Source organism: Etheostoma cragini, chromosome 5 (assembly GCF_013103735.1).
Source record: "Etheostoma cragini isolate CJK2018 chromosome 5, CSU_Ecrag_1.0, whole genome shotgun sequence".
Taxonomy (NCBI): Eukaryota; Metazoa; Chordata; class Actinopteri; order Perciformes; family Percidae; genus Etheostoma; species Etheostoma cragini.
In genome coordinates this window covers 25,906,873-25,978,961 of record NC_048411.1, presented here as the reverse complement: position 1 = coordinate 25,978,961, position 72,089 = coordinate 25,906,873, and the positions used below count along the sequence as shown (strand labels likewise).

At 39.2% G+C, this 72,089-nt stretch overlaps 3 protein-coding genes across 4 annotated transcripts in view; 1 reads left to right on the top strand and 2 right to left on the bottom strand.

Moving 5' to 3' along the window:
• Window positions 1–18,883: 18,883 nt before the first annotated feature.
• tmem175 (transmembrane protein 175) lies at window positions 18,884–27,819 on the top strand. Its single transcript, XM_034872898.1, has 10 exons — window positions 18,884–19,087; window positions 20,772–20,810; window positions 20,982–21,079; window positions 21,167–21,218; window positions 22,402–22,437; window positions 22,546–22,629; window positions 23,263–23,427; window positions 24,185–24,263; window positions 24,423–24,558; window positions 25,030–27,819. Exons 1-10 carry the CDS (start codon window positions 18,884–18,886, stop codon window positions 25,700–25,702), a joined length of 1,566 nt encoding a protein of 521 aa, XP_034728789.1. The 3' UTR covers window positions 25,703–27,819.
• Window positions 27,820–28,390: 571 nt separating this feature from the next.
• Window positions 28,391–58,652, bottom strand: cds1 (CDP-diacylglycerol synthase (phosphatidate cytidylyltransferase) 1). Of its 2 annotated transcripts, XR_004656797.1 has the most exons (14): window positions 58,295–58,652; window positions 45,448–45,605; window positions 42,512–42,608; window positions 42,216–42,313; window positions 40,898–41,037; window positions 38,385–38,443; window positions 36,488–36,570; window positions 36,070–36,157; window positions 35,361–35,429; window positions 34,770–34,922; window positions 34,253–34,372; window positions 33,019–33,122; window positions 32,008–32,200; window positions 28,391–28,990 (listed from the first exon to the last, which is right to left on the bottom strand). XR_004656797.1 is itself a non-coding variant. In XM_034872903.1 (13 exons), exons 1-13 carry the CDS (start codon window positions 58,361–58,363, stop codon window positions 32,065–32,067), a joined length of 1,374 nt encoding a protein of 457 aa, XP_034728794.1. In that variant the 5' UTR covers window positions 58,364–58,652; the 3' UTR covers window positions 28,391–32,064. The 2 variants fall into 2 exon arrangements, 1 of the variants encoding a protein (XP_034728794.1); XM_034872903.1 differs by having other exon boundaries at window positions 28,391–32,200.
• Window positions 58,653–62,445: 3,793 nt separating this feature from the next.
• The window catches only part of wdfy3 (WD repeat and FYVE domain containing 3), a 92,179-nt gene continuing 82,535 nt past the window's right edge, over window positions 62,446–72,089 (bottom strand). The window contains exons 50-66 of the mRNA XM_034872306.1: window positions 71,984–72,089; window positions 71,758–71,875; window positions 71,239–71,345; window positions 70,060–70,213; window positions 69,850–69,941; window positions 69,550–69,762; window positions 68,782–68,923; window positions 68,432–68,586; window positions 67,671–67,829; window positions 67,401–67,580; window positions 67,068–67,250; window positions 66,617–66,710; window positions 66,318–66,461; window positions 65,845–66,081; window positions 65,519–65,630; window positions 64,641–64,838; window positions 62,446–64,233 (exon numbers count right to left, since the gene is read on the bottom strand). The exon at window positions 71,984–72,089 is cut by the window's right edge and continues 14 nt beyond it. Coding sequence (XP_034728197.1) covers window positions 64,113–64,233; window positions 64,641–64,838; window positions 65,519–65,630; window positions 65,845–66,081; window positions 66,318–66,461; window positions 66,617–66,710; window positions 67,068–67,250; window positions 67,401–67,580; window positions 67,671–67,829; window positions 68,432–68,586; window positions 68,782–68,923; window positions 69,550–69,762; window positions 69,850–69,941; window positions 70,060–70,213; window positions 71,239–71,345; window positions 71,758–71,875; window positions 71,984–72,089 — 2,515 coding nt within the window. The 3' untranslated portion in view covers window positions 62,446–64,112. The remainder of the gene's footprint in view (window positions 64,234–64,640; window positions 64,839–65,518; window positions 65,631–65,844; window positions 66,082–66,317; window positions 66,462–66,616; window positions 66,711–67,067; window positions 67,251–67,400; window positions 67,581–67,670; window positions 67,830–68,431; window positions 68,587–68,781; window positions 68,924–69,549; window positions 69,763–69,849; window positions 69,942–70,059; window positions 70,214–71,238; window positions 71,346–71,757; window positions 71,876–71,983) is intronic.

Here is a 72,089-nt window from a genome sequence, read left to right as displayed (position 1 = left end):
TAAGCCGTTATTTTCACATGACACTTGGTCAGGAAGTGTTAATATAAATGGATTAATAAAGCTTTAACAAATACATAAAAATAAACTAAACATGAAGACTTTGCAGATGTTATAAACTTATGATGTCCATGTCTCTACAGGACAACTGATGTGTAAAATGTATAAAATATTGTATAACTGAATTGGGGCTGCCGCTATGGGAATAAGGTCTAGGATGTAAAACAATGTCCTTTAATAAAAGTCCAGTAGAGGTCTAACGACACATGACCAAAACACACACATGCTGTCACACTGCCTTTGCTCCCTCCCTCTGTTCACTGCAGCAGCTGCCTAATGTTGCATCAAAAGACCCAGCCGCTCACAGCCAAGCCTGTGATGCAGAGTTTCTTTTCTTTTTATCACCGTTTCTGATGGATCTTCACAGCGTTAATGCCATTTGCCAAGCTGCCGCTCCATGGTCAAACCCCATAAACTATTACACAGCTCCGGAGAGAGTGAGAGGGGAACATGAGAGAGCAGAAAACAAAAGAGGGTATAAAGAAGGGGACAAAAGAGAGGAGACCAGCCACTGTGACTGGCTGCACTCTTCCTGCACTGCAGCACAACGGAGGGTGTGATTTATCTGTCAGTTGGCCAGGAGGGAGCCGGGTTCCACCATTAGCAAATGAGCCCTAATTCACCTAGACACAAGAGAACTCCCTTCCTCTAGTCTTTGAGTTTTTGACTCACAGCCCAAGACCAATGCTCCTTAGTAAGCTCTTTCTCCTTGAAAGTTCACACCTGTAGTTCAATTCCCTCAGACGTGCAAACAAACGTTTTATTTTTTTTAGCTGGTCGAAGTTCCCATAAAGCGACTCAATAGCATCTTCTGCTACACCTTCCTTGTCTAGTAAATGCCCACTTCTTCCAAACTCCACACCCCCACTTTTTTCTAATGCTTTCTGTTTTTTCTGTTTAATATTCTCCAAGTCCACTAATTACTACTGAATTACTATTTGAAGGCAGGGCAGCTTTATTTGTAGAGCACATTTCAGCAACAGGGCAATTCAAAGTGGAACAGGAACAGATTTTTCTAACATTTCCCCCTGATACCTGCTGGGCTGATACTCCTTTCGCCCAGCACTTTCCCTTGATTTAGGGAGGCACTTAAATCACGGTTGCAGCTGTTGCTGTGGTCCTACCCTGCTACGCCCTGCTATGTCCTGCTATGCCCTGCAGTGCCCCGCTACACCCTGTAACGTCATGCAGTGTCCTGTTACACCATGAATTACTACATCTACTATTTCTAGTCGTAGTTCCATTATCTTAATTGTGAATATTATTGCAACTGTTCATCACACCCCCAACCGGCACCTTCAGACACCACCTACCAAGAGCCTGTGTCTGTCTGAGAATCGTCCTAAAAGGAAGTTTCCTAACCACCCGAGGTTTCTCGCTAAAAGTTTTTCTTCACCACTGTTGCACTAAATGCTTGCTCTTGGGGGAATTACTGGAATTGTTGGGTCTTTGTAAATTATGGAGTGTGTTATAGACCTACATATCTGTAAAGTGTCGCAAGATAACTCTTGTTGTGATTTGATAAAATAAATAAAACTGAACTGAATACAAAGGAGTTTTGACTGACTCCTCAGACTGCAAACATGGAAAGCCCCAGATGATTCCTCACAAAACTCAATTATACTGGGATCAGTCACCCTGACAGTTCATTGACAATTTGAGTGTTGGTCAAATAATGCGTCTTTCTAAGAGGCCCCTATAACCCTAAGGTGCTTATTGCCACCTTTTGAATCCTCTAAAAACCTTCAAGAATCCCACCGTTTTGATACAGGTGGACACCTTTTATCCAAAGGCATGTAGCTTAACACAGCCATAAGTGCCTTTAGCACGACTGATACTAAAATCAAGTTTACACTAAATGATTTTGTCCGGATTTTCCACTCGCGGACTGTTTTTAATGAACAGACAAAAGCCTCAGATCAAAGGCAAATTGGCGCTAGATCCCGTAAGCGATGTTCGGTATGTGTGAATTTTCTGTGACAAGATCGTAGCGATATCCAGCAGGTTAATTATCTGGACCTGTGTGAAAACAAATCATGAGCTTGTCTAGCCACAAAACATGAGCAGGCAGCGCCCTGCATTCATTGCAAAAAAAACCAAAAACGTTTTCACCTCCAAATCTATCTGCACAACAGCCAATCCTTGCTGCCTACGTCTCCTCAACCAATCTCTATAACAGTTAAGAACCATGCAACTATGAAACGGTCTCTGGTGTTTTACAAAGCTGGGTTCATACCAAGTACTGCAAGCCCACAGATCACAAAATGCATCCAGTGTTTAAGAGATTTAACTTTAAATTCAACCAAGAAAAAACATAACCACTGTTGTGTTTTTTCCATGCAACTGCAGCAATGTGCTTCTTTTTGATAAATCATGTATGAGGAAGGATTTAAGGGAGTGTGCTGGAAGCCCCTTTACTATTAATAATGTACTGAAGACAGAAGGCAGGTAAGACAAATACGGTTTCCCCAAAATATTCTTTTGAGACATGTCAGTTTATAAGGAAAAGATTATGTTGAGGTTTTACAGGTTAGTCTCTAACAATTAAAATTTTTTGTAGAAAGCTCCAACTGTAACCATGTGCTCAACACCTCATCAATCCAGATCATCTGAACTACACTTGTTTTGGTTTTAATTCTGATTTGGCTGACGCAGAGATTTTCTAACCCATGAGGATTTTAATCTGATTTACATGTAAAACCACAAGCTAAAATCTTATGCAAATATGTGAAATCCCAGTTTAAGACAGTATATGCTTTCCTAAAGCCAAAGTGACAAAAATGAAGCAGAGAGGCTCCCTATAGCAGCTGGAGAGATTTAACCTACAGTTTTTTAACCTTAGGGTTGACTAATATGCAGACAGAACACATGACATTTTTAAGATTTAAGTAGTATGTGTTTGTTATAATATAAACACAAAAAAACTAAATACATATACCGACCACACACTCTTTGGAGCTAACTCCATGCTTATAAAAAGACTACATTTTTGCTATTGACAAATTCCTGATAAACAGTCAAAACGATGACAACCAGCCAACCAGAATCAAGGACCAGAAATCCCTGCTATAATGGAATGGTTGTAATTGTATTATTAAATAAAAAAATATAGTTTATTATTTATTTCAGGTCATTCTTGAATAAAAATGTTACCAAACGGCTGAAAGTGTAGGTGCAAAAAAACTTAATCATACAGGATAATGTTTCTGCTTGACTCACACAGTGACAGCTGAGGCACAAGCTTTCAGAAAAGCTTGAACACAAAAGACATTAATTCTGCTTAAAAATGTTTAAAATTGTCATATTCTGAGCACAGAAGGGAAGCCGTGCTTGTGGTGTTGTCTTATTTGATATCTGTGTGTGACAAAAGACTAGAAAACAAAAATATGACGGATCAAGACCATACATGTTGTGTGGCAGGTGAAATCATTCCCAACATCAAACGGACAGCTGAGCCGGCAAACACTGCAGCAACACACACAAACACGAATGATTTCCCTTTCCATGAAATTTTCATCGAGGAGGGGAGCTTGGGTCTTGATTAAAAAATTCCAGTGCCAGGATGGCGTCCCCCTCCAAGAGAGATGCAGGCAATTTTTCGGGTAACGATGTGAATTTTGATTCATTCCATGCATCGACTGAAACCAGATGGATCCTCCACTCCATCCTATTCCCCACTGGACGGCTGAGCGTCAGGCACACACACACTAAAATATGTCAAACCAAATGTTATTTAAAACTGCTGGACGCAAGAGGGCTATTATTAGAGAGTACACACACACACACACACACACCAGGTTTGTCTACCAACAAACACATCAGATGTGGGATTTCTGCTTTCAGCTAGTTCGTGTCAAAAAGGAAATCTCAGGGGAAATGAAAATGTCATGTACAGAGGTAGCCACTGAAGTTTTCCTTCTGTATTATCTCTCGAGTTTTCCGTCCACCAATAAGTCACCCCTACATTATGTGAATCTCGTGATAGCCAAAGGACAAAATTCCACTTATATTATTTATTAGTAGAAAATAGATCCCACATCTTCTTCTTTCTTCTCTTTTCAATCCATACCAATTTGTTACACTTCATTTCTTTCTAAGCCTCATTACCTCCAATTTCCCATCCACTATCAATCACTGCTACACACACACACACACACACACACACACACACACACACACACACACACACACAAAAAATGGCAAAAGTGTGAGGAAAGCAAGAGGAAGATAGAATCTAATTGGAAAGGGTAAACAAAGATGTCTTGTGTATAATTACTTCCCATCATGGCTTCCTCTTGTTCCCTCCTCCCCTGACTCCCCGGAGGAGGTTTTATACGACAAGAAAGTCAATCACGTTAGACTGTGCAGCAAGATGAGGAGCGACAAATCTGTGATTTTTCACACACCAACAAAAAAATTGTGGACACAAGTCAGCTTTGGGCGTTGGCTTTCAAAGCAGTGACTGATACAAAATTTCAGGACTTGAGAATGCATGCATGGGGAACAGCAGACTACTGTAAAAACATAAAAACTAAACATGTCCCAAAACTCCAATATGCCATGTTCCAAGGATTAGCTTGTTATTTTCGGAAAACTGTGTATTCGCTTTCTTGTCGAATTAGATGAAATGATGGAAAACATTCCTACATCTGTATGTTTATATCCATCCTTTGTAGCCAGGAGCAAGGACTTCCGGGAGTCTCTGCTGGTTGACTGGCAACGTGGTGACAAAAAAGTTACGGGATGTCCCTGAATTAAGTTACCTCACACAACTCCCTGTATAACCACATCTTGTAGTTTTACACTTATACTTGTATGCGGATTACAGTTGATACATTTCCCCTGATATTAGTCTCTATGCTAAGCTAATCATCTGTTGGTCTAGCCTCTCCCCCAAATGTCAAGCTAGTCCTTTAATTCCATATTATGTGAACCGTTTTTTTTTAAATTTATAAATAACTTTCAAAAAGCAAACCAATATGGGTGCCTCATTTCAGCCAAAGTTGGCCAGTGAAAGTAATTAAACACTATGGGCCCTATTTTAACGATGTAACTGACACAGGTGCGTTTAGGGCATGTACGAATCCACCTTTGCTAGATTAAGGGTGGAAAAAAGGGTCCGTGCACTAGGCGCATGGTTCAAAAGGGTTGGACTTAGCGTCTTCATTAATTCATGGGTGTTTTTTGGGCCTAAACTTTCCCCAGGGATGAATAAAGTATCTATCTATCTATCTATCTACAGTATCTATCTATCTATCTATCTATCTATCTATCTATCTATCTATCTATCTATCTTAACAAGGATTAAACCAATTAGTGTCATCTCCCATAAAAGCCAGGCACGTTTGTACCTTGGCATATTGCGATTATGATGACAGATTTGCTTAGCAGGAAGGAGAGATTTTCAGGAGAAGAAAGTGATCTGCTCATGCGTGAAGTGAATGCGTGTGAGCGATCATTTATGGCAGCACCAAAACTGTCTAAACTAACTAGATCTGCACAGGTGCATTTGCTATATAAACAACGTGGGTGGTGTTCAAAGATTATTTTTTGGGGCTTTTGTCTTTATTTTAGCAACAGTGGATAGACATGAAAGGGGGAGAGGAGGGGCGGGGACGAAGCAAAGGGAACATTTTCTCTAAAATTTTAGACTATCTTATGTCATTGGGGTGCTGTCCTATGACTTTACTTGTTTTGACAGAAACCCTTTATAGAAGAATATCGGCATCGTTTCTTTACAGCATTTACACAAGAGCATTTAGATTTCAAAATGGTGGTGTTAACTAAATAAACCAACAAACACTAGAGTAGTTATTTAGTTGTGACATGCAGGAGACTGCAGCATGTATTGTCTAAAATTCACTCAATGATAACGAGGCCAACTCTCTCCACATGGTGTAATTTGTTTCCATTAATTGATGATTGAATATACAGTAGGCTTTTACAGGATTGTGCGTTCTGCACACATCCCCTCTTATATTAACTCATTTTAGTATCTGCAGCGAATGGCCGGCCTTATCTATCAATTCTCTCATTACTTTTATCTCTTTGCCATTCACGCTGTCAGGTCTACTTTGTAACCAGCCAGCCAATTAACTCTGTCACTGTTATTAAACACGCTACCTCACTCACACGGTTATCTCAATCTATTCCTGTTGATCAGTGATGGGAACTCGTTACTGTACTCAAGTACATTTTTTAGATATTTTTACTTTACTATTTATTGTTGTGCCAATTTTTTACTTTTACTCCTCACATTTTAAAACGAATATTGGTACTTTCTACTCCTCACATTTTACAAAACTGGCTCGTTACTTTAGTTTTAAATAATTTCAGTGGAGTTACCGTTATTATTTTTTGAATCATCAATACCGAATTCAATCTAACTGGATTGGAATATACAGTACTGTACATTGCACTTGATGCACCACTACAAGACAACTTGACAGATTTGGCGGCATTTACTCAATCTGAATCATTGCGGCCGGATTCTGGCAATGTTAGCACATAGTATGGATGACGACATGATGGAAAATGAAGAAAACAGACACCCCAGTGATTCGGCCTCGGCCTTATCTGAGAGAGATGATGGAGACCGCAGACATCAAGAATAACTCCTGGCCAAAGTGCTGCACAGCTCTAAAAGTATGGGAAACTTTTTCATTAATGTCTGTTTAGTTATTCATATTTTATCCTTTATTTTCTTTCCAGAAGCCATATTTGAGCACACATGGATGTAAACCTAAATGTATTTTTAAGGTTTTCCTCTAAACTCTTTACTGACCTCGATTGTTTATCATTTCGTTATTGACTTTTTTAGATTGATTGCGTTATTATATGCTCTGTAGCACTTTGAGATTGCTGATATGTAAAGTGCAATACAAATAAAATGTATTATTATTTTGTCATTATTACACACAAATACATACAAGTAGATTCCCTTAATTGTTAAAAGGAAGATTAAAAAGAAAATTCTTGATATGTGAGTTTTTACAGAATCATAATTTAATTCATATCTTGCTACTCAGTCAGAATCTTATTAACCAAGTCTCATCAATATATGTGATGTTTTAGGCCTATTGCACTTGCTTGTACTCTAGTAACATTTGTGTGGTCGAGGTAGCTTTGCATAAAAAGGGTTGTCATTCGTAAGGCTACTTTTACTTTTATACTTTAAGTACATTTCCCAACCTGTAATCTGTTTGCCATCTCTGCTGTTGGTAATAAATCAGCCAGCAGATTAACTCATAAACTATATTTCCTACAGGGGCCCTCACTCTGAAACAGGTTTCATGTCAGTGTCAGAGAATGAGACAAGTTTAAGTCTCAAGGGTCAGTTTTTGAGTACTGCTTGCAGTCTACCTAAAAGCTACACAGCAGTTTATAAGTCCCAAATGGAAGCCATGACTACTGAAATGAAAAAGTACTCAAGACTCAGAATGAAATTGAGTTCCTGCCTCTCTCACATCAAGTGACACATTCGCAGCAGTAAACGTATCTGAACTCAAATATCAGATGTAGGCAGACAGACACTCTGTGCGATGCTTAAACCCTTCCCCTGATGCTCTTTAATGATAACATCCTCTGTGCTGATCCTGTCTTACCCTACTGTCGCTGCCCTTTCCACAGCCTGTTCACCAACTGGCCCTAGCCCTCCGGATGATCACATCATATCAGAGAGTAAAAAGCCTGGACATTGGGGGGGAAGGATTTACCTTCCATTAATGGTGTGACACACACACACACACACACACACGCACACACACACAGACACACACAGACACACACACACACACACACACACACACACACACACAGTTTCTTCTCAAATAGCTACTCGAGTGGTGTCGAGATTAAAGTGCAATTACGAGCTACTCCTCAAATGATATTGGAAGTGGAGTCATGATGGTGACCCACTTCTGGGAGATAAGAAGAAATGAGGAAGGAAAAGGAGATGGGGGGAAACGGAGGAGAGAAGTAACAAGTAAATAGAAAACTACAGAACTTGATAAGAAAAACCAGTAACGTACAGTATGTTTTACATCTAATGATAGCAGATTTAAGGTTCCCTTTGACCTCAAGGAACACTATAACGCCAATATTCTATAAGTGGGTCTCCGTTTTGTTAATTTTGTGCAGGCACCCATAACACTGCAAGATACTATATACGGTGAAGAAGAAGACTGCAAACATGGATGTAAACCATGCTGGGTTAAAATACAAAAAAAAAGAAGAAATGTTCGACCTCAAGGATACACATTTCTGTCTTCACTTGTTGAATCTAGAATGTACTTGCTTATTACAAGGCCTGGTTAAATACTTGATTCTGATTGGCCAGTCCCCGCATTTTGCAGTGTGTTATAGTGTTGTTTTGGAGGTAAAAATCCCTTTCATTTTCTTCGCATGAATTTTGATTAGTAGCCATAATGTCTAAACCATACAAGGTAGACTTACAACAAGATTGTGAAACAAAGGATGCTGCCTCTGTATAAACCATAATTCTGTATGGTAACAACCTTGTTTTAAGAAATACATGTTATATATGGAATGCCATGGAGAAGAACTACACTACACAATCCTAAGAACAACAGTGACATCTCTGATTGCTGGAGCTCGCTGTTACCATGGAAATGTTTAACAGTGCTTGTGAACCCATGAACCCGCGAACGGCTATGGCGAGCTGCCACCATGGAAATCTATGATCGGTCATACACACAGTCTTGTACCTTTGCCTTTTTGGCCATTTCCAAAATGTTCTTTTGCGCTACATCAAATGTTTTATGGTCACGATTCATCTCGTAGCTGGTTGGCTTGGTTCCAGGCTTGAAACTCTTTATACAAGCATTTAATGAAACTTCAATGGAGATAATGAATGAGGAAAATTACTTCTAGAAACAGAGCTGTTCAAAAAAGTGAGCAGTCACTGAGCTCTGTTCGTGTAAATCAGACCGTTGCTAAGCGGGATATAGTAGAGTTTATGACTTCCATAAAAGGTTAACTTTGTTGTACAAAGCAGATTTGCAGCAGTGTTGATTGGCGGCAGTATGAAGTTTTTGCTAAAACAGAAGTTGTAACATGATTTTAGATAATCCAGATTTTCCGATTTCTTTTACCCAGAAAACATACTTTACTGATTGTATATATACAACTTCAGAAAGACTTTTCTGGAAGTAAACCTGACTTGACTTGACTCCTGAATTCCATGTTTTATTAATGGGATTATAGGCCCTTCCCCTAATGTCACACAGTGTCACTAATTAGGTTCAATGTCAGAACTTCTTTTAATTTTGTATTTATTGTACAGTGTTTGTGTAAAGATTAACCAAACTAATTTTAGTCAGAAAATCATCAATGATTGACTAAAGTGAGCTGATGATAACCATTAATGTGGATCACACATAAGCACATGCTGCACTCACACACAATATTACCAATAAGCTTTCACAGCCTGCGGGCCCAATCATTTTATCCCCTCGATAGGTAATAAAGCTCAGTCCGAGCTGGTGAGAGAAGCAATGGCTCTCACTGGAGCATTGCTAATGTCTTTATAGTTGTGCTAAAGATAGAAATGGTGTGACCTTTTGTGTGGAGTGTGCAAGTCAAGCTGCCTTTAACTCACAAGCATCTATGAGATAACACAAATGGATAGTCTACATCGATAGAGCCTATAGATGTTAGCTGAATTCTGCACGGGAATTTCTACTTTTGTTGATCTGTTGCCCTTCTTGACATATAGTAATGATTGTGATGATACTGTGGACTAGTAGTTTTTGTATACAGTCAATTCTGTTATTCTCTAACAGTGGTGGAAGGTGATTAGATTTTTGTTATTGATTTGAGCAAAGCTTTTTATCTTTTATTTATTTTTTATTGTTTTTGTGTATATTCTGTTTTAGATGGGTTTTTCCGGTTATTTATTATGCTTTTACCTTATGTTGTTATTTATACAGTGTACAGCACTTTGGGTCAGTAGTGACTGTTTGTAAATGTGCTATAGAAATTAACTTTTGACCTTGACCTAAGTAAATATCCTTTATTTATCCTGTACTAATACCATACTGTAAAAACTAAAAAGCTCAGTTAAAGTCCTGTATTGAAAGAGTTACTTAAATGAAAGTATGTAAGTATCATCGGGAAAATGTACTTAAAGTATTCAAAGTACTCAATGTATAAAAATATTCACATTTTAGAAACTGGAAACACTCCAAACAGTTCTTCTCCCAACAAAGTGTTTAAAGGTCTAATCATTTCAGCTGGACTTGTAGGTTGTTATATTGTTGGGTAGTTTAACTTTTAACCAAACGTTGTCTTTTATAAACTACATGTGTTTTGTCTAAACATGTAAAGTACCTAGTTAAACTGTCAGATTAATGTAGTGACTTAAAAAGTACAATATTTTCTTAGAAGTAAAAAGAAGCAGTAGAAAATAGCATGAAAAGAAGTCTCAAGTAAAGTACAATTACTGTACCTCAAATGTGTACTTAAGTACAGTACTTGAGTAAATGTGCTACATTCTACAAATGTAGTTACATTCCGCCACTGTTCTTTAATCCTATTTTTAGCTTTTCTACTAAATGTAGAAAAAAGTTAGTTTGTTTTCTACTGGACAGCAGATATAGATTAAAGAACATTGTACTACTATACTGTTCTATTTTTCCTCATCATACTAATGAAAAACATACTGTTCAATGTGTATTATACTGTTTAGTGTCAAATTGTATTCAATGATACTGTACATTTACTGTGTCATACCATGCTCTCCAACCAAGAAATGTATTGGCAGACAGCAAGCTACCACTGCATATGACGGCTTAAATAATTGGCTAACATGTTAGCCAATTATGCCATGTGTTTGCTTGTGTGCTAATCCATTCTAAGGTTACAGAAGAAACTGATAAAGGTAACCCTGTATATCATACTGTACACTATTGAAAATAAGAAATTGTATATTGTATGTAAATTGTATGCACAATAAATCAAAACATGCAAGAATGAAATCCCTCTTTCAATACCATTTTGGATATAGTGCCACTCAGTTAGCCATGTCAAAACACCTATTTATCTACTTTAATATTCAAAGGAAAATAATATCAAAATGAAATATCACAACATGGTATCAATTTTAAACACAGAGCTTTCAAGCCGGAGAGCGGAGATGACTTTGCGGCAAAAACAAAACAACTTTCATCCAGGAAATGCTTGTTTGTTCCTCCGGAGTGTTTTAATCCAAACCACAATCTTTTTCCTAAACTAAACTAGTTGTTTAGGTGCCTAAACTTCACAGTCATCGCAGCGTGACGCTTAATTATTTTGGCACCATGGCCCCTGAAAGCACCGTTATCTGGCTGTGCCTGTAGGCAGCTCACACCCACATTTTGCGGGCTAAACAACTGGCGCTGGTAGCCTGTGTGCTGGAGCTCTGGAGCCGCTAAATACAACAACAGCCACTCCTGATCGGATTATGTCCTATGGTACAGCACTTTACTTTCTTTAAAATATTTCTATTTTATGTATATAATATATGGTCCATTGGGGAAGTCTATTGGTCCATTGGTTAAGTAGCACTGATATATATATATATATATGATTTATCATTCTCCATTTTACCAAACTGTACGGCAGCCAAGCATGGTTGAGCTGGGTCTCAGCAAAGACTCCTGGGTAATAGGGTTTGAAGTAAAGGCTCATTACCTCCTTTATTTCCTTCTGACCAGCCAAAAAAACACATCAGGCCTTCTGGGTAATTGTGAAACACAGACTGGGTCCAGATGTGTCTGGGGCTTAGATGAGCTGAAGTCCAATTGAATGATTTTTTTCTACAAAAAAGAGAAAGAGATTAGACCATTTCAAATGCAAAACATTTAAACAACAGCTTTTCTCTGATGTCAGATATGACATGCATAAATCGTTAGGTTAGATAATAAACCAAAATGTAACTTCCTGCTTATCAGACTAGTCAATTGAAACACTTGAAGCTCAAAATAGAGATAAAAACACTCCAGTGAATTCATTTAAAACTAAAGCATGGCTTTTATAGCCTACTTTTCAGATATAATTGCCATTTCAATACAACATTATTCAATCTGACACTGCACTCTTGTTTCTCTGTTGGTAGGAGCAGGTTTTGCTAAAACAAATGGCCATCAGTATGGACAGTACATGCACTAAGGTTGTGACAATATCAACATTTTTAACTTTGATAACAGTATCAAATGTATAATTAACGAATATTTTAAACACTTTATTGGTACCCTTTTTTGTGACCAAATGTTTTTGCGTTATTTATACTTTTGACAATCTTACCATGCACTGAAAAGTATCAGGTTATAAGCTTCAATAAGTCAGATTTCCATGATACAGATCAGTTTCCTAATTCAAATCCACTGTTTTCCTGTAATTAGGATATCCAAGTGGGCATTATTACAGCAACACAAAGAAACAAAACGACAACATTTGTGTTGACTATTGGAGACAAATAATTGAGGGCATCAAAAAGTGTTTGAAAGTACAGCTTCATTAGAAAGTCATACCTATTCAAACTGTGTCATCACTAACTTTAACATGACCACTGCATTGACATTAAGGTCGTCCCAAAAAAAGTTGCCTGAACAAAGTTTAACCTGAGCTAGCTTTGCAGTGCATTGGTGATTCTACACCAACAAGCAGCCTGTGAATGTATTGGCAGCTCCCAGCCAGGTGTGGCTGCATGCGACTGTGTGAATGTAAAGTAGACTGGTGATAACTGAAAAGTGTCAATGAAGTCCAACCTAATATCTGAGCTGTGCTCGTTCTTCCAAGGCGCTGGATGTGAGTCAAAGTGATGAGCTCAATCTCTCTCCAGCCCAGCGAGCTATGATCAAAAGAGCAAGCCTTTCTCATCTCAACTCCAAACAATCTCTCAGAGCGTCTGCCTCAGGCTGAGGCATGTTGACACTACACAGGCCAGGTGTAATGGAATTGACCTCCACCACCAATCCGCTCCCGTTTTGCAAATAAACACATCAATAACATCCGCTGCGCTAGGCCAGTCTAGCACGAATTGTAAACTCAGCAGATTGTAAATAAAGGTTGGATGTCTGCAACAGACGAGCCTGCCGCTCTCTCAAAATATCTTGTTAGCTGCAGGACGAAGAGTACTGTGGACTTTTACTTCCAATACAAATACAATGGTAAAAATCATAGTTACATTTGGCTAGTTGTTACAGTGGTAGTCGTACTTGTAGTAGTAGTAGTAATAGTATTAGTGCTGGTGGTGGGCGTTAATTCCTCAATTAAATGTTACATAACAGTAATATATATAAAGGCAATAATATATTTCCAAATTTTATCACCATCATTCAGCATGTTAAGCATGAGTTGATTCACTTCACTACTATATGTTTTTATTTTTAATTTTTTTTATTTAACCTTTATTTATCCAGGTAAACTTTTTGAGAACCACTTCTCATTTACAAACATGACCTGGCCAAGAGGCTACAGAAATAAATAGGAACATACTGTACAACTTTACATAGTCAAACACATGACACATAAAACAAGCAACTGAATTAAAAAAGACAATCAACGAAGAAAGAAAAAGAAGAAGTGCTTCACTACTATATAAAGCTAATGAACCCTAAAAAAAATGTTATCAAAATGTTGGACAATTTATCCTCATAGTCTTAAAGAAATAGTTTCACATTTCAAAAGATGCGTACTCACAGATGCAGACTTTTTAAGCTACTACTACTAGGAGTAGGGATGGTTGTCAGTTGGCTGCAGTCTTTGAAACTTTCAACAAGAGCTGACAGGGAAACACTGCGTTTTTTCTTTGTGTTAAGGTACTCTTTAAAAGCTGCACTACCACACAACCACAACTTTAGCACTAAATGCAGACATGATTTGATGAAGCAAGTTTAAGTTTGTTAGTAGATTTTCTGTAGTGAAATGAAAGGAAGTCCATGGCTCAGCAATGTAAAAAGACGTTAAAAAAAAACATTTATTTTATGCCCCGGGGAATGGTCAGCAGATATTAAAGAAAATGTTATCTAGTGTGTTGTTTAATATTACTTTTGCAGAATAATCTAAAATTAAAATAATATATATAAAATATATATAATAAATAAAATAATCATAAAATAATCAATATCTGGATTGTGATTGGTCCTTTCCTTGCCTAACTCTCCTACAATATCTTATTAAAACCTTTTTAATGTTGTAACACTTAGTTGATATTTTTGATATATGAAGCATTTTCTCCCAAAATGGATAATAAGGCCTTCGGAAGAAAACTCCTCATTTTGGCGGTTGTGTGATAATGTCTTCCATTTTGTTTCTCACTTTCAGTGTCTCTTATGAATGGCAGGAATTTATAATCACACCTCAAGATGCATTTTGTGTTAACAAGGGACATAATAGGGAACGAAAGCTTTTTTCCAGGAAGACCACTGCTGGGTACCAACACATGACCACAAGATAAATAAGGAGATTAACGACTGGACAGAAACACAGAGCAGCAATTTAGACAGTCAATTGTGTCTTTTAGGAAGAAACAATACTTTAGGATTATTCATTACTGCATAATACGATGCTTACATTTTCAATAAATGAAATTTAAAGCCACAATAAAATGCTGCTTAGAGGCCTTGTAATCTGATTTTTTTCTCATTTAACGTGCTCATATTATGTTTTTTGGCTTTTCCCCTTTCATTCATAGGGTATATATCTTTTTTTGTTCACGTTATAGGTTTACATAGTGAAAAAGCCCAAAGTCCACCCAAAGGGAAATACCATCTCCCAGAAAAACACTGATCGCAAACTGCTCCAAACACCTCTAATGTAGTCCGGCCTTTACTTCGGTGACAAACGTGCGTCACTTTGTAACATGTCAATGTCCGCCTCGCTGCTAACGTGGCACGCCCTCATACTCTAAAAACTGACTAGCTAGCAGTAGTTACTAAGCATGTGCGACTCCCAACAAAGATGGTACAGACGTGAGATTCCTCACTCTGTAGCTAAAACACACACAGGGTGAAAATAGGAGTTGCACTAATGTGCAGAACAACAAATATATGGTGTTTTCTGAAAATTAAACCACATGAACATATACTGGTACAATCTCAAAATACAATTATGAACCTGAAACTGAGTATAATATGAGCACTTTAAAAAAACTGTAGTCTAGATACAGTAGGCCTATATTTGAATAAGTTATGTTCCTGTTTTGCATTGCCAACATAGTTGGGAGAGAAAAGGTCTGAGTGCAGATGATAAAAACAGACTCAAGTTAAGGCAGTTTAGGACTTCCTCTGAACTGCTCTAAAAGTGTTAGAAAGTCAAACTGTGGTACCAAAGTGAAAAGCTGCTTTAATTTCCAAAGCAACACCTCGGTTCATCATCACTTCAGCCACTAATGGTGCTAATAATGACAGGACCCTGAGTAATATATCTGTATTAGTGTGTGTCACCTCTCATCTCGTCACCCCACAGCAGAACTGTTGCCACGTAAAACCACCTGAAGCCCTCACACTCCTCATCCTGACCTTTGAAAGTTGAGATGGGGTGTCTGTTTTGTGGTTAAAACAGTATCCCAACATAACCTTTACAACAAGTCCTCCAAATCATGTTCCTACCCTCTAAGACCCATAGGAGCTTTTCCGGTTGTGTCAGTAAAATGTGTTTGTAATAGACTGGCACCCTGTCCTGTGTGTATCTTATAGCACCCAATACATGGCGGGATAGCCTATTGCCTCCCGCGACCCTTAACAGGACCAGTGAGGACAGAATAGATGATGGATATTGTTTCAGAGTTTAAACATGGAGAACAATTTCTTAGATCCCCTAAAACATGTAGTGTGAATTTGTGTTTGACTCAAAACCCGACATTTTTTAATGTATCCACATCAGTGTGTACATGGCCTACACGAACCCAGTGTTTGTAACCTTGTTTACGTAACGAACTGTGGTCAAAACAGGGGTTTTAAAGGAAGGTGCCAACCTCAGCAGGCCTGTTACATCTGACAGAGTTTATTAAGTCGAGGTGACAGCTGCAAACCCAGACAGCAGGGGGTGTGATGGCAGCCACAAAACTGTCAAAACTGATCAAGGCATCAGGGATCATGTCTGAGGAAGGGAAGATTGGGTTGTGGGAGGGGGGGGGCATTCAATAGTCTACATACAATATCCCAGACTCAGTAATGTCTCAATAATGGGATGTGAACATTCAGATGGGGATGGCTCAAGGAGGAGAGGAAAGGAGGGAAAGAGGTCAGGAGGATGGAATGAGGAGGGGGGAATGAGAAACGAAGAGTGATGTGCTATCACAGAGATGAGTCCTCAACAGATGGGCTTCCACCTGGGTGTCTCTCAAGGGAAACAGCTTCTGATGTGATGTCAAAAACTGAGGAAAGGGCAGTAGGCCAGGAGTAGCCTGGTCCTACCAGACTCTGGTACATTTCAGTTGTAGGATACAGAGAGTCTGGCCACTCGCCATTGACAAGTGTTATCTCCCTTGAAGGCAGGTACTCTGTTGAAGTTTAAAACTATTGGATCTGCCCAAAGCCCCTCTGGAAAATCAAACCTTTGCCAAACCCTGTAGGGAGGAAGGCCACAGCATCATGGCCACCAACAAAACTCAGCATAGATTGTTCTTCCTCAGGCTTTAACTTCTGGATATTTGCACAAAAGGACTGTGTCTTTCTCTGCCGCCATTATGGAACTCGTCGAAGGTTACCGTGCCTCAACGTCATTGTTCTCAGCCACTCCTTCTGTTCGCTGATTGGACAGGAAAAATTTGGCAGGAGAAAACCTGCAAATATACCGCAAACCCAGACGGAGTACCAAAGGAAATTAAAAAAAATGAAGCGGAAGTACGTAGGAGGGCGGAGCCAGGCTAGGCCGGGAGATACCTTCTACTACTTTTCCCGGGGTAGTCGTGGTCTCTGACATTTTTGTGAGATAATAGTGATTAGGCTTACATGCATACCAATATTCCACTATCATTCTGAATATGACAATATTCAATAGCATATTCCGGGTGGATATTCCGAATAAGGCCTTTTTTTAAACACAGCAGTACCTTACTCAGTAAGAAGTTCTTACTGTATATATTTTCTTGCTCCCACCGCAGACTCTCTGACCAATAAGCGGACTGAACATCCTTGCGTGGTAGTGATGCATTTTGGTTCGCTTGGAATTTTTTCATTTATGGGAATCACTGAGTGTTTATGCTTCTGTATGCATGGGTTGGTAATGGCTGCTAAGCTCAAGCATTAGCAGTGATCACCCTGCAGCTGTACTATTGTCACTTTTTGCTGCTAAAAAAACATACTTTTTACCCTTTAAAATGCCTACATAATAGACCTGGTGCATCAGTGGAGAGATGTGGTTGTAATTTGCATGACCAAGGTTCAGGGAGGAGAACCCTAGGATGCAGAGACATAATTAGAAGACTGCTGACGGTGTGGCCTAAGGCGCTGGCCTAAACTGGGTCGAATAAGACTGGTTGAGAAACACTGGCCAGGAGCCAGACTCAAGGCCCCTGATTACCCCAGGCTTTGCCCCTCTGTCCCTGAACTCCAGCTCTACTGAGGGGTCTCCTGAGGCTGACACAGCCAGCTGAGCTGCAGAATCAACACAGTAAGGGAATGAAGCAAAGAGGAAGAACCCGGTTAGGTATTAAAGGGTAAAGTCAAAAAAATCTGATCCCTTACACTCTGCCAATAAATATGTCAGTGTGACAGGAATATCACTCCTAAAAAGAAGATTTCCAAGGTAGTCCAAACTTTAACAGTACAACATGACAACAGAAAATCTAAAGGGACAAATAGTTATGTTACCAAAATACTTTAAGTTTTTTAGTTAATACAGGTGTTCTTTTGTTTTTAATGATTGTTCTGCAATCTACTGTCACAAGAGAGAGGGTGGGGGTCGGTTAGAGGTTGAGAAAAGAGATTTTTTTGTGCCAGCTGCAGTGTGATGTCTCCCTCTAGAGGCAGAAGAGGGCTTCGCATGTCTAATCGGCATTAGGTAAACCATCCTTATCACTGTAATCCAAATAAGGGACTCTCACTCCGCTCCACATTTCATAAAACATTTTAAATTTGGAAAGGCGAACAGAATGTGTCATAACATTTGATTTAGCAGGCCTTGCAGCTTGACATCAAAGTAAAACGAAGCGCTGTTGACTTTGTTCTGTGAGGCCGGAGGTTCTGGCAAAGCGAGACGAGGTGGGACATTTACAATGAGTCACGTTTCAAGGTGGAAGGAATCCTACAGGGACAACATCTGACTAACGGAGTCCTACTCCGGACAGCTGCACGTGTAAATGTAAATGTGCTGTATTTATAGAGCGCTTTTCCAGTCTTAACAACTGCTCAAAACGCTTTTACATCTACAGGAAACATTCACCATTCACCACACCCTGGCATTATCCCCATAAACCACCTGAACGTGTCCCTCTATTATATAAAAATGTTATATGACATTGATATAGATAAACTAACCTAACAACGTTTCCAATTGGTGATGGGACAGACAATGTTAAACAGCAAAGTACAATTTTACACCAAAATCACACCAGCCATAAAACATAAAATACCATAAAACATAAATATATCCACAGAGAAAACCCCATAGACTGTATGTTGAAGAACCTGAATCTACCACTGCACACAACTACCGAGTGAGTACTCTTCCGTAATCAACGATCTTTGCTAACAACAGGAAAACAACCGGGCAGCAGCTTCCGGTTTCCCCGCCTTCAGCTGGTTGTTTGCAAACAGCAGCTTACCGTCCCCCGTGTCCATGGCCCCTGTTGCGTCCTCTGCGGTCCTTTAGCTCCTCCACGATGGGGGACAACGACGGCAGCGAAATCCTAGAGCACCACGTGGAGGAGGAGATGGAGAAGAAAAGCACGCGGAGCCACGCAGCTTCCTCCTCGTTCCTGGAGAGCGTCACTCCGTCCGACAGAGAGGGCCACAGCGGCACCCAGTCCTCCCACAGGCTGCTGGCCTACAGTGATGCTCTCATCTCCATCATCGCCACCGTCATGGTAAGACACCGAGCCTTCGATTGCCCAGAGGGTCCGGCTGCAGGCTGGTGACGATGGGAGCAGGTGGAAGGGATCAATACACAATCATTGTTAGGATTATTCTGGCCTTAATTCAAAACAAGTAGGAAAATCCAACCTTTTAAGGAAACCAAATTTCTTTACGAATGAATAATGTATTGTGAATAAATAAATGTTCTTCCTTAGAAATTCCCATAGAGGCAGGCACATTTATTTTTATTTTTAAAGGCCAGTTATTTCATGGATAAAGTTCCCTTGGCCTTTGGAATTAAAATAACCCCACATCATCACATACCCTTCACCACACAGAGAGGTTGGGATGGTGTTATTTCAGTTAGCTTAATAGCTGGTTTGATTTGCATTGAGAGATGATCTTATGGAAAGTTCTCCATGCATATCTCTATGGATATGTGATGATGAGGGGCTATTTTAATTCCAAAGGAACTTTATCAGGATGCATAGTATACTGGCTTCTAAAAAAAAAAAAAAAAATCTGCCTGCTTCTATAGGAATTTGGGTATACTTATGCCCCCTCTATTTCAAGGAAGAACATTTATTTATTTACAAAACCTTATTCATTCACCAAGAAAATTGGTAACCTTAAAAGGTTGGATTTACCTAATTAAGGCATTAAGATCAAATTCCATTACATGTTTTTTTATTCCCCTTTTTAATCAACTTTAGCATGGGTGTGTAAGCCCCTGTAGGCTATCCTACACAAGCAGGAGAATCATTCATTTTACTACTTCTGTTCAAATACATTTCAGAAGAAAAATGGCACTTCTACAATCTATATATTTGACAGTTGTAGTTAGTATTACATATGTGACAGATTTGAAAATGACAGGTTTAACTACAAAGCGTGAGATAAACTTATCAAATACCACAGAGAAATAGGTAGTTAAAGTGCTTACATACTAATGCAGTGGTAATCCAGCCATTTTGTCTGCATAATGGGAACTTTTACTTTAAACACATTTCCACTTATAATACTTTCATTCTTTTGATTGAATCAAATTTTGAATGCAGGACTTCTTTTATGTAATGCAGTTTATTTATGGAGTGGTAACTGCTACTTAAATCCAATTATCTGAATGCTTCTTCCAAACTGAGCACACGTGATCAGACAAACAGGGTTCAAAATATGAAACATAGAGGTGGCAATTCCCAGATCTGTAAAAGTTTAGAATTGGAGAAAATTTGAGAGAGGTTTGGTACAAATATGTGACTTTGACATTTTATGGGGCCGTAGGGCTAATATACAGTACATGCTCACTTTTCCAGCCAGAAAGTGATTATGGCATGGGTTGCCCCGCGGATGAAGTTAGTTAAGCAGGTTTCAAGTAAGTCTGAGCAACCTAACTAAACTAACGTCTCCTGTGACCTGTGGACAGCACAAAACACAGGTGTCCCAGGGACTGTCCAATCCTTCCATATAATTCACCTGCAGTGGTGAACTAGTTACTGTGTGTTTAGTAGTGTGCCACAACCTGTTAATGTACTTTTGACCAGTGACAGAATTTTTCATGATAATATTACTATTTGGGCCCTTAACATACAGAGAACCATCTTACTGGTCAAATCAAATCGTCTCTACAGATGTTTAGTAGCGTGTCTTTCTCTGAACCTTTGATATTTCTACTAATGCACCTTCCTTTATTCACAGATATTGCCTGTTGCCCATACAAAGATGGAAAATAATGAGGTAATGTTTTACAAAAGTAATAGAAGATTTTAAACACCTGTACATTAATTCCTGTTTGGCCACAAAGTGGTGATGGAGTATTACAAATCTTTGCAGTAATAAGGTAGAAATGTGCTGATGGGAGTTTTAGATAAGCCACATGTTATACTATGTTATATGTTTGTCTTGCAGGAGTTGAGGGAGAGTGTTCAGCTTCTGCTGACAACAAAGATAGCCGTTTACCTAATGACATTCCTTATTGTGACTGTTGCATGGGCTGCGCATATCAGGTGAGTTATTATTATCATAAGTAGTAGTAGAACAACAGTTTTGAGGGTTTGTGATTGATCACTCATTCTTTGTGTTGAATTTCGCAGGTTGTTTCAAGTAATTGTACGCATTGATGATTGCCTTGCACTGCTGAACCTCGTAAGTACAGGATCAGTGAGATCACTGTGTTTAATCAATTTCAATTATTTAATTTAATTGAAGTCCGTCTTCAAGTAAAACTAATTTGGAGTAGCTTGGATATTAAATTGAGGAGAATTAAAGCTGGGGAAGTTAGTTTTTCGCATCCTCGGGTAAAAAGTCCTTAATCTTTCAGCATTTTGTAAGTCAAGTGGTCTGAGAGAAATCTGGACTTCTGCACTTGGCTCTGTTTTCACGCTTTAGAAAATCTAGCCCTTGGCGGGAGACTTTGGTCACAAAAGTTGATATTCCAGCATTGCCGACAACTTCCTACACTGCAAACCAACCCCAAAAAAGAAGGACAGACTTCTAAAAAATGAGAGTCTGACAATAAACATAGTGAAACGTGTCAATAAGCATTTCAGAGATTGAGAGAAAAGTTTGATCATAGGTTAGCTTTCTGCTAACCGTAGCCAAAAGGCTAACGGCTGTGGCTAAAGCTCTCGCGGCTACGGTTAGCAGAGGGCTAAGCTATTAGCAAACCTTTCTCTCCATCGTCACAACGCTTTCCCGGTATTGACCCCCAAGTTTGCAAAGAAAACAGGACAGTAATTCTCATAGAATTAAATTCAGATGTTTGTTTTGCCTTTTTCTAGAAACCAGCTAACCCCAGCTTTAAATATCAAGCATGTACCTAGAAGTTTTAGTTTGTTAATGTGACAGTAAAAATGTCTTGTTTTATATTCTTTTATGTTATACGCCATGCATCATTAGTTAGTTATATTCATGTCTACATATTGTATGGAGCACAGAGCAGTATTAAGGAGTTATATCATATAGCATCAGTTTTAATTAACATAGCTGGACACTATGTCCCTGTAAAGTGAAGTTCTTGTCCTTTATCATCTATTTGATTGACAATTGAATTAGCTTATTTGTCAATTTTGATTGTCCATTTAGTTTAAAATCCAATTAAAGAAAGATATAACATTAGATTTCTGACATTCGCACTAGAACTCAGACCGGCATGTTGGTAACAGATTTCCTAAACAAATATGTTATAATTTATACTCAATAAAATAGTAATAACCTTGCCAATTCCCCTGCTAAGAGGAAATAGAGACACATTTTCAGTGCAGTATTAAACTTGTTTTGAGCATCATGTGTCCTTTCATGTGACGTTCTGCTTTCGGTTCTATTTCAGGCCTGCATGATGCTGATAACCTTTCTACCGTACACAGTGAGTAAGAGTCACTGCAGCAGCTAAATGGCAGTTGAATTAATCACACAGTTTGCATAAACACATGTTCAGTTGACTGATGTCATTCAAGCTCTCTCATCTTTGCAGTTCTCTCTGATGGCGACTTTCCCTGAGCACATCCTCGGCATTTTACTCTTTTGTGGTTGTGTGATGGTGATGGGCGTCATTCAGGTGAGCCAATTTAAGTGTTTTACTCCTATCATTGCGGCTGTAAGCAGTCCAACAAAGTGTAAAGAGATGCACACTGTGACGTGCCCGAGATTGTATTGCAAGGATTTTTTTTAAATGTTCTCCCATCTGTACAATACACTTAGCACTGCAGTTACCACATGTAATTGTTACCTGTGGAGTAGAAATAACAAAAGGGTTCGCTCCCAGCTTCACTCCCTCTCTGACAAAGCCCAAAAGAACCCAGGTGCACAAGTGAAGCCGACAAATATATCACTTCCGCTCAAACCGTCATGAAAATGTCCACCACCTACAAAATCAGACCATATGAGATGAGACCATAAACAACATATGCGGCTCCTACACCTATCATCTTGAAATTAATCAGTACCTCCTTCCAAATATCAAATAATTCTGTTCCTGAAAAACCAAATCAAACACGGATGTCTAGTGGCACTTACTAATCACTACACTACCTGTTTCTACAGATGTTCTACAGAGATGTTTGCTGCATTATTGTTGCTTGCTTTCTTTCTTTCTTTCTTTCTTTCTTTCTTTCTTTCTTTCTTTCTAGTGCAGTTACAAAAATTCGGTGTAGTTGCATGCGTCATAGTCCTACATGCCTTGTTTCCCTAGTCGGTGATTGTGTTGTACGCCTTCAGTCGTCCCTTCCTGCTTAACGAGCAGATCCAGATCTCCGAGAACCAAACCTACTACAAACACCACATCCTCAAAGTCATCATGCGGGTTCCACTCATGTGCTTTTTCGCCAGCATCTTCTCCTTCATCTTCTTCCAGTTGGTAGGTCCTACCTCCATTCCTTCTTTTCTTTAACTGTTTAAAGATGCTCCATTTAACATGTTAACATCAGTAGACGATTACAAGGTTAGAGATTATCTGTCGTGAGGGATGAATTCATCTTGTAATATGTTATAGAGCTTTGTTATTATAGATTAATATACTGACGGAATAACCTTTTTTAATTTGGCAAGAATGGACTTTGTTTGGCTGTTGACAGTAATTTGTGGAGGGATGGATTCAAAAAGACATCTAAAATTAACTTTGTAAAAACCTCTGACCTCTAACATTGACATTTGACAACAAAATGAAATAAATTTTGATCGAGATCTGTTGTAGAAATGTATGCATATGTTTAATGCATTTATATTTTTTATATTTTGCTGATTTAAATCCAGCTCGGTGCCATGGCAGTCGGTAAACACGCTGCCCACACAAAGCTTTCACAGAACTGGTTTAAATTAAATACTGATAATGCCTAATTTGCATATTTAAATATAAAAATGTCTGAAAACTAAAAATAATTGTTTTAAAGTAAGTCACCAACTGGGGAAGTTTTCATGGTGATATATGGATTAGTTGAAATGTTTACCCCATTCACTTGGTAGTGTCTTGCCTTAACCATTAAATCCATAAATGTCAGAAAAATATGAAAAATGCATCACTATTCCCCGGAGCCCAAGGTAGCGTCTAAAACACAAAGACAATTTACAATAATATAATCTCTTTCTTGAAGTAATGTTTTCATTCTGTCTTTCAGTCTTACGTGCTGTTGGCAGTCGTCATCTTCCTGCCGTACATCTCCCAGTCTCTGAAGTGGTGTCGCAGCAAAGCAATCGGTAAGCACTAGATTCTACATTGACACGTAGGAGAAACATATTAAATATAGGCTGTGAGCCATTCTGGAGTCACTCTCAACACACAAAGTACACCAGGCTAGAGTGACTCCAGAATGGCTCGTGTCACGGGCATCACAATCCAAATCTTATCCATTTCAGGTCAGGTGGAGGAGACTCCAGACTCCATGTTGTTTTACACCTACCTGCCTAACGAGCCCCTCAGCAAGGACCGAGTGGAGGCTTTCAGCGACGGAGTTTATGCCATCGTAGCAACGCTTCTCATCCTGGACATATGGTGTGTTTCACTTGATTTTCTTTTATTGGGGAGACATAGGACAAAAGCATATATAAATATAACCAATACATGTATTGTCTATAGAAAAGAGGTCAGATTAGGATAAAAAAAAACAACTATAAGCTATGCATCAGGAGAAACTGTTATCACATTTAAAGAAACCATAGTATTACTCCAAAAAGAGAGTCTCATGCATGTTTGATTTACTGTATCTATGCAAAATATCACTGAACAATGGGGCACTTATGCAGGTATAACACCTGCATTAAATGCCCCATTGTTCGGTGATATTTTCAAATCTGCCCAGAAATGGTTGGATCCGACACTAAACATACCCGATTTAGTTGTGTACAAATACGACTGACTACAAGATGTTTGTTGAAGATTTTGCTCAGTAGCATTAAACCATTATGGATCAAGTGTGATTGATAGTGCTAAGAAAACCCTTTCTCGTCTCTGGTTCCTTCTAAGCGAGGACAACGTTCCAGACCCGACCGTTGTGCAGAAGCAGTTTGGTGGGAGCCTGATAGCAGCTCTACAGGTCTACGGCCCAGAGTACCTCGCCTACTTTGGTTCCTTCGCCACCGTCGGCCTTCTCTGGTTTGTGCACCACTCGCTCTTCCTCCATGTCACCAAGACAACGCGCTTTATGGGCCTGCTGAACACCTTCTCACTGGCGTTTGTCGGAGGTTTGCCTTTAGCCTACCAGCTAACGCATGAATTCCCGCGCAACTCTCGCAATGAACTTGAAGCCATTCAGATCAGCTGTGTGATCATTTTCTTTGCTGGTATATTTCAGCTCGCTATCTGGGTGGTCGCTCTTTACAATGAACAGGAATCCCTGCACCCTTATGTGCGATATGGCGGACGTGAGCACATATTCATGCTAGCTAAGCTGTCTCTGTACCCCTGCGTAGCTCTAGGGACGTTTTTCCTAACTTGTATTTTGAGTAAATTTAGCGCCTCAATTTTCCACTTGATGGAGATTACGGTGCCTTTTGCTTTCCTCGTGTTGAGGCTGTTGGTGCGTGTTGGGCTAGCATTGCTACGGCTAGTTTTCTGTCCTGATAGGCCTGACCACAGGGTTATTGTAGAGGAGGGAGATGACGAGACAAGAGTGCCATTCAACGCTTTAGTCACCTAGCTAGCTTGAAGGGAAGTGGCCACAGAAAATCCAGCTAAATGACCGAGAAGTGAGGCATTGTTGCTAAAATGCTTGGTCTCTGAAAGAGTTCGATTAGACGCCACGTCGCAAGTTGAAGGCAAAGTGTGGAAACAGAGTTGTGACAGCAGGTTACTGACAGCCAAAGCCTATCCATTCATTTGTTTTTAAACTTGAAGACTAGTCGTATGTCCACAGTAAGGTTTCACTTAGATTTTAAGGCCCAGATGTCCGAAAGTAGCAAAAGGTAAAAAATTAGAAATGTTTTCAGGGATGGCTTGAAGTCATATATGCTTGCTAGCTGATTATACACTTCCATTAGAACAGAAAAGAACAGGTTTAAATAATTATAGTTCAGTTTTTATGCCAAGTAAAGGTGTAAGCTCAAAACTGTCCAAAACTGCCCGTCCAAATGTTTTGGTTTTTTATTTATTATTCATTTCACCTCTGTTTACCCAGAGAAAATTTGCAAAGCAGGTTCGGACATGTTACAGAAATTCATAAACGAGGTAGTGTTTAAGATACTTTGTGTACTAGAAAATATTGTTTTCTCGAGTTCGTGTCCTTTCACACTTTTGCGGCAATATAAATGTTGCAGTTCACTTGTAAGCCAACAAGCTAACAGGTGTAGTCAGTGAAGTGTTTGCACTTGACCGGCCATAAAAATGCAAATTGCACTGTTTTAAAATATTTGCATTCAGATACTTTGTACTAATCTGTGGAATGTATTTTCACCTTTTTCAGTTATGTCTAAAGGTTTTTTTTTCTCTTTAATATTATGTGAAAGTATGTTTACTTAAATGACCCCCACAACTGTTAAAAAGTATAAAAAGGCCATATTGTGCATGGCTGTTGTTTTTTAGTTTCAGCGATTTTTTTTTTTTTTTAATTACATTTAATGTAATGTTAACCAAATGTTGGTATACAGTACTAATATCAGAAAGAAATCAATTTATTTTGTTCTGCTTTTATGAAGAAGTTTGTGAAATGAGGTGTGGTACATTTCTCCAGGAGGGGTCACTAATGTTTTTGTAAAATAGACCTGAATCCACTTTCTTGGCTGTACTGATGATGTTCACCTGTGTGTCTGATACGGACTCAGATCTGCACTTTAATGGAAACCCGTCAGGTGATGGAGAAGGGTTACATACATCGAAGAACGGGCTAAACGACACAGAGACTTGAAAAATTGACAATAAAAAACAACAACTTATTTTTAAAGACTGATAGAAATACTCAGCTGGCTCTGAATGTGTGCAGGTAAAAAGCTTGTTTATGATTGGTTGGACAAGCCATATTTTTGGATTACTTTTCTAGTTTTTGCTTGTCACGTTTTTATTCTGTTGATTAATTAACAGTAACTCACAGACCTAAGCTGCATTTAGAACCAAGTACGGTTGTGTTTTATGAATTACTATCTGTATGTAATAATCTGTAATTGGCATTGGTTGATTCAAATGGTAGCAGTTTAGTTTCAGATTTTATGAAGGAATAAATGCCTGTAATTGTTCAACAACCTCTTTGCATCCCAAATAATGAACACAATTTCATCAGGTCAAACATTTTCACATTATATAAAACTGCATTTGTATATTTCCAAATCATAACCATTCTCTTGTCATTCATCCAACATGGAGAAAGTCCTTCTCAAAGTATTCTCGTTGACAGATTTGTGTTTTACTGTTTGTTTGTAATGGCTGTATTAGTGCAGACGCTGCATTTGCTCTTTCAAACACTGTGCAAAATCTTTTTTTCTATAATTAAATGTTAAGTCAAACAGTTATGCTTTGCTTTGTGAATAAATCTGACGTTGTTCCTTCAATGTGAAAGCAAATTCTCCTTTTGTCATTAGGAAGCATAAGGAAAAACAATTTAAAGAAAAAAATCTTTATTTCACCTCCATACAGTAAACAGCTTTACAATATCCCTAACAAGTATCAATATTTGGTTTATCCATGACTTTGTATTTTCCCTATTATTAATAGCATACTTCCTTAGTATCAATATTAAATTGTATCCACTCCAAAAGCTATAGATCTTCATTAGAAAACATTTCTGCTAAAGCAAATATAACATACACAAAATGATAAATTAAAAAAGACAAGCAACCAAACATCTGCAGTTCATCATAACCTGACATCTGGGCTACTTTAACTACCTTTTTCTTCCCTACCTTATTATTTGTATACAAGTGTTTTAACTTCATAACGTGAATACAAATATAAATTAGTCCACACATTTTTGATCTAATTTGAGCTACGAATCTGTGGAGTCTAGAGTTTGCCGATAGAATAATTAATTAATTAATTAATTATAATCTTTCATGCATTCAAGTGACGCTGTATGAAGTAATGTATTTGTTTTGACTATTAACTTAATCAGTTTTTTTTTTAATTCTTAAATGAATTTGCCAAATACAATTTTCTTCTGTTGTTGTGTTGATTATTGATTAACTGAAATATCATTAGCAACTATTTCCTGAGTCATCTATTTATCAAAGACAACCCAAGTGACAAGATGTTCTGACATTTGTAGTCAATACAAACTGATTATAAAATATTTTACTTTAAGTCACTTTAAATGTAAACTAACTAATAAAGCAAAATAATTAGTACGGTGCTCTTTACTCATTCAACATTATTTGAGACAGATGACAAGAACGTTTTTTGAAATAGCATAAATGTAAACATTTCAAATAACCATTGATTTCTAATACTTTTGATGAATTTACCAATAACAATGTTTAATTATTCTGGTGGCACATTCTAGACTCCATAAAACAGTGTTTAAAACAAATAAGAAAATCTAAATAACTGACCATCTGCTGTTTGTGTTGACTTTTGGTCTGATTGCTTCAGTGTGAACACTGCCCAGGTGTCTACATGCTTTGCCTCATCATGTTCAGTATGTAGGTACAGTAGCCTGTAAAGCAGCAGTCTTTGCCTCAGATGGAGGCTTTAGTTATACATTTATACAGTACAATACAGCTGGTCCCAAAAATCCACCCAGCACCCCCATTCACTTTACATGAGGGAAAACACCCTAAAATACACTTCTATGTATGAGGGAAAACATGAACAACACAAATGAAAAATAAATTAAAACATCTCCTTTGTCCAACAACTAAAGGAAGTAAACAGAGCATTGCACAGGCCACGGATGCAAATGTTAGCAGTCCAGTCTGCAGCATAGTTCCAAACTTGCCTTGTTTTTTTCAGACCAAAGAGAGGATGCCAAAAGGAGATGGACGTTTGAACATAGGCCCTGGAGCTTTTTCCATTAACGGAAGGAAATCAGTGTTAATCAGACAGTACTTTGGTAAACATTTCTCTCTGAATAGGTCTGGATTCCATCAGAGAATTTCATCGGGCCCATCTAGTGCCTCTTCATTGCCAGACCTACAGTATCTCCACAGCGCTGTGTTCACAGAGGTTTTTTTGCCTCCAACGTTGCCTTCCAGGCAGCTCCCCCTAAGCATAACCATTGCCGCGCTGCCTGCAAGGAGACGTTGGGGGAAAAAAAACAACCTTGCTAGCGCTGCTCTATGGTCTCAATCCCAAGCGTACTGGGCGGCGCTAAGCCCTATGGCGGAGACAGCAAGACTGGAGGGACATCCATTCAGACTTTATCCCAGCAATGTACATCCATTGAGCCAGACTAGGTACCTCTTAAAACACTTACAACGCATCATCTTATTCATCACACTGGTGAACATCATAAACGCGATATATTTCTTGTAGAATTTAATGATCAAATCCACATTCTAAAGGAATCAAACTGCAACTTGCATAAGATATTGCAAATAAAACCACCAGCCATCAGATTTTGTATATACCTAAAGATATGTTTAAATACAGTGCTGTATGTATACACACACAAACTGTACAGTATATAGGCTCTGAATGTACTTAGGTCTTATATTGCAAACATTGCAAACTACATTCAAAACTTACTAATTTAACAGTGATTTAATGCATGAGAAGACTTTAAAATAGCAAGATTTTTATTTCAACAGTTTGACAAACATTGAGTCGGAGACCCTACCCCAACCCCACAGTGCAACTAAAATCATTGGTTAAATCGATAAAGGAGGCAGTCTTTTTTTTCTTTTAATTAAGGAATAGTTCACCATCTTGGCAAAATAGTCTGAGTTAGATTAGATCAAAATCACGCTAATGCTTGCGTTTAGAATGGATTAAAGAGCTAGGTTTGCAGTTAGCCTAGCTTAGCATTAAGACTGGAAGCAGGGGGAAGAAGCTTGACTACTATTCTTCAAAGTAGCATCCTTTAAAAAGCTCACAAATGAACACGTAGCTTGTTGGTTTAATCCGTACACAAACAAACATGTAAAAACTACCACTTAAAAGTTTAGATGTGTATTTTTCTTGATGAACAGATAATATATTTGTGATAATTTACATTCCAATGTGGTCCACAGCCTCCAAGGTAGCTGCGCACGTTTGGTCGTCACTGTGACGAGATAATTACGAGAAGTTACTGCATGCAGCTGTTGTTCACCAACACTGTGTTAAGAGCTTTGTAGGTGTTGGTAGGCCGATTTTAGAATGTTGCTGTTTAACCATGCTTCCAGTCTTTTAAGTGCTCATATTATGCTTTTTATCTTTCCTTTATTATATTATATATAGTTATATATCTTTTTGTTCATGTTATAAGTTTACAAAGTAAAATGCAAAAAAATCCACCCCAAAGAGACTTACCATCTCCAACAAAAACACGGTTCACAAACTGCTCCAAACAGCTCTACTATAGTCCAGGCTTTACTTTCGTGACGAAGGTGAATCACTTTGTAACACACTTTACAATGTTTGCCTAGCTGCTAGCGTGGCACGCCCTCGTACCCTGCAACTGACTAGCTAGCCATGCGTACCTAGGTACTGTGCCTTTGCAACTCCCAACAAAGATGGTGCAGCGGTGAGATGTCTCATTTTGTAGCTAAAACAGAGAGCTCCACACACAGGGGGAAGAGGAGGAGCTTCATCAATGTGGAGTACAACAAAAATATGGTGTTTTTTGACAATAAACTATGTATACCTATTCTGATATAACATTTAAATACACTAATGAACCTGAAAAAGAGCATAATATGAGCACTTTAGGCTATTCACCTCACGGCTCTAGCTACATATCCAATACACAGACATGAGATTGGTCATCGATCTTCTGATCTAATTCTCGGCAACAATAAGTGTATTTTCCAAATGTTAAACTATTCCTTTAAATAATCTCATATAGGTTCACCCAGCACATCCTCCAAATGAGCAGCAACCTCAAATTAAATCTACATCCCTGCCTCATAAAAATCTAATTTGTTCATTCTAAAAGGCTACAAATGAGTTACATCTCTTTTTTGCATATCATTTTCCATAGCTTACAAAGTTGTTTTTAGTTATAGTATGTACTACGTGTTTGTGCAGCTAAATATCTTCAGTATATTTATGTACAATACATTAACTTGAGTGCTGATGCTCTAGTTTTTGCGTTAACATGCCTACAGTCAATCTGTATTAACTTTATTTGTGCAGGTTATTTAGATTTAGACAGAAACCTAAAAGCATAAAGTTCCCTCTGTAGAAGAAGAGAATAACATGGCTAAATTAGCTGTAGCCCAAGGCTGCACTAGCGTACATGCTACATGTATTGTTATGCTGTGAGGTTAGGACCATTAAATAGAGATTAGTATATAAAACAGTGTCTATACTGTAGTATTCATCATTGCTTCGCCCACACCCAAACCCCAGAAAGAAAAGTGTCAACAGTCTGTTTGCTGTATCCCAGGTCCAAGTGCCCAACACTTTGGGCCCAAGCTTTTTAAATCCTTTTGTTCAGCTTAAGTCAGTGCAATATTGTCTGTCCACAGGGAAACTGCACATCTACCATCCATTGACAAAGCCATGTGCTTTAGGGTCCGTTTTGTTCGATAAGACATGTTATCTTCAGTCTGTACTTCAGTTTTTAGGAAAGGGACTGCCTGTTCGCTCGTGAAGCGTGTTGAAGATTATGTGCCGGTCCAAGTGGAAAGCAACAAAGCCGCCTATGTTGTTGTTGTTGGTATTCTGTTGTTGTTTTTACTACGAGGTTATTCCACGTACACTGGAGAGTCATCCATGTTCAAAGTCGTGTTTATGAGCTGGTTGGAAGTCAAACAAAGAGTCGGCAGGATGATGCTCTGAGAGAGGCCTGGGCTCACACACACCGTCCAGCCATACCTAAGAGTGTGTGTGTTTATGTGTGTGTATGTGTGTGTCTTTGTGTGTTCACATGCTTACACAAACTTTCCAAACCATCACACACTGCGATCATCACCCTGTGAAGCTGGCCATCTTTCACTCAGCCTGGGCAGCAGCTTGGGGGAGCATGCCCCTCTCTCTCAGCTGGGAGTGCAGAGTGTGGAAAATGCTGAGCTGCTGTTCAGGCCGAAGCATCAACAGCTGCTGTAGCACCTTGCTTGGATTCGGCCCCCTGCAAGACAACAAATAAAATGTGACCACAGTGGAGAGTGTAACGAATCCCAAATCTGGAGCTACTTCATCTTATAACCGGTATAAGAAACTGGAAAAATCAAAACATCTAGGAATAATAAACCCAGCAGCTCAGTTCTAAAACCCTTTCTAATGCCGCACACTGAACCCTGCGGGGTTTAATGATGTTGTTTTAACACAAACAACAGACCTACACTTTCAAATATTTGGGGAAAACGTTTTTAGGATTCAGATATTGATTTTTTTTTATAAATACTTTAGAATAACAGAATCATTGAAAGAGAATGCCATTTATTAAAGGAACAAGCCAACTTATTGGGACTTATCTCCCAGAGTTGGACAAGTCCATACATACTCTTCTTATATCAGTGCGTGTCGTAATTCTGTCTGACGCACCCACTGCTAGCCTAGCTTACCACAGATGCTGGAGGTAACTGGCTCCAACTAGCCTACTGCTCCCAATAAGTGACAAAATAAAGGCAATATGTTCCTGTTTACATAGTGTGATTTGTATAGTCACAGTGTGTACAAATAACCAGGTCACACTAGACATAGTTATATTCTAATCGTATACTGGAAACTATATTCTCAGAAGGTGAAGCACTGCAGCTTCTGCTACTTGGGCAGAGTGATTTGCTAGCAGCACACAAGAAGCCTTTTATTTTACAGCCATCTGAAGCTTTAAGAGAACTGATATACAAACTTATAAATTAAATGACTGTAAGGAACATGATAACACATTTTTTCAGATTTCACTATCAGACACCTCTCCCTTGGAGCCTCCAGTCATCCCCTTACCTGATGAAGCTGCCTATATAGACGTGTGTGAAGGTGGCCATCAGGTACTGACAGTCGAATCGATCCATGATGCCACCGTGGCCGGGGATGGTGTTAGCAAAGTCCTGCAGAAGAAGAGAGAGCAGGGTGCCATTACATCTCAGGTACATGCTGAGCCTGGGACATTAGGGGTGGGGGAACAACATCTATACAGCAAAGTATCACAATGTTTCCCGTGCCAATGCTGTATCAAATACATGGACGCCAAAAATCAGTCTTTTATTATAGAAATTGAACATGAGAATATAACTTTTTATGACTGAAATAATCAAATCAATTGCTTTTTTAGTCCACTAGATCATAAGATGAACAAACAGAGGAATATATCTTTTTATATAAAACAGACGTTGACAAAGTTTTCCTTTGGGGACATAAAGTTGGAAAACAGGTAATAAATTGCAATATATCGAAGAATACTGCAACATAATCAAAATAACTATAACATTGTATCATGACAAAAGCATTGTGATAATATTGTATTGTGGGGACATGTATACATGTGACATGTATATGTGGTTAGCAGAGTATGAATTATTATCATTATTGTCTATTGTCTCTTTTTCTTGGTGCTGTTTGGGTGTTTCCATGCCACAGTTTGCAAGGATCACCTGTCAAACATATATGGTTTCACTAGGTGGAGATATGCTACAAAGGCCGTCAGCAATCTTCAGAAACACTGACTACACAGACATTTCACAGCTGGGAGTCCTAAAACAAGGCCCTGAAACCCGAGGGACAGCATTAGCCTGTGGTAATGACTGTGCCCTGCCGTGGGAGGGATTAAGCAAAGCGTTGCTAAAATCCCTGTCACTTTAAGTAAAATGTCTGACAGTCACCATAGTGGAAGTGGCCCAACCAGTTTCTGCCATATTCAAATGTCTCCCTCCACTAATCTCTGTGTCTGTGGACTTGTACCTTGAGGTGGAGCTCCAGCCAGCTGAATGAATGAACTTAATAGTGAAGTTATAGCAGACATACATTTCACAGATTGCGGGGATGTGAGCTACTCATTTGTGACAATAAAATAAAAAACAATGTGCACATTCAAATCTCACCTGACAATTAGATTAAAGTGAAAATAAATAAAATGATACATAAATACAATGCAAACGAGACTAAAACAATGTCCCCGAAGAAGGAAAGTCAATCAGCGGAGAAGTTAGCTTGTTGACAAGAGAGAAAATATGTTCTTTACTTTGATTTTGAAGGCTCGCTTGAAGCCGCTGGCAAAGAAGCCGCCAAAAGGCCCGATGAGAGACCCAAACGACGAGAGGAAGATGCTGTGAATCTGGAAGGGGTAAAGATTTACCGTTTTCTAAAAGAGAGGAGAAAAATTGATAAATGCCTCATTATGATCTTCTCTCACCGGATATTGGCATAGGAGAAACACTCTGAATAATGCTGAAGACGATTGGCCTCTCTGTGATGTATTGTAGTGATTTTAGCTTGTCAGCGTGTTGAACAGATCATTTCTAAAGTAACTTAAATATGAAAAACTTTTAAAATTTGAAGCGTTGTTGTTTTTTAAAACAAATTTGTATTTGCAAAACAAGAAATGTTTAAAGATAAGCAAATTGGGCATGAGGGGTCATTTAGTCTTTCAGTGGCATGGCATATACAAAATGATTTCAATAATTAAATATTTAATTTAGAACATCTATTACATTCCAAATGGTCTCAGTTGATTTTAGATTAAAAGGACAAAGTCTTACCCATCTCAGTGCGTTTTGTACCACAGCAGGAAGAGTGTATTCGTGCATCACGAATATATCAGAAGGCTCACATTCAACTGTAAACCCATTGGTCTCACTGTTGACGCCCACAGGACACACAAAGTACTGGAACTGAGACAGGAGGTAGGCCAGCTGAGGGTCAAACAATACACATAGGAAAGATCCGCTTAGAACTCCGTATTTGCACCACCATTGTTGAAGGATCCCACTTTTGCGACACCCTCCCTTCAAATTTCTACCAGCTTCATGCTGATCAACATTGATGACTTATAGTCAAAGTTGTCCGTGAATGTGGAGATGCTGCAAAAATGTTTTCCCTTCCTGGTTGCCATGTTATGAAATATTAAAAATTAAAATTAAAACATTCTTTGCTGAGACGTAAACTAGAGGCGATGTGAGTAAGTGTTATGGTATGCAAACATGGCAGTGAGCATGATGAAACAGTTACAAACTTTCTGATCCAAAAGCTTAGCAGATACCATCTAATTTTGTCAAAAACTTTTTATTTAAAAAGGGGCAAAAACAAACAGACCATGTGAGTGAAATAAAAAGCAAATAAGGTTTACTCACGATAAAGCCAAAGACAACAGTGGCGAAGAAACCTCCGATGAAGCCCTCCCAGGTCTTCTTAGGTGAGAGCTGTAGTTGGGGGGGGGGGGGGGGGGGGGGGGGGGGTGTTTGGAAGAGAAACAGGCTTTCACATTAAAATTACATCAGCGTCACCACAATCTAGATGGGATTTAAAATAAACCTATTTTCTTACTGCTGTCCCTGTTATTAAATAGCTAATGTTGAAATATGTACAGCAATATTTTACACACTTCGCCTGTGTCTAATTATTATTATTATTATATTAGTATTTAATCTCATAGAGTTGAAAAGAATACAAATGGATTAATTTAAGAGTAGACTTTGACCCAGAAGTATTTAGTACATTTTAGAAAGTAGTTTAAGAAAGTCACAGAATTGGAATTCACGTTAAATGTCTGTATCACAAACTGGAGTTGGGGGCTGATGAGAGAACCATTTGCTGTTGAGTGGCAGATATGTGCTGGAGACTATATGGAGCCAAACAAGCCCATTCCTTTCATTTGTTTTTCTGACACTTATTTGGCTCAGTGTCATGAGGCAGTTGCCCAGACATTTACTACCACACCGTCCGGCTCCTCAACCGATTGTTTTAATCACCATAGGTAAGGGTTGGAACGCGATCATCTGGTATATACTGAGTCTGATTTCACCCCACACCACCCCATTACAAGACAATATTTGAATTTACCTTAATCAGTGGAGTCCTCCCAAAGAAGAATCCAAACAGGTAGGCCATAATGTCATTGCATATCACAATGGAGATCGGGACAATGAACCTGGAAAATGGAATTTTTGCAATGTTAAGAGATGACGGGAAACGTTAAGCCATCCATAAGCTGAATTCTGTCTGTGGCTGGAAAATGTGTCTACTCCACTATGGCAAATAATGTGTTACATGATAATTTTCTTTTTTTTCCTTTTAACTAAAAGCAGTTAATTTAAACAAAATCTGCCTAATTTGTCTATGGTCTACTTTCTGTTGCATAACTTTAAAAGCCTGAATGAAGATCAACCTTGACAGTAAGAACACAATTGTGACGACACACATGCAGCGATAGTCAGGGACAACAAGGCTTGTCCCTCTGGACTGTCTGTGTGCTGCTTACCAGATCATTCCCTCAAACAGGTTCTGAATGACAAGGTGGGACTGAGTTACCACAATCAACAGGGTCACATGGGTCCAAGCAAACTGGAATGACAAACACAAACACTACAGTGTCACTACACTGGAATGTAGCCACGCCTGCTCAGAAGTTGGCTTGTGTCAGTGGATTCAATAGTGGATTCATACAAACAAACGGACAGACAGTGAAGTGAATGACACTGACAAAGTAAACGTAAAGGATAGTGTGAGAAGAGCATGCAGTGGATGGGAAACTTTGTCAAACATTTTTTGGCACTAGTGTCGCACATCTTTTAACATATTAAAACAAGAACTCTGCGGAATTGCATGCAACAAAATAATTAAACCAAACAGGTCTGAGTATTCAAGATGAGAAAGTGCCGCCTTTTGCCAGTAAATATATTACTATGTATTAAAGGAGAATTCCAGCCATTTTTTATGTTAATATTGATCACTATAAATATGCGAGTACGATCGATTGAAAAAAAGAAAAGAAAAGAAAACTGAAATCGATGCAGGCAACACTGAGTAGCTGCAGCTACGTGTACAAGCGCTTCCACTGAGCAAAAACGGCAGTTAACGGGTCATGTTTTAGACGGCCCTTGTGGCTCTTAACTAGGGTGACCAAACGTTGTCTTTTGCCCAAACATGTCCACTTTTTAACGTACTGTCTGGGGCGGGTATAATAAATTCATGAAAATATCTGTTTTTCCTGGGACCATTAAGCGTGTACTTAAATTGAATGGCGCTTTGCACACAATACTACGGTACTTTGTTGCGTGACCTAATTCCTGAGAGGCTGCCTTGTGGGCGGCTCTGCGATGCGCACATACAGGGAGCAGATCAGACAGCGGAGCAGCATTGAACACATAATGCTTAAGCGTAAGTGCAGCTTCACAGTTGAACTGCAAAAAGAAAAAGAACCTTTCCACGTACCGTCCCGGTCGGGACAAATGGGAGCCGGAGCGCACGTGCAAAGCTAGCACATTTGTTTCAGTGTCTCATAAAGGTGCTGGAGGTCTCAAAGCTGACATTGACACCAAAACCAGATTGATCACAAAATGGATAAGCTACAAATACACATGGAACTGCTGCCTAGCAGCTAACCGGGTAAGCTTAAAACAATGTCTGAGTTGAAAACGCATCTTGTTAACTCTGCTGTTATCTCGGCTAACAATTGTAGTTAAATAGCTGACAAGGGAATTCAAAAGTCTAAAAAGTGTTTTCACTCATAAGACTTCAAAGCACTTTCTATAAATCTGTCCGCGAAATAAACTAATGAAAATGAAATAAGTAGTGAATAGTCATTAAGTTACTAATAAAGTTAGTCTGGATTAAATGAAATGTGGTGCAGAAAAGTGGCCACGAATAGCAGAAAAAGCAAGAAATGCATGTGAAGTAAAATAATGCGGAAGCCATTGCAGAAGTCCTGTGATTATCCTCCAGGATTAAATTCTACATAGTAATGTGAACAGTTATTCTGTGAATAAATATAGTTAAATTGGACACAAACTACTTGTAAGAGCCAATTAGTGCCCTTGGTATAAATAGGAACCAATGTTTAGTTCCTTGGGTGCAACACGGAAGCACAAACAGTTTTTGGCTGACCGCACGTACCCACGCACGCAAGCACGCACAGCCTCTACAATCAAACCCAAAAAGTGTATATGTGCTTCCAGGTTGCACCAAAGATTAGTTCCTATTTATCCTAAGGGCACTAAGTGGCTCTTCTACAATGGCAACATCAGTGCACAAGATAGATGGGTTTAAAAAAGAATTCTCAGTCAGAGGGACATTACAGGAAGTAAGAAGCCGTGGAAAAGGACAGATAGGAAAGTTAGCAGTAGAGTAGAGGAGAGAGTTACTTGGCTGATACACACCATATAAAACTGCAGGCGGTAATGTTTCTTCACTAAACTCAGCACAAACATGCAGAAACCTGTGAAAGAGTAGACAACATGCTGTCAGTTTTTACTCCAAGTAAAAAAAAGTATACTGTAGATTGAATAATATGCATCACATTTAACACATTGTTTACTGTATTGGGATATGTGTGTAGCATTCTTGTGACTGAACAATTCACATTTTTCTTTCACACAAACATCTGGGGGCTTTTTTTATAATTTGACAATTCAGATTTGACACCGACTTTATTTCACATAGATGAATTTGCGATGAGGAGGCTGACGGCTGTAAGCTCCTGTGTCAGGTTTGCGTCCACAAACCTAGGGAGGCCCACTGGGGAGCCGTTCCTGCCAACAGATTGTGAAGATGCGGTCTTGTACTACAGAATGTCCTGGGGCTGAGAAGTGCCGCTGACGTCTGGCTGGGTTGACTGAAAGTCAGCAACAATGAATGTGTTCACCCAGCTTCAGACTAAAACTTAACACTGAGAAATCAGTAGACAGAACCTTTATTCATCCATCCCAGAGGGAAACGTACAGCCACAGCAGCAGCTATTAGAATCAGAAAGCGGCTTACTTTTTTGTTATCAATTATTTATCCACACATACAGAAAGGCCCTAAAAAAAACAAATTTTCTAAATTAGCTTTTTTGGTATGAGTGGTGGCCTCATTTTCTCCAGTTACTTTTGTTGTTATTTCACATGAGGAATTTCTGCATTTGTTATTGTCTCTGTGCTTTTCACAGTTGGAAAAAAGTGATGCTGCGTACCTCCATGCCCATCAACAGTGACTGGATCAGTTGGACCACTCAAACCACATACAGAGTCCTAATGAAGCGGATCAGCGGATTTCTTTGAGAGCCAAACTTAAAATAATAAATAATTAACAATTTTCTTTTGTCAAACTTTGAATGTTTCTTATTAATTCATGTTATAAAAAATACTTTATGCGTATGTGTTTTTCTACCTTCCAGACCGCATTTTTTTGTTTTTGTATCCCCACAGTATAAAAATCAATTGCAGAGAAGATTATGGTACGTCTCTTTTTTTTCAAAGCTATCATTGTGTACCGATTAGTCCAGAATGATAGCTTTGACAAAAAAGAGACGTACCACAATCATACAATCAATCAATTTTGTTGGTCACATGAAACTATCTCCTTAAAGGAACAAGCCACCATTTGTTGAAATAGGGCTTATGACAGTCTCCCCCAGCTGTAGGTGGGTGTGCAAACACATTTTTTGTCTCAGTGCATGCATTGTTTAGTTTAGCAGCGCCGCCATAGTTAGCTTACTGGAGGATTTCCTAGGCAGATATTGACTTGGGACAGTGCTTCGGCTGTGCTTCCACCCAATATAGTCCCAAGTCAATATCTACCTAGGAAATCGTCTAGTCTTAATCTGCATTGCTATTTGTACTCGTGAATACGAAGACCGCAAGAAGTAATTAGGTTGTTTTACTTTTACTCACAACATGCTAACCGGCATTAAAGGATTCCATTCACTACACTAAGCTAACTAGCGGCGGCGCTGCTATCGGACTAAAACGATGCATAAACTGAGACATGAGTTGGCCCACCTATCTACAGCTAGAGCAGACTGTGATAAGCCCTATTTCAACAAACGGTGGCATATTCCTTTAAACTTGCGCATGCTGCTGAAACTGATCTGTCCGGAAATTTCAGATTACTTATCTGACATATAAGCTTTGTGAAAAGTTATAAATCAGTGGGCTCTATTTTTGACTACCATGAGACCAACATTTAGCACCCAATTTCATAAGCAGACTGATAGTGCTACAGTGACTACAGTATGATGGAGCCGCCCCACGGCTCCATTCTTCAGGAAAATGTGCGACTGGGATGGATTATTTGAAATCTCTACAAGATGATTTATGTTTAAATGAGTGGAAACAAGTGGCAGCCCAGAAGGGAGGAAAACACATTTCACACAATTTGAAACACTATGGTGGCTGTTGAACTTTTCTTAGCAGACATGTAAAATCATATGTAATTCAGTGTAAATAAAAAGAATTTAAAAAAAATACTGGTATGATTCATTAATCAGGAGGGATACTTCATTAATTTTCTTTTTTACACATTGATGTATGTGACTCATTAGTTTAATAAGTATTTAAAAGCCACAGCTCCATGTATGTGGTTTTATGGCACATCCGGCTGCAGTTTACCAGAACAATAAACTGCCCAATAAACTCTTCAATCTTTAAAGCTCTGAAGAAAAAGGAGAGGTCATTGTAAATCAGTTGGTAAACTCATGAGTTTGTACTGCAAGTCTCCTCAAAGTCTTTGTTTTTCTTTTTGTTTATTTTCTCCCCAGTATTCTGATTTGTATCAAGAATCTACTACACACATGCTGTATCTGGTAAAATTGATTCCACTATAAGAAAAACGGGAGTGGAAGCAGAGGGGCCAAAGAGCGGGTGTGTTTTTCCAGATAGAGCAGTCGCTTTGTCCTGAAGGCGAGACCCACCTGCGAGGTACAAAGCAAAGGAGATGAAGCGGTGATAGCGAGCCAGGAACTGCAGAGGTTCCCCCCTTTGCACCAGTGCCCCAAAGTAATCCGCAACAGTTTCCCCATAGAAGAAGTAGTTGACGCATATCAGGAAGTACCTGAGGCAATAAAACAGAGGGAATTAGTATGGCTTCACACTTGCTTTTTGTTCTTTTTCCCCATTGTCTTTGACTGTTTAAAAGGCAAGGGACAATGTTGTAGGCTTGATTTATCTGTGTATATGTACCATATGCAAGAGATTCTGGTTGTGTGCACTTTAATCTGAAATGGATAAAAATGTACAAGTGTTCTTGTGTTGGACGTGTGTTGTGTGGGTCACTGAATGTCTACCAGTGTTTCTTTCCGGTTGTACATTGACCTCCTGTGTTTGTGTGTGGATTTTTCATGACGAGTGGCCTTGGTGAAAGGGGGCAAGTTTCAATTAGCCTTCATTTGCTTCCAACATGGCAGGGACCTTTGCTCCTGGCTGCACTGAGGGCTGCTGTACTATGCTGCGGCAGTGTATGCAAAGGCAACGCAAGGCAAGTTGGCTGGATTCATTTAGCACATTTCAACAACAAGGCAATTTAAAATGCTTCACATTAAACATTTAAGAGCAGTAAAATCAATTAAAACATTAATTAAAGAGAATCTTAAAACAGCTAAAAATAGAACACTGTTAGGCTACTGGGTTTGTGTACAACAGCCACAGCAACTCACAGAGCTGACCACAAGCCGTAAACAGGCAAGAAGTCTGTAAACTGCAGTAAAAACCACGATTGAGACACATATTCCAAAAGCACTGACATTTTAAAAGAATATCTTTAAAACCTAAATAATACCAGCATATCCCACATCTTAACTTCAGAAAAAAGGCCTAATTCGTAATATCCAAACGGAATGTGAGGTGTACATGACCTGTATCAAATTCAGAATAATGTCATATCCTGCACTTATGAAACAATTGTATATCCTGCACTTACTGCTACTGCACTTCTGGTTAGACCTAAACTGCATTTCGTTGCCTTGTACCTGTACCTGTGTAATGACAATAAAGTTGAATCTAATCTACTCTAATATTCAGAATAATAGTGGAATATTGGTGTGCATGTAAACTACTCAATGGTCAACAGCACCATTTGAGTCACTGCAGAAAAACACTAGTTAAAACACATTGCTAAGGCAAGATTTGAGCTAAGTTAAAGTTAAATTACTGCAGTATTACTCTTTTCTCCTTTGACGTTCAAAACACATCTTCAGTATATCTGCTATTCACTGTGAAATCCATTCTCCTTACCAGCTTAGTGTCCTGAACCAAGGCAGCTCATAGGAATGGTAAACTTTGTAGCCGATGGTGATGATTTCTTGGAAACACTTGATTTGGACAGTCATGACCTACGTCAGATGATGGGAACAGAGCATAAATTTAATTAGAAAGCCTCAGCCTAAGAAACAAGCAGAGAGTCAGTACTGTTTTATTTACAAAAGACTCTCTGTTCAGCCATCAGAAATTACAAATATCAGATATAATTACAAAAAACAAAACAGTTAGGAAAATGCACAATTGCTGCAGTATTAACCCTTCTCACTTACCACTAATATAAGAGCGACAGGTCCCATATAGATGATAAGAAAAAAGCCTGAAATCATGGCTAAAGACAGAACTCCTCGTATCCAGTAGTTCTTCCATCTGTGGAGAATGGAAACTTTTCATTACTTCCACCTCAACATCGTAAGAATATTTCATTTAATGATTTATGCTTCATTTGAGTTTACATTCAAAGTGAGCTATAGAGTGATAGTATGACCCAGACATTTGACTCGCTATTTGGCTCCATGTGTATATTTCCAGTTATACAACATGCATAAAATGCAACATCAGAGCCACAAAATTATGTGATCATGATAAGCAAAGCCCCTGAATTTACAGAGCTGACTAGTGGCGTTAAAGGAAGAAGGCAGCTGCCTGAAGGCTGCGGATGAGGCATTTGCCAATGTCAAGAAAGCGGAAAATATATGGTCAGCCATAGTCAGTTTTGTCACTGTGTAAAGTGTGCAACTGCGTACGTATGTTCTCTTGAACAAGACTAAATGCGTGACACACTAAACCCATAATCGGACAGTCTGGCTTTGATTGGTAGAGTGCTAACCCGGAAAATCGGAGCGGGAGGAGCATGACTAGAGTCAAAATCTGACAAAGATCTATTAATCTGACCTTAGTCGATCTGAAATGAAGACAGACTCCGCAACTGCATGGCCTATTTCTCACTTAAAACGTTTTCAGAAACACGTTTTGGTAAACTATTTTAGTAAAATATAAGATAGTATTCTGAACAAGTCGCCATGATTAATTTCCGAAGAAGCGAGACCCACGTGACGCGTTACTCCAATCAGCTGCTGCTTTTCATTTTTGGGCGACAATACAGATAAGCAGGATTACCGCCTGCTGTTATGGAGACGTATTACGTCTCGTCGCTTTGGTGAGTTCCAACACACTTTTTTGACCAAGTCAGGGAGACTTATCAGTCCAACTGCCTTTTCTGCCGAGGGTCGGCAATCCGGTTGGTAGAGAAAGAAATGGTCCAAAGCATAGCTTGATTTCACAGAGAAGGATGACAATAGTGTGACTTGTTATATCTGTATAAATATCCTATTGATTCCCATTCCTAAGGCTGACACAACCACGCAGTTAACAAGTGGGACAATCGTGGAAAGCTAGTCAAGTTCCCTAGGAGCTCTAATAAGGTCTGCATCCTTTCTTTTTTGTTTCCGATCAGCATATGGTGCTATAATCCTAGTGGTAATTTATACTTTAGACCTAACAACAAAACATTTTGCCGGTACTACCTGTCTCGTGACACTTGCAAGGCTTAAAATGTGGAACAAGGCCACGTTCCTCTGGAGTGTTATTCACAACACATCATGCAGCGTGTGTTGCTGTGACGCAAACTGCTGCACTGCCTGAGAGCAAAACAAAAGAAAGGAAACTGCTAAAAGCTGCACAGGAGCCAAGCAGGGCAGAGCCTGGTGCCTGCTGTATGAATGGAGAAGAAAAACAGCTGCATCATGAAAAAAGAGCTGCTGCTGCGGTTTCCACTTAGAACGGTGGGCTCTCACACTCTCTCTGATCATCACCCACTCATTCTCTTACTTTCTCTCTTAAACTACCTTCTATCCTTCTAGCTTCACCTTCATGTGCATCTATTCATGCTCTGCTGTCATTTTACTCGCTCCATTCATCTGCTGCAATCCCTCCTCTTTATCTCTACCACATTTTCCCTATCCCTCCATCTGTTTTCTTTCTCACTTCTAATTTATCTCCTTCCCTTTTCCCATCCCCCCTCCCTTCTCTCTCTCTCTCTCTCTCTCTCTCTCTCTCTCTGCACTCTGTTCATCCACATGTCTCTCTCCAGCACGACTCCTATGACACTCAGGATTAGTACTGTCCTCCTTGAGAGCCTTTAAGCCCTGTGACCTGGCCGTCACTCATTGGTAACACCCTCCACTTCTCACCTGTATATCAAACAAGACCTCGTTAATTTGGGTTGAAGTTGCTGTTGACTCAAATTGGCAGTACCACTAAGTTTTGCTGAATTTAAACTACTACCAGCCACCAATGCCACACCAAAATATTGTTATTCCCCCACAATCAGTGAAAACTGTTTTTGCATGCTGCTTCATTAAGGACAAAGTGGCACACGTTTTTGTGACACTTGAGTACAAGGTAACAATACTTGACAGAACAGGTTATCAGCACACCTTTTTCAGAACTTGACTATTAGGTGCACTAGGAACAGTTCAATGACTCATTGTACTGTAGGTGTCAACTGAGAGAAACTGGATTTTCTTTCACAGGCCTTATCTTAAAATCTACTACCTATTTTAACCACCACAATGCATGTATTACTATGTCATTTTTTGGTTTATTTATACATGTCATATATAGTACATGATCATTGCAGGGTTGAACCTTAACATGCCTTACTTACTCTACTGTTGTGAACCACTCTGAATAAGGGTTTTGGTTGAATATAAATTAAAAAACGTTGCCTTTCTGAATTCTTTCAGCCACTATGCATGTCATTTGGTTTGCTGCACATTTACTTGCAACTACATTTCCTTTCCTGCATTAATACAAGCATGTTCAGACATCTCTGCAGGAGCTATTTCTGGTCCAATTAACCTACATGCACCTGGCAAAGTCACTCTGTCAGGCTCAATTCCTGAAAGATGGAGGTCAAAACGGATGGTTACAGCAATATTATGGTTGAAGTACATTTGAACAAGACCTCAGGCTTCTTTAATTTAAGGTTTATAAAGCCTTATAAAAATGTATCTGAACCCACATTTTAGACCCTGTTTGGGAGTTTTTGTAAAACTAAAACCTTGTGCACTCTGCTTGTTGAAGTATGCATGGTGACCTACTTGTAATCTAAGAAATCTAAGATTTTACACTAGTTCTACTTCATGCTGTGGCTGGCTGTAGAAAAACAGCATTATCTAATAGCAGTGCATAGAGTGGTGTGTACCTGGGCGGCAGGCCCTCCAGAGCTTTGTTCAGGTATTGTGGAGTGTTGTCTGTGTCTGCTGTGGGGAGAGGAACATCTGGAGTGTCTGCTTTGGAGTCACCATCACATTCTCCCTCTGCATCACCTTGCAAGCCCAGCCTGTCATCGCCATCGGCCTCCTGCCGAACACACAGATATCCAAATACAGACTTAAGAGAGAGAGCGTTCACTTGATACACAGGTCAGTGTAGAAAACAGACAGACAACAGAGCAGTGTAACAGAAAAGCATAGGTACACAAGTAGCATAATCCTATCAAGAAAACAAGCTGTACACTGAGAGCGCTTCTGAGATGCAAATGAAAAGTAAATGTTGAGGTAGTCAAATAAAGTTCACTCTGAACTAAGAAGGGGCATACAGGACCGGAAGACATGGGGTTTAATTAGAGCAGAGTTTAGTCTATCATCTGGGAGTGAGAGGAGACTATAGAACTGATGCATGTCTCCTCTACCCTTGGCTGGGATTCAAGTAGGCCTGCAAGTAGATGTGGAGGAGTGGGCTTGTTTTTCCTCTTTAACACCACTGACATCCTCTAGGAATTCAAAACCATCAGACCATCTATGACTTAATTACTAAATAATATCTGCTAGGATAGGACTGGAAGTATGACACACAAATGATTTACTGTCCATCTACGTGTATAGTTCCAGTTATAATATGCATAACATTCAACATCAGAGAGCCATGAAATTATAATAGTAGATCATGAAAAGCAAAGCCTTTGAATTTACAGAGCTGATGTGCTCATTTGTATCAGCTGACCAGCGGAGTTAATGAAAGAAGAAGCCTAAAGGCTGTGGGTGAGGCATTTGCGAATGGCTGCCAGATCTAACTCTTCAACCAGAACTATTCAAGACAAAAAAAACACTGCTTCTGTAAATGTTGTGCATATTTCTTTCCAAAAAATGCAACAGCATAAAATCTAAAAAACAAACAAACATTGTTTATAAATCTGACCACTGCATGTATTAAATTAATATCACCGTTTTGAGAGGGAAACTCTCAGAACAATGATATTTATTTTCTTTCCAGTTGACACGGGACTTTGCTGTGTGTACAGTGTTTATAGCCTATATTCCCACACCATTAACATCTTCCCAAATGCATCTTAATGTTTGGTAGACATTGTTACAGATCTGATAAATAAAACAATTTAAAAAATAATAAACTTTCCAATTGCATTGTTCCTTAAGCTCCGTCTACTAAGTATTGTGTTGCCTTCGTGTTTATCTAGAAATCTGAAAAACTTATTTCAAATATTCCATATTTTAACAAATCTCTATAAGAAGGAGAACGTTTGATTCCAACCTCACCACGAGGCTGGAGGATTAGCGACTAAGCATGACCGCGCTGAAAGTCTACACCTGGTGTTGGCAGGTTAACAGGCTGCTGCCCGCGGGGGCAACCATTTTTATCGGTGTTAATGAATCTTTAATCTGGATTTAAACCCAGTCAACAGATACAGCCTCTACAGTTGCACGTAGAATGAGTGATCATTTTGTATAAACCTTTTCAGCACATCTGTTGGGTCCTCTTAAGTTTCTTGTTGTAGTTGCAAAAATATTCATAATTCACCATCTGTTTTTTTTAACATTGCACTTTTTTCTCCTTCCGCTTTGTTATTTCAAGGAACAGAATTGAGTTAAAAAGATTTCAACATGTATTTATTTGTGTCCCACAAATCCAGATTTTATGACAAAAAGGTGAGAAAATGCAAATAGACTGCTAATTGTAACAGACCCCCAAAAACATTGTAAGATATAGATAAACCACTGTGCTGTATTTGATATTCAATATCTTTGTCTTTTTCTAATATCTATAAATGGCCTGTGCAAAATATGTTTTCTTTCACTACATGAAAAAGAAGCCCTAGTAGGTTTAAAAAAATAACTTAATGATCAGCTGTATGAATGCACAATATAAACAATCACAGTCAGCAAGATCTGTAAACAACTGCTAAGCAGTAGAGCATATGCCATATGAAAGTCATACATCAGCAGCTTGGTTTTGGAAAATCCTGGCTCAGTGAAGACGGAAGGTTCAAAAAGGAGAGAACATCATGCATTTCCAGATTTAGCAGCATTAGTGGGGACATGACTTCAGGCACTCTAACCCTATTATTACGGAAGGAAAAGTAAAGTGACATCCTAGAAATTAGGCAGGACGCTTTGATGTTTGTAAACACCAGTAAAGGTCTGTCATGTAAGAAAACAGTGAGTGACGATGCTTTTTCTGCCCAAAAGAGGCTATTTTTAAAACCAAGTGAAATTCCTCCTGAGATCACGCACAGGTTGTAGGAGATTAATCTTCCTTTTGCACTTGAGAGGCTCGCTGATGCTCCTGGACATGTTTTTCCTTTTATAGTGACTTTCACTCAAATGTTGCTAAATATGGTCAGTGGGAGCATCAGGGTTAGCTCTGAGAGCTTTGGACAGACGTAATTAGCAGAGAAAGTGCAGAAAGTGGGAGCAGGTTGGGGTTAAAGCAGAGGGGGGTCACTTGCATTGGTGTTGAGAGAATAGGTGTAATTGAAGATATCTACTCAGGTTTTAATGAGCAAACATTAAAGCCCGCAGATTGAAACCGTGGAAAGCTACAGTACAGGTTACTCTCTCTGACAGTACACGTGGCTCTTGTCTCTGAAACTCTTTTACCTATGGACAAAAAAACAACAACACTTCCAGCCACAAACAGCTGACTTTTGTCTTTAGTGGGTAAGCTCACAATCAGCATTTATTCCCAGGATGAATGACTCGCAGTAGTCACAGGTATTTATCAGCTACAGCTCTGACTGCCAGTGAAGGTGTCTCCGCCCGAGCAGCGTTCAAATATGGTTCCAAATTAGTCAGCACAAAGTTTGAAAGAGACTGAATTAAAGTAACTAAAATTTTAGTTACCACATTTTCACTGGCCTTGCTGCTTTCTAGTGTTTACCAGTCTGGATCAACAGAAGTACATTTTCAGGATAATTGCCCGACATCCAGTGCGTGGCTCACAGCAGGCCAGCTTGCTTCTTTCAGAGAATGATTATGAAGATTTACAGAGAATATATTTACAGATTTTTCTATCTAACTGGGACATTTGGGATTGATGGGTATTGTTATGGACGGAGTACACATGGCAACACACTGGTATGAGCACATTACATTTAACCATGTCAGTGTTTCCTCTATGTTGATATGTTGTTGGCGGCCCACAAGGGTAAAATTTCTGCCGCCCTAGTATAGGGCAGACGTAGACTGAGCATTTTCAGCTGTTTATGAAAAGTCAAAGTTTTAATTACTCAAGTCTGCAGAGCCGTCTAATCTACTGAACTCAGGCGAACTGACATACGCTCTCTCCCCCCAAGCAACTAGAACGATGACAGGACGTCATCACTCGCGAAGTCATGGCAACCAAGTAAACAACAGCGCAAGCGCTACTTAATAAACACTTCATCTTAGGCAGTGAGACGTGTGACAAACGGCAACAAAAGCCGCGACATGAAATCCGCACCCACGCATGTCCCGTGAAATATGATAGCTACAGTTTATTGGAAAATAGCATTTTGGACACAGAATTTGATGAATTTACTGTTTATCAGACCCCAGATGAGACAAGAAGCTAGCGTCTCCCTGCAGGAGACGCTGTATTCTTCCGACACGCTGTATTAATGTTAGCTACTGTTTTAAAACTGTTTTCCAGGTAAGTGCGGGTGCATACCGCTCGAAACGAACATGAAAAACGTAGTTAGTAATGTTCACTCAGCGTCTCAGTTTTTGTTATTTTTAAACTGTGTGTCAAATGAGCCGTGACGTTAAATCAACGGTTTCAGGTAACTCCCCTACGGTACTGTCTATTTGCTGGATGGTTTCAAGGTAACAGTCGGTAGCTAACATTAGCAGATAAGCCCGTTGAAAGCGACGTTATTGTTCATATTTTGGCACAATGTTTCTGAATGTAGAGTTTTCTTTCGGTGGAAATGTTCCACCAAAACAAGTTCCTTCCTGAGACTATTTTGTAGGGCTACTGTCACTGGGTCCGCAGTTTAGCACCGCCCCAACACAATTGTGATTGGTTTACAGGAATGGAGTTTTTTTCCTCCAAACCTAGAATGTATGTGTGGTCTAGCCAGACCTTACTCCACAACACTGTGAAAAAAGGTCTTCAAATGAGAGACCCTGTTTTCCGGCACATTTAAAATGTGACACACCAGAAAATAAATAGAATGGCATACTCTTTCAATGGAAAACAAGTCTATTGCCTATTTTTAACAAGTACAGTAGGTTTGGAATATGAAACACATACTTCATACGCACAAATGTGTTACATGCAGAGCACCACAGTGTTATGGCCTAATCTGGGAGTATGTGCTCAAGCGTGTTAATTAAACTGCCAAACAATGTTAATCTTTTGTTTATTATGTATGCCAACCACTGCGTAAACTCCACAGTCAAACATTTTTAATAATCCTGTGTGATAACAATCCAAGTTATGTTTTAGGGTCCAACGAGTCCTGTGAGTACCTGTAATCATAAACAGTACATACAAAAAGAAACCCATGCTGAGAGAGCATGGAATTAAAGATGTAGGAAGCCACAGCAGGTGGTGCATCCAAAATTTCATTTCCACTGTTCATATTTTTCTACTGTCTGTGAGTATGACTTGCAGACAGTATAAGCTCAGCTATCGGTCTCTGTTGTCCTCCTCCTCCTGGTTATTAATGGCTTCTCTGCAGAGAAGTGGGAGGAAGAGGGAGAGAGAGGACAGGGTCTGACAAGAGGACAGGTGATGAGCAGGCCAAGCCACATCTACACTGAAACTATTTTCATCTAACCATTACCTGAGGAGAAGAACCCTTTTGCAGGGTTGTTTGTGTTCCGACTAGGGGTGCATAATATAGTGTTTTTATTGCTATCACAATTTGTACAATAAACACATCGGGAAAGACTGCAATATTGCACTGGGATTTTAGAGTTAGTTGAAAGAGAATACTGGCAAAAAATGTTTAAAATTGAACTAAATTGTGAATTTTGTGTTGAATGCAATGTCCGATTTGTTCAGGAATGAAAGTTTGTTTATTTATTTTCCATGCAATGTGTTGCATTGTGCAGTATTCTGAAAAAGGCAAAACTGAATACATGTTAATGTGTTTATTTATCATAATAGCGCAATATTCAACGTTATCGCATACTTTCCTCATGAGTCCTAGTCTGAACAGCTAAATCTGAAAAAAGAAAGAGTGCTTGTACGGTTTGTGGAAACAACGGATATCTTTTTTAAAAAAAAGCTAAAATACCACACGCATAAAAATGGCTTAATTTTTTTGCTAACATTTGTTAGTTTTAATTTTTTGTAGAAAATGAACAATTTTGGTTTTGTATTGCTGAACAAACACAAAAAGAAATGTGTAAAGACATTAGCTTTGGCTTTGGTAAACAACATGGTGACTAAAACATCCAGAATTTTACTAAATATACCAGTAAAGCATAACTTTTAGAATACAACAGGATCTCTGAACAAGCACAAGCAGGTGGTGTTGGTACAGCTGAAAAGCCACAAACATGGTTGCATTTAGAAATTAACCCAAAGTGGTGCAGTTACTTGTGCTGCAACCAGCCACCATCTAATGAATGTATGGCCATTTAACTTGATGAAATAAGGTACCCAATGAGGTGCAAAGGAACAGTGAACCCCAGTCCTTTACACCATCGTAATTGAGACACCTATAATTTAGCCTGGAATGGTCAATAAAAGTGAGAGGCTCTAAAGCAACATTCTTACCACAGCACAACTAATAACCCTGCGCACCTGGAAGGTCCAGACCAGCAGACAGCATCTGTCTCTGATCCCAGGGGAGAGGATCACTGAGTAAGCTACAGCCTACATTTGGTATTAGGCTAAGCAGCAGTGATGCTAAAAACAACTTTTAGCTTACAACAGCTCTGCCTTTCTCCAACTGCATCACAAAGAAGGCATTTCCCTATCTATCGGTATTAGCATTAATAATGGCAGATAAACCAAACGATTTATAGTTTTTTTTAATATTCATTCATCAGAATAATGACAAATAAATGATTCTGATAAATGATTATTTAAAAAATAATAATAATAATAGAGGACGCTCTACAGCATCCCTGTTGACAACACAGATTTTTGTTTTGTTTTGTTCATATCTTAAGTTTGTGTTTTTATACATTTTAATTATCAAAACTTTAATATATTTGGATGCTCCTTTGTTCTGTTGTGCCACTAAACATATTATTATATTATTTTAGTAAGAACTACAAATAACTAATGTTAGGGAAATCTGTTTATATGTTGTTAGGCGTTTCTGGATTTTTTTATATATATATTTTTTATATATATTGGCTGATCGGAATACAATATTTTTAAATAACCAAATATTTGTATCGGTACCGGCCTTAAAAATCCTTTATCGGTCGGGGCTCCATCACAAAGCAAAAGGGGCCATTTAGCAGGATACACACAACGCGTCTACGGCCCCAGAGATGTAAGACAGTGATGCTCATTACAGAAATCAATATAGAAGCGAAGGTATACATTTTGACCCTGTTGGTGGCAATACATTTAAAGTCAGGGGATCAAGCAAGTTATAGAGGATTTATCTAGTGAACACGAAGGCCTGTTTAAAATGTCATGACAACCCATCCAATATTTGTCAAGAGATTTCAAAATAATACCATGTTGCAACACAACTTGTAAACCCCAATAATCTACAGTACGCTGTCTTTTATATTACCTCACAAAGCTCGAGGTTTAAGAAAGCTCCACATTAACGAGGTTATCTGAATGCAGAGCCACAACACACAGCAGATAAGACTCCTCTGCTGTCCAAAGACATTTCTAACTAGGGCAGTGCAGAATGAAGCTGTGACTTACAGAGCGTTAAACAGCCTGCTGCCACCACCACTGCTGCTGATGGAGGCTTCAGGGAGGGCCGGGCGACCACAGCCAGCGAACCAAGGTCAACTGTCATATGGAGTCCTGAGCATCCGCTAACTGCCCCGGCAACAGTACGCAGGACCATGAAGGGAGAGCAGTCGTGATGAGAGCAAAGGGGCAATACGTGAATCTAACAAGCACTGCTGTGTGGCTGACTACGTCATTAAAGTAAATATTGGCCTTGGAGACAACACAGACAGAGAGTGTGTGAATGTACATATACTGTATAGAGCTCAACAGTGTGGTTTTGGAAGTAAGAATCCAATTAACTTTCTCCGTAAGGATTTAGATTTTCCGCCACAACGTCTATACTATCCAAGGTAGACTGACCATGAGCTACGAGGTTGCGCCTGAAATAAAGGTTTCTAATCCTAACAATCCCATAATCCTAAACGTAAGAACGGCTAGAGCGAGCTTCTACCAATAAAAACAGGATAATACTGTACGCGGTCTTGTCACTACATTTTTGTGTAATTTTGGATTGAGCCCAAAGTGTAAAAATTTAGAGCAAGCGAGTGGGCGCGTTGATGATATTTCCTGCCATAAAACCAGAAGAAGACAAAAACGCTATCCTGCCAGGTCAGGGAAATTGGCACCTGGAACTTAAAACAAGCCAGACTCCAGTCTATAACCCTGGCTGAACCTGATGGCTTTGCCCTTTATTTATTAACCTGTACCAGACTTCAGAGGGCGGAACTACTGGCGGTTAGTCACTCTCTTTCCGTGGTCCTTTCCTCAAATGACAACACTAGTATTTTCACTTCTAATGGGCAACGTTCCATTTCTCCTAGAAGCCTCTCATTTTTAAGCATGGAATTTGAATGGTACTCTTCTCTCACCTGCCAAAACAATAGAGCTGAACAATTAATTGCACTTGCAATAATATTGCGATACGTTAAAATCGTAAATTCCTAATCGCAAAGGCTGCAATTGGGTCACGTGACTCGCAAATCAGTCAGCACTCCGCAGGGAAAGCATCAATTTTGCACGCCAATACTACGCTGTACCTTGAGCAGATTTCTGTCAGTCAAACAACTCTTGAGTTGTAGTTTAAAACTTTTACAGCCATTTTAATAAAATTAATGGTTTTATTCGGGCTCGAGTACATACACGCAGTTAATGAATACAGACACAGGAACTGAATGCTTGATTAGCGGTTAGCTCCGGTTTGCTAGCTAGCTCCGTCATAACAACATGGAGCGGAGGAGACTGCTGCAGGAAGGTGTAACAACCAGACTCATAAAATGACGTTCGGGGAGCTTTCACAGCAGCGTGGCTGCAGTGTTTTAACGGTTTTATTAGTACAGTTAATCCCGCGGCAAGACCTCCGTCAACATGCTTCTCTGTGTACACTGGAAAAAAATACACCGTTGTATGTATGTATGTATGTATGTATGTATACACACACACTTATTTAACTGTCTGGTAAAGTTCTAATTCAGGGTTTAAAAAGTGCAATCCACATGTTTTTGTGTTTATTATAGTAAATAATAATGTAAATAGTACTAGCCACATTTAGTCTTTTATACTTCCTTTTTTTCTTTTGTTTGTTATATTATCTCTTTGTGTGATTTGTTTCTGACTTTATTATCAATGTTTACACCAAGCTTGGTCAGTGCTCATTGTACTACTATGATTGAAGTAGTTAAATAGTTCATTCATATAAATTCATGCATCACCTAATTTCATCATCAAACACAGGGCTGTCCTCCAGGAAAGAAGTTTGTTTAATCTCTCTAATCGTGTGATGTTTACACTATATAATGATGTATTGCTTGTTTTTGTTGAATAACACAGAGGACAAAGCTTAAAAAAATAATTGCATATTAAATCCCAAACGCAATTTTGATGACGATGAAAATCGCAATTAGATTATTTTCCAAAATCGTTCAGCCCAACATAACAACCATGACAAAAAAAAAAATAGTCCAGGACAGAAGGTGTATAGCTAGTAGCAGCATGGTTTTTGTAGCTGGTGTATCCTATCCTGTATCATTTCATCAACTGCTTCCAATTAAGACACCAGCTCGATGCCTTTAGGAGAAGGCAGACCTGCACATGGCAGCGTACTAGAAGCCAAACGTCTGAAAACTCACGCTTCTTAGCATTTATCTGGTGGGGGAGTGGCAATTTGCCAAAAAACTAAAAGAGGATAAAAGTGACCACACAGAGAAAACCTTTATCTCTCATTAAAGATTCCATTAATGTTGAGTTATGTGGCGACTAATTGGAACAGCAGTGTTTAATAGCCAAGCAAACCTAGCATCATTGGCTAGTTGTACCGCGGGAATGTTTGTGTTTTTTCACCCCAAACAGCCAACGTGTCTGCTCAAACAGAGAGCACTTACATGTTTATTTATCAACTGTAAAATGTTGTAACAAAGATTGTTAAATAACCAACTTCAAGGGAAGGGAATATCGATCTAAGCCAATGTCTGGCAACAAACATCTATGACACATCATAATCTCTGTGTGACAGAAGTGGAAAATATGTATACACTGCAATAGCAAAAGAAAAATGTGTGATTTAATCATAAACAGTATTCATTGACTGACTAATGAAGACTTTAACGGATTTGATGGACAAGTGAGATAAAACAGCATCCACCGAAGAGTTATAATAATAATAATAATAATAATAATAATAATGTGTACATTATTAATCCCAAAAGGGGAAATTACAAGAGACACTATTCACTATAAGAGAAACCAACCCCATGCACACATGCACCATCATATAGGTGTAAAATAGCCTGTAAGTGGAAGTAGAACAGTTTGAATGCCTCAGTATCACCAACAATATTATCTGAATACTAATGACCAGAGTATTGACAATGATCAAATCTTGCAGTAGAATGTATTGTTGGGTGTTTCTCCCACCTCTAATAACAGAAACTTAAATCATTATGATAATGTACCCACCAAACCTCAAAGAAGGCCCACTCTTGTGTAAATGTAAACAAAGGTTGGCTTACAGGGTCCGCCCTGCACTAATTTGTCTTGTCATGCTTCCCACGTTGCGTGTATTGGGACAGAGGACTTCTTTGGGACAGCTGAAGGCCAAAAAAGGACTTTGAAGGGGGTGAGGAAAAACAAGTTGGGACACTAATGAGACGTCAAGTGTAGGACTGTCCCTGAATGACCGAACTGTAAGTCACACACAGCCAGGGAACAGTGACCAGGAACTAATGCATATAGGCCCAGGTGGGTTGATCTACTTCCGTTCCACGAGTCAATCTGTTTTAGTACGAGTGCCCTTCTAGTGGGAACTCAAAACACAGTCAGTCAGAACCTGGATAAATCCTGGTTTGTATTACACAAGAAGGACTATCATGATTCAATTAGAATACCTTATAATGAACTATATTTATAATGGGGGATTTCGCAATCTTATTGTTTGACTCAACAAAAAGGATGTGTGATGTGTAAATCTACTTCTGATGAAACTATTAGATTATTTTGAAAGCAATCAACAGAAAATAATTCTGAGACAATTTTGATCATTTAGGTCATTTTCATACAATAATGCCCATAATTCAGTGGTTTCATTCTCTAAACAGTGGATATTTACTAGTTTTCTGCATCTTCTATAACGGTGAACTAAGTGACCAAAACCTAAACATTTTCTGGAGAGAAAACTTGCCAGGTCTATCCAGTGAAAAAAACTCAAGCTTTCCGGCATCAAGGTAACATGGAAATTGGTTACTATGACAGCACACTTTCCAAATAGGTGAAGTGTCATTGTGTAAAGCAGACATACAGTACAGCAACACATGTGTGATGTAATGCAGGTTGCAGAGTTTCTGGGCCATGGTAAACTCCTTGGCACAGTTTCAGAGACATTATGCAGAGTATCAGTGGTGAGATAGCTCTTTTCTCTGTGAGACAACCCGGCCTAATCAGTAGGCCGGGTTGGATTACTCAACGCCCCCTGCATGCATTACACAGGGGACGGTGGTAGGACGCATGAGTGGAGGTGGGGTCGACTCTCTCTAACCTTTGAAACAGTCCCACTGGGGGGAAGACTGAGATGGTACCTGAACCCAAAGATATTCAATTAACGATGACAAAACAGAAAAGCATCACAGTTAAAGCTGCAGACAGTAAACATTTGTCGTTTTTGTTTGATAATTGAGATAATTATGACGACGGATGACTATTCAACCACCAAAATGAAATATATCCAACTTTAAGAACAAGAAAAACTTTTGAGCCAACTTGGATGAAAAGTCCTAAAATGTTCCAATTAATGGAAAGTTATACATGTACAGTTCCATGTCCAATCTGTTCCCTCGGTTTTATAAAATGTACGCTCAGATTCATAATCCATGCCCTCGGTTTTATAAACGTGTGCAAAGTAAGAAAGATGTTTACAAATTAAAAATTCCTGGAACAATTACTCTATAGCAAAATTATATTAAATCACAAATGAGGCATCTTTCCTATTGTAGTAAGGTTAACAATGAGTGACAAACTCATTTGCATCAAAACAAGCTGTCCCTCAACTTGGAGATATAATAGGTCTCTAGTAGCAGCCGGCAATACGTAGGAACCGTCTTCAAAATACAAACCCGACACAGAAATATCTATTAATCTAATGATTAAAAAAAGTAGTGTCTCCAAATTTACCTCAATTATAACTTGTCTCCTGCTAGTTGTACTAAAGCACTTTCTTTTTCAAAATTAAGTTTGGAAATATTTTTTAATTGAAATAAATACATGCCTTTGGTTTGTAAAACAGAGGGCACAAATTTATGAATCCGTGGGAACGGTTTATTAAATCAAGGGAACGGTTTAATTTTTATCCTCAGCTGACCCCAGGTGGGGGGGCTCCATAAGGGTGTCCTACGTTGTAGAGAGTGTAAAGTCATCTGAGACAGAGTAAATGAAATTGACTTTTCTTCTTGATTGAGCTCCAGAACAAGCGAGTAAGTGGGCCTTGAGTGGAGATGGCATATCTCTTAGTTATTGATGCTTAATAAAGAAACTGCACTATAACCACTGTAAAGTGAATGTTGCATTGTTTTTGTATTTCCTAGCTTTTGAAATATTACTAAAAGCTGAATAAATTCAATCCTCAACCTAATGTTAATACAAAAAAACATTTCAATATCAAAATTGTCTGTTTTACTTTAAATCTGGATGTGTTATTGACTCACTTACTGTATGGGAAAGTATGACTGCCATTTCAGTCAATGCAGCTTCTATGCAGATAGTCAATATTTGGTAGTTCAAATGGCTAGAGGTCATTATTATAGTTATATAGTAACTTCCGTGTAGCCGGAGTGTTAGAATTGGCAATAAATAACTTTCCATTTCTGATTTTTTTTCTATTTTGAATACATTTTTTGTTTAGCACTGGACCCCTAATTTCCCTTTCTCTCTCACACAAGCCGAGAGGCCTTTCAAGCCTTGCACCTGCTCTAATGCTGCAATTCAACTACAAAAATCAAGCTTTGAAGCTAAACATTCAGCCACAGACACTTTAATATACTTGGACGTTATCATAGTAAGGCTGACGGAACCAGCAGGAGCATGACATTACTTAGCTAGTCTATTCCATGGTAACAGTGTGAAAACATTGTGACATTGTCCAGCAGCCATGAGGACGTGAACCACACACCAAACAGAAGTTGTTATTCCTTAATACGGAGCCGTTTCCGTGATTGATGTTGTGACTGGACTACCGCGGTGGCAAGAGCCAGCAGCTAACTAACTAGCTTAATTAGCTCCCCTGCTAAACTGACAACCCAGCTAGTTTAACTGGTTGGCCAACGTCAGACAAACCTGACGAACTTATTTCGAGGGCGAGGTCTCCAGGTGGGTGAAACCGTCGTGTTTTTACTCGTTACGGCTCAGTTTACCTTATCGCTGATATTCTCGGTGCTGTCAGGGTTTCCTCCGTCTCCGCCTCGCTTTCTCAGCTCCGTCATGTTTCGCTCGTTTCGCTGCCCGGGACGTTAATGTGTCACATAAGCCAACACCGTGAGGAGGGAGGGAGGAAGAAGGGGACACCAATCCTAGGGTTTTATTAGCTAGATAAAGTCCTGAATTGTTAACCCCGTCTTGACTTTATAATGCTTGGTCCGTGAAGAAGGTCAGCTTTCCTGAAAGTCAGCCGGTGCAGCCAAAGTGTAGCAACGGAGCTCGACAAGATACTAACGACAGTACTGCGTGTGTTTGTTTATCACCGCAGTCCCAATCCCTGCGCCCCTCCTACCAGAGTCAAGCTGCGTGAAGTAAGGGCACGCAGCTTCCGATAGTTACTTTCGGAGTAAACGCTGCTTCCATTCATTATTATTATTCAATCGATGCTGACTCTGTGCCAGTGGTTGAAAAGTCTTAGATACAGTTACTCAAGTGCTGTACCTACTTTAAGTACAATTTTGACGTTACTTGTAGGCTACTTGATTGTTTGTAAATACCTTATGGCTACATTCATCAGTGGAAAAAGTACATCAGGACATTTACTAAAGTAAAAGTAGTAATACCTATCTTTGACGAAGACAGTAACACAAGTGGACTTTGAAAGAGAATAATAGAATTAAATAAAACACAACTTGGGAAAAAAAAAGATACATAGTCTAAAATACGATAAGATAGACTTTCTTAATCCCACTAGGGAAATTCTCGTGCTACAAAAACTTACATTAGAATAACACAAATACACGCTATTATGGTATGTAGTGATGATGCAACAAAGACATGCATAAGTAAACTATGAAGCATCAAAATATACTTATATTAAATTAAAAGCACTTTTTATGGGGAATGTCATGTTTCAGAAAATGCAATGTTGCAGCTAGAAAATGTGATGCTAATTTTAACTACTTCTTATACTGATAGGCTTACTTGTTAAATTTGTTGATAATATTTCCTTTCTTTTCCTCAAGTACACAACAGTACAACAGTGCTGGTTTAATCAAGTAATCAAGGTTCTCTCACAAATGCATCATTTCTTAAAGATTTTTATGAAATGAAATAATTTTAAAGGTCCGCCTGTGATCCTACCATAAACTCAACCACTGGAAAGAAAAATCCAAATATTGTCAGAACTTTGAATAAACAGGTGCTTTCAGATTTTGTAAAAAATGAAGCATAAGTAAACACTAATTGCAGAATCTTTCACTACGCTATTCAATTACCAAACGAGAAAAAAAATACATTTACATTAAAACAATAGCCCGTATGAAACATTTGTAGTCAGTTTTTATGACTGTAAATGTATTTTTCATGTAGAGCCATGAATTTGTGGAGTAGACTTATTGTCTCCATCTAAAATAAAGTGGAGTGAAAGAAGGAAGTGTCAACAAAAGTAATATTTATATTTTCATATGGCCCATGATGCAATTATTTACCTGTCCGTTTTATATTCTATTTATTAATTCCAATCTCGCCCATTGAGTGTGGGGTATTTTGCTTATCTTAGGGGGAGGTTTATTTTGAAGTAAAAGCCACACAGCTTCCGGTCTTAGTTTGTGTTTCTCAACTTTACACAGGTCTGCTGGTGCTGCTGCGGTGGAGACAGCCCCCCTCTCTCTCTCTCTCTCTCTCTCTCTCTCTCTCTCTCTCTCTCTCTCTCTCTCTCTCTCTCTCTCTCTCTCTCTCTCTCTCCAGTCAATCTATTCTCGGTTGACCGACTTGCTTCATGCTGCGGTATGCAACTACCAGTAGGCTAATAACCGGTGCCCTAACTTAGATCCCATTAAATATCAAATATTGAAAGGGATAATTGTGGAAGCCTATTTTTGTGATGAAAAAAATACCTAGAGCCTGTGTCAGAGACATTTTTCCAAAATAATGAGTAAGTTTAGTTTCTCAAAATAACGACTTAACATCTCAAAATAATAACTTGGTTTCTCACAACAATATCATCAACAACCTCTCCAAATACACTATCTCAATTAATTTTTCTGTCATTATTTTGAGATTGTACAGTATCTCATCATGAGTTACCAGATCTTTTTTTCTCATCACACTGGCAGAACTGGGCTTCCATACTTTCCTATAAAACAAATCACCGACTTTCGGTTTTTATCTGTGCACTTTTTTCTGTTTTTAAATTATTTTTTTTAAATTTCCTTTTTGGATTTCTCCAAACTAAACCAGATTGTGCGGTTTCCCAGGCTTGATAGTTGGAACAGACATTGCCATAATAGCATGGGGTTACTTCAGACTCACAAACATGAACCTTAGTCCATACATTTCATTCAAAAAATGTTTTGTATACACTTTACATTTTTTTTAAATAAATGAGTTAAATGTGTACTAATTTGTAAATTGAACCCATCACTCAAACTAGCTTGTAATCATGATATATATATCTATATATATATATATATATAGATATATATATATATATGTATGTGTATATTTTATATACTGTATTTAACCACTATAATTTGCAGATTCCTTTATTTTCCTCACATTAACAAATACAAAATACAGCATGAAGACAACTCGCCCCAAAATTAAAAATTAAAAAATAGACTTTGTTTTTGGTGGTAAACAGCAATTATTTATTGAAATGAAATTAAAAAGAATAAGTAGCAGGTCTATTGCATTATTGTAACATTTTGTTTCTGTAAGGGGGGTTTACTCTACGTTTTTTTTTTTTCTGTTGTAGGATGTAGTGAACACAAATATACAAGAAACATTCAGCTATCACAGATTGCACACCAGATACTGTAGTAATGCAGTCTAAACAAAGACCACCAAAATAATCCAAGATTTTCTCTTTTTTTCCTTCTCCTTCTCTCATTTGTCCTTAATTTTCTCCAGAGTACAAAAGTCCACCCAGAGTTGGGGACATGATATCCAACTCTGTGTACAAACCTGTCAGTCGGCCATTAGGGACAACTCATAAGACAACGTATCCAGCAAAAAAACAAAGAACAAAAAGAATAAAACCAACAAAATATAATCCTTAAAACATGTACAATGCACTGACACAGAAAGTCAGCTGTGTTAATAGACATGCAACAAGTAACAAAACTTGCTGAAATCAAAATAATCATTTAAAAAAACATCTAAAACCAGTTATAATTGCATAAATACTTTGTACAGTTCATTTATCCGCTGTGAAATGCACATTTCTGTTAAAATGACAACATAAAACGGCATTCGATAAAAACCTGTGATTCCTTGTGACTTTTCTGTTTTTTGTACATGTGAAGGTGCAAAGGAACTCTTGATTGATAGAAGCCGACATGGCCTTTTCAGCTAGATGGCATGATTGCACACTACATTACAGTACATAAACGCAGAATGCTCCACAACAAGAGTGCATATTATTATTATAACATCATGGGAGCTGTAGGGGCGAATATTAAAGTATTTTTCGTTTTTTGACACGTTTGAGACTCTGAAGATAAGTGGGAAACAAAAAGAAAATCGTTCTCTCTGGGAAAGAGAGAAAGCATCACTTGAATGCACCGTTATTTCCCACAGAACCACGAACAAAACAACTCTAACACATGTATGAAGAGAGAGGAGGGCAGAAAAAAAACATGTACAGACTTTAATGTTCAAATATTAAACCCAGCAGCAGCAGCCATCCAGCAGAGTATATGGGGATACATTATTAATAATTGTTGAACACATATGAACCCCCTGATGTTAATGTATAGATATGAAGCCTGTATGGGGGTTAATCTGTGCCAAAAAGGTTTTGTTACTGTATATCTTTCTTTTGAATTTCTATATATCCTTGCTGTTACTAGAAAGTCTCATTGACAATCATTTGAAACATGCTTTGATCACAAACAAATGTTAGATATGTCTGTTTTTACACGTGTGCTTAACTACTGTCATTGCTTAATGTTGTAGCAACAGAAAAGCCATTGTTGTGTATTTGCTTGGTCCTTGTTATTATCCCTGCAGTGTATCCATCAGGATTTCTCTTGCTTTTAGTTACTCGTCTGTTTTTCTGACTCCATAATAATGACTAGTCATGTCATTTTCTTTAATTCTGTCCTCGTCCTTTTTTTTGTCATTGTTTTTATTTTCCCTGTGGCCCATGATTTGTTTATGTCTGTTATATGAATTTATGGGACGACCCTAAAGTGGACAGTGACACATCAGCAGTGATAGTAACCAGGCAAACTCAACAAAAGCCTAACAAGTGGAAACAGTTAACATTGACGAATAACAAAATCCAATCTTTGGCACAAATTAAACTTCATAGATTTTATAGTCACAGGTAATTCCTCTGACCTCAAAACCTTCATTCAACTAAATCCATCTTGAGCCAACTGATCTCAGGACAACTAAACTAAATGAATTCAAACTATTATTTACATATTTTCCTATGCTTATAATAATTTCATTCTTTACTGCACAGACTCTTTACAAGGTGCTCGGCTGCTGCTCCTGCAGTTTAACATCTTTTGCAAGGACTGAGGATAAAGTGTGTCGAGTGCCACATTTTCTAATCTGCTGTAATAATGCCACAGGGTCAGAGTGAAGGTCTGCAAACCACACATCTGAATAGAAACCAACAAGAAAATAAAAATCACAACATACACTTCAAATCCCTTTTGTGTGCATTTAAAAAGCTGCTTTCTTTCGTACAGTAACTAAATAAGGCTACATGAAAGAGACACGAGGGAACCTTAATGTGTAGCAATATTACGGAACTAATTTGTTGTTTTTCACAGATGATGAACCCATGATGTTTTCTCTCCCTAGACAAAACCTCTTGAAATAAACTGAGCGATATGGTTTAAAAATAAAAATCTAAGTAAAATCTGAAATGATAATGTGTCCAGTCTTTAGACAGCAGCAACAACAACAATTCTCCAAATGGTAATTCTCCGAAATATAAAGGACCGATTATAAAGAAGAAAAGAAAAAAAAAAAATCATCATAATTGATACATTAAAAAAGAATTTGGCAAAAAAAGAATACATCTCTCTAAGAAGGTGATGACACTGTGGGCAACTCTTAGAAAATAAACTTTGTAAACAACAACAACTACAAAAAATGATCAGGAAATCAAAAAATATGTCATTTTGCATAACTAGACTCACTAGTAAAGTCAACCCATAGAGATTAATTATTGACATTCATGTCCCTTCCTCTGGACTTGCCGTGACTGGTGACGCGGACTACACACAATCTATTATTTTTTAAAGCCAGGAGTGGTTAGTCACAACGCTATGTTACAGGCAATATGTTGTTTTTTTCTCATTGACCATATTTGTTGTTCTGTTTGTTCCTCTTACAGTTAAAAAGGCCATGATAAGTATTTACAATATTAACAAGTTTGTTATGTCTTACGGTGAAAGAGGAAGGCGTTTTCCCTGTGTCCCTTTCTCAAAGCAAAAAATGGCGAGCGATTGATTCGAACGTGCCAAATCAAGTTTTTTTTCTTTTTTCTTCCTCCAAGTGAGTGCAGGTGGTAAAAGTGGTGATTGACTATTTTTTCTTCCATTTCCTTTCAATCTGTTTTCATCGTTTTTTCCCCGCACCTCGTTCGCTGAGACATCCCTCCTGTTACAAGCTGTCAGTGTGTTACAGTACATGTGGTTACTGGACGTACGATATAGGATAGAAGGGGCTTTGGAGGGACAGCGTTACGTGAGAGGTGTTGAGGGAACAACAAGGAGGTTGGGGAAATGAAAAGCTCCTCAATTCCTCGAGTCCGCAGCAGAAGGGGTTTCTTCCGGGTGGAGGTGGAGCTCAGTTTCTGCAGCCGCCTTCGGCGCTTCGCTCATGCTGAAGGTTGTAGTAACAGTTCTGACAAACTCGCACCGGTGACGAGATCTTCAGCCTTTTGATCTCTGACTGGAAGCGACTGCACCTGCAAAACGATGTGAGATGAGATGGACGTTTTAAAAAAGAGTGGTAGGCGAGAAATTCACAAGTAAAAGGTAAGAATCAACAGCCGTTGAGTATAAAGCTACAATATCCTTATTGATTAATCTATTACTTATACTAAATAAACCATAAGCTAAGGCTAAACTAGCATAACATATGCATGCAGGGGTTATAAAGGGTTAATAAATGCTGAATAGATTATACGCATTCATGCTTAAGTCTACATAATTACAGGATCATCACTAAGACCTGTAAATACATTTAGTTCTGCCACTTTCTGCTGAGACGATGACCTACAGTAAAAACATCAGAAACATGTAGCAGCACATCCTCAGTAAGTAAAAGCAGAAGAAGCCATGCTGGAAGGTGTGCTGTGTGGCTGTTACTTACTTTTGGCAGAAGAGCTGCCCGCAGTTCCTGCAGTGGTGGCGTCGCTCGGTGAGGGAGAAGCGCACCGTGCAGCCGGAGCAGCTGTCCACCACCTCGTCCTTCACCCAGTGGTCGGCCGCCGAGCGGCCCGGCTGGTCGCTCACCAACCAGCTGAAGACTCGGCCGCGACCGTCGCCCACCAGGATCTTACTGTGGTCCCTGTAGCGAGGACGTTGAAAGAGGGGAAAAGTAGAGCAAGGTAAAGGGTGGAAGGGAGAAAAAGGGGTAGTGAAGAAGAGAGGGAGGAGAGTAATTCGGAACGGACATCTTCTGGGTCTAAAAGGTTTGTTTTGTTTGCATTTGAAGTGTGATCTGTGTTCGATAGTTTCTATAGTTTAAGATGTTAACCAAACAGATTTAAGTTATAGTTTAGCTGCTGAACTTCAATAGTAACTCTTAGCACAACAGAGCAAAGTGCAATAAATACACCAGCATGTTTCTATACTTTGCGCTTTAATTATTACAGTCACTTTTTAAGATGTCTTGCTGTCTGTACAGTCACGTGTCCTTCCTTCATGTCCTAAGATGCGTGGTCAAACTTATTTAGTTTCTTTTGTCAACTTTATGGCGATTTAAGAATGTTTTTTCTGTTTCATGTTGTAGCAGTATGCCCAAGCCAAGTTTCCCCTCGGGAACAATACAGTGTATTCTATTTTATTCTAGATAAGAGTTTGGGAAATATGGCTACTACAGTATGTCCCTAAACATCTTCTGATTATCTAAAGCCAAATCATGTGTGTATAAGAAGCTCTCCACATGGATTATAAAATGAATATTTTAAAAACACAAAAAGAAAGAATTCATCTTTCTCAGTTGGATGCCAGACACTCGGCTCTTACTTGGAGATGGCGAGGGATGTGATCTCTGCTGGTTGAGCGTTGTCCTTGCGATCAAACGCTGTGTGCATGGTGAGTTTGCTCCGGAAGACCAGCTGGCGCTCCCATCTGTAGCCTGAGAACACAGAAATAAACACTTAAAACAATGTGACAAGCACAGTGTCCTTTTTTGGGGGATTTATTTTTCTTTAATCAGAGAAGAACTCTTGATGAACCCTTGTTCCTCTGTAGTGTTTTCCTAATTGGCTTAAGAGCTTAAAAACCTTGTCAGAATATTTATTATTAACCTTGTAATAAAGGGAAAAAATGAACAATCACTGGACACCCACCGGCCCTTAGCTGGTTATACGTCCGTGCATCCATGGTGGAGGGCTGTGGGACTGAGCCCTGGCCTGGATGAGTTGGGTGAGGGTGAGGGTGAGGGTGAGGGACCCTAGTTTGGCCCTCAGAGTAGTTGACAAATACAAAGCCGTCCTTCTCGTCGATGCTAAGGGTGTCTGACCAGCGGTGAGAGTCGTCAGAGCTGCTGTCCATCGACCACGAAGCTCCGGTACGGGCTGAAGGACCTGAAAGGGATTTTAATGTCAGGAACGCAGTCTGGATTGAGATTCATGTCTGGTTAAGGGGAGTCTATATCCTAAGTACACATATGTGGGAAATAGAAGACACATTAAAATGACCAGAAATAGTTGCAGGTACAATGAATAAGCAAGAGAAACATTTGTGTGATTTCGTTCAAACCAGCTATACAGTGAGAACTACAAAGTGCAAATGTTGTTAAGCCGAGCTGTTGGTTGAGCACCTCTGGGTCTGTGGACAGCGCTGCCCGGTTGGCTGCCTCCATCTGTTGAGGGGTTGCGTGGTGCTTTGGGCTCCTGGCTCAGACTGGGCTCGTCTCCGTCCGACTCGCTGCTGTCCTCATCCCCGTTGTGAGTCTCGCCACCCTCTGTGAGATGGCGAAATACACAGTACACATTTCCAAAGTGAAGGAATTCATTGTGCAAATACGTAAAACAAATGAAATGTACGCAGGCAAAAAAAGGTGCACCAACAAAATATGTTATGGGACATGTCACTTTAATACTGCCACCGAATTCTCACCGATTTTCTCCTCACCACAGCAGTCAGGCACATCTGGCTCCACCGGCTCTGGAGCAGGGGTTTCTGGGACTTGGAGGAACTCCATTCTCCAAAACTACAAGATTTATTTAAGCTTAAGTTTTTAAGTTTAGTTAAAATAAGTCACAGCACAAGTAAAAAGAGTAGAAGTTGAGTTTAGCTTCTTCATAACATGTAGATAGATTTTCCTCTCTAACTTGGCAGGAATAGAGATAAGAACAGTTATTCTGCAGTGCTAACTTTTAATCGTCACCTGTCTACCTTTTTAACCTTTTTGCACTTGCAAAAAGTTGGACAAAAGCCCTGACAAGTGAATCCTTTTCGTCTGCAGCAGATAACACGAGCAGCATTTGAAAAACCACTGATTTAAAAAGACTGAACAATGAGGTATTAGCAGTATGAGATTCAGTGGGATTAAAGTGGGCAAGGTTACCCTGACAACGCCATCCGAGTGTCCTGTAACAATGACGTTCTGTGTGTCCCACTCATTCATCTCCGACACGCAGCAGCACAGGATCTGCTGGCTGCGCCCTGTGAAGGTGTTGGCGCTGGCGATGGGGCTGCCGTTAATGCTCCACACGTGAATGTATGTGCCTGCACAGGACACAATGTCCCCCTACACAAACACAAAATATGTTGAGAATGTATGAGTCATTATGTAAAATGATCTTTTCTGCTCCTTAGCTCATATTTACTATTCTGGAGTGCATATGACATTACTAGATTTATTAAGAGTGAAAGAGAAGAATTTCAAATTGCAGCTTACCGTCAGTTCATTGATACACAGAGCAGAGACGGGGGCCCGGTGTCCCCTGAGCTGCGTGACGAAGGAAAGCTTGTTAAGGTCCCAGATGATGCAGGTTCGATCCCGCGAGCCACTGACAATAATGTGGTACGCTGACGACGCTGTCAGACACGTCACAGCGTCTGTGTGGCCCAGTAATGCCTACGAAAGAAACAGCAGGGACAAAGACTCAACAACCAATTTCAAGCCACTGCTCCAGGACCTTGTATTGAGTCTTGCTTGTGTGGTCACCTGTTTGAGTGTAAGTGACTTGGCCCTCTCCTTGGAGGTTCCTGTCTCCCACACACAGATGGCGGTGCTGGTGCCACCGGTGATTACCAGCTTCATGTTTGGACATATGGCACAGAGGACCTGACCCCACTCCGACAGACACTCGTACACCACCAACGCCTGAAGAAGATCAAAGATTAGGATTGGAGATTGGTTGGACGAGGGGTTCAGAGGTGAGGCAATGTATATGGCTATCTAACGTTGTCTATATCTTAATAAACAACCCTTCACCCTGATCAACACGCATGCAACTGACTACTTACACTTTTCAAAGTCCTTCATGTTTTCTTTTCTTTTTTTTCCTTTTACAAATGTAGTGAGTATGGTAATAAATCCAATACCACACTCACTCACCAACTACATCAGAGACTTGTGTATTGGCTGCTGCTGTAAAAACTGAGGGTCCAGTAAGGTAAGTGCATTTTTATTCAAACACCAGCAGGGGGAAACATTGTCTTTAATAATTTTAAACATGTACTTGGCAACTTCAAGGTGAAATTAGCAGGAAACCTACAGCCGTACATGTTTCAATAGCATTGTTGAAAAGGAACAACTCTCTTAAAATCTAGATCGAACTGTTTCATTACAAGTTACTCTGGATGAGGAAGTCAACATAAATACTGTGTATAATCAAACAATCATATTATACAGTAGGTATAGCCTAAATATTCAAGTTTAAATCTCAGAGAAACTGTGTCTGTTACAATAACTGGAACTGTTACCTTGTCAGATTCATAGTTAGCCAGACGACAGCTGAGGTCGGCGTAGCCCCAGGCGAAAGTCTTGCTCCAGGTTGGGGGAACCAGAACTTTGTTTTGCTCCACGGCAAGTATGCCCTTGTCGGTGCACACGATCTGTCCCACAGCCGCGTTCAGCTCTAGACACGGGTAATACAAAAAAAAATTAGATCTGAGTCTAAGGGGATCCATGCACCTTAGGGAGCTTGTGCTGCACAGTATAATGGACAGAGTGTGGCACCGTTTCAGTAAAAGGATGCTTAACTGGTACTTATACAGATAGGTGTGTGTGTGTGTGTGTGTGTGTGTGTGTGTGTGTGTGTGTATGTATGTACCTTTGACAGGTGCTAGAGAAGGTCTGAGATTGTCCAGATGATGGAAGAAGATCTTGTCGCTGTTGAAATTTGGAGGAATGCTCGCAATGTCACCGTTGGCTTTGCTGCGTACCCGTTTAGGAGGATGGGGCTTTTTAAACAGCTAAAACACAAACACATCAACAGTCAGTGACTAAAGAGTGGGAAACAACATTTACCAATAGTCAAATAATAATACATATTGGCTGTGGTCGGTCAATTTGTGAATTTCTAAATATGGGATGGGTTATGTGCAAAGCTATGTTTCTGCTGTAGTGTAGCACCCAACAACAATTAGATGTGTGGTTATATTCTAGCAAAATGAAAAGACTACAGCCACCTGTGCAGCCTTAGACTGTAGTGATAATTTATCACTACAATCACTCCTTGGGCTAATTAATACTCCAAAGTTAGTCTAAAGGTTGACGATGGTAAAACGGCGTATGTCAAAAGTATTTAATACCAAATCACAGCATGGATTTTTCTATAGTGTTCCTTAGGATCTTGGTGTGTATTTGGTACCCCTAAAGTCTGAGTATGTGGTAAAAAGGACACTATAGATGTTATCTATATATATATATTTTTTAAAGCTTGGGTGGTATCAACATCAGAGCTATGACTGTTGTACTGCTATATGTTGTGGTTAAATTGTGGTCTAAGACGTAAAAGCTATTATTAGTGGCAGTAGTCTTTCCATTAATCTAGCGTGGAGAAGTCATACTATCATATTAACATCAACCAGTATGTGACCTGTTTGGGGATTTGCCCAAAGTTGTTGATGAAGCCGATGGTGGCCGTCTCTTTGAGCGGGTCGTTGATGTTGTAGATGTCCACCTGGCCCTCGTAGAACAGGTGGTGGAAGACGTTGACCGCCTCCACGGCCGGCGGACCCTGCTGCTTGTAGCCAAAAATCAGGTCGATCCATTCGTGGAGGTGGGCTGATACATAGTCGCACTCCAAAGCCTGGAGACGGGGGAAGACCAGACAGAGGTTTAATGTGTACTGACTGTAACTCAGACATACATTTTCACGAGTGGATTCATTTCCTACCTCTCTGTGGACTCTGATGAACTCTCGTGGGTCGCCCTTGGCCCAAGGCGGCAGGATAACGTCACCCAGCTTGGTGCCGTTCTGCTTGGCGCCTGGTACATCAAACAACAGAAGGCAGACAGAACATTAATATTCATGCACTCAATTATCTCGGGCTATTTTGACTTGTGCTTTCATGTGCTGTTATTATCCACGTTTCCTGATACTGACCCAGGTCGAAGTTGTTAGCGTTGAGCAAGAACTCGGGCAGGTAGAAGAACTCGGGGATGAGCTCTTTGACGTCTGCCATGTTGTGTTTGGAGGCAGAGAACCAGGCTTCACGCACGCTGTGGAACATCCTGTCAGCCAGGTCAAAATGACCTCCCTGGTAATCAGACACAGACACACAGGCAGAGGGTTAAAAAGCAGCAACATTTTGTCTTTGGGGGGTTGCTTGTTAACTTTAAGGGTGGGAATCACCAGACGCCTCCCAATATGATATCATCACGATACTTATGCCATGACACGATATTATTGCAATTTTAAACATATTGCAATATTCTGCAATATATTGCCATTTATCACCTTATTTCCAACTTTTCCAACACTATTTCTAATTTTTAACACAGATAATATATGCATATAATAAAAAGATCGATACTTGGTGCTTCTGTATCAATACAGTGTTACCACTGAAAATATTGCAATACTATGCTGTATCGATTTTATCTCTCACCCCTAGTAATGTTTTTTTTTTTTTTAAATGCTAAAAAGGATGATAATCTTTTCCATCAGGCCTTAAAAAGAAGAAGCAGAAGATACAACTTCAAGTGAAACTTCTGTTACTGTAATTGGGTTCTACTTTGGATTAAAACCATCCATGATCAGATGTTAAACTGGTATGTCTTATTGAATAAACCATTGATTACACCCCAGGTGTCAAGCTTAAGGCCCTCGGGCTGAATCTGGGCCCATTGCAAATTTTGATCCGGCCTGCAAACCAATTTAGGTTCTCAATACATTTTGGTCCGCCCTGTTGTGCGTCAAACCAAAAAGACAGGGAACTGTTTTACAAACTGCAATCATGCGACATTTAACACGGTAAATGAGATGCAGAAATTCCCACAAAGTAGCCGGGTCGTGTAGCTTACTTTTAAATATGTAATCAGAATGCTTTGTTTTGCTTGATTGCTAAATTCTTTGACGGTTAAGAACTTTATACAGTACAGTTATGTCTGGCTCTTGATATTTTCCAGTGTGGCCCTTAAAGAAATTGAGTAACTGTGCCTAATGTCAGAACAACTTTTACATTTTTTTAATTCAATCGCCTGACATTTCAGAAATGTTTTTACCAGTGGAAAAACGTAGATAAGTAAAACATTCAGAAGGCTAGATGAGTTTATGTCAAACCTGAAGTCTGAGGAAGATCTGTGTGAAGGGCTCCATCCGAACAAGATAAGAGGCTACGATCATGGCTGATGAGTAGTGTGTGCCGTAGTGGTATGCTGGGGTTTCTCCTGGAAGGATGGAAAACAAGAGATTCACTTACACTGGCCAAAGAAAATACAACTGTGACATGAGCATATCGTTCGGTATGACAGTAGCGACAAGACAAAAGAAAAGAAATTTAGGACCCACATTCTGGTAAATTTGGTTCTGGAAGTTTTTCTGTTGACAATTTTTAAAACAACCATGAAAAGCACTCATTGTTTATTCCAGGCCTCATTTTATTTAAAAATGTGACAGTTTGGATACAAATAACAGATTTAGGATGCAGACGCCTTGAGCCCGACTGGTTTAAAATAAGACCTAGCCGGTTAAGTGGATCTCTTTTCTTCAAGTCTTAACTCCGTTGTTATCTTAAAATCATTTAAATGAAAGTCTCCATCCTGTTAAATGCAGTTTATTGATTCTTCTCTAGGATCTCACCATTGGGGTCTTCCCAGTCCTTGTACCTCTTCTTGTACTGGGTCAGTCTGTCGTCAGTCTGGGCGCCCATTGGCTTAGCGAGGTTACGGAACGTCTTGGGGTTGTTCAGGTCCAGTTCCTGGTTTACATCCACAGAAAAAATGTCACCAACAAACAGGCTTAGACTTTTTTTCTTTGTAGTTAACACTGATAACTGCCACTGATGATGTCCAAAACCTGCAATCACCTCTGAGTCAAAGTCGGCCAGGATCCAGGGGAAGACGGGATACTGCATCAGGTCGTTGTAGGATCGTCCTGCCAGTGTGTTCAGATGCATCAGATACTGGAAATTA

Excerpts from the sequence above, each read along its gene's own strand:
- tmem175 (XM_034872898.1), top strand. The coding sequence starts at position 18,884 with ATGGGGGACAACGACGGCAGCGAAATCCTAGAGCACCACGTGGAGGAG. Across the intron at positions 19,088-20,771 it reads CCATCATCGCCACCGTCATG|ATATTGCCTGTTGCCCATAC; the intron begins GTAAGACACCGA and ends CTTTATTCACAG. Across the intron at positions 20,811-20,981 it reads CAAAGATGGAAAATAATGAG|GAGTTGAGGGAGAGTGTTCA; the intron begins GTAATGTTTTAC and ends TTTGTCTTGCAG.
- cds1 (XM_034872903.1), bottom strand. The coding sequence starts at position 58,363 with ATGACGGAGCTGAGAAAGCGAGGCGGAGACGGAGGAAACCCTGACAGC. Across the intron at positions 34,923-35,360 it reads CTGTTGTCTTTGGCTTTATC|CTGGCCTACCTCCTGTCTCA; the intron begins GTGAGTAAACCT and ends TTTGACCCTCAG. Across the intron at positions 32,201-33,018 it reads TATATAGGCAGCTTCATCAG|GGGGCCGAATCCAAGCAAGG; the intron begins GTAAGGGGATGA and ends GTTGTCTTGCAG.